A 72,089-nucleotide genomic window follows, 5' to 3' on the forward strand; every position below is an offset into this window, starting at 1 on the left:
GGATTAAATGGGCTGCTGTCAGATTTAGGATTTCAGAGCACAGTCCAAGTCATGAAAAGTGTAGTCAGAGCCTGGCCTGGCTCATGGAATTGCCTTTACATGAAGGCTCTGGCAAACCTTGTCCTCTTGTTGTATCATGCAGCATCTCATCCCTGACCCGCAGTATGTCAGTTTTGTTTACCAGGCCATCATTTTCAGCACATACACGCTGACCATCTCTTGGCCTTGCACTAAAATTTTACTGCTGAATAAATTACATTTTTAGAAGTAAATCAGTTCTTCTGATGGGACTGTATTAATTTACAAGGCTAAATTAATTACTACTACTATTAATATATTGTTACATGAGGGTTATAGGACAACTCAGACCATATTCTTATGACAGGAAGAACAGCCCAGTGGTTAGTGTGCATAGCACTTGAGGCCCCAGTTCAAATCATTGTTCTGGCATGGGCTTCCAGTGTAAACCTGGACAGGTCAGTTAGTTTTTGTGTCTTAGATCCCCATCTGTAAAGTGGGGCTAGCACCTCCTTACCTCACTAGGGTATTGTGAGGACAAAAGATTGTGAGATGCTCAAATACTATGGCAATTGGATACTACAGACTTATTCCAAATCTAGAGGCAAATCACTTTCTGATGTTATGTAGCAAGACTTTCAACTCTTAATTGTCTAGGTTGGAAGCATTGCAATGTTCATTTCTTTAAATTGTCTGAATTATAGTACAGGTTGAACCTCTCTAATCCAGAACTCTCTCATCCGGCAAACTCTGTAATCTGTCATGATTTTAGTTAGCCAGATGACCACTTATCATGGGTGTGGCCAAGTTTCTCTGGTCCCATCAAGTTTGTTTACAGCTACCAGTCCTGGTTCTCAGTGTTCTGTGCTGTTATTTAGCTGTGATTTATCCCTAAATGTCTTATAAGAGCCCAGTAAGCAGAAGAAATGTTGGTAATGTGCTAGAAAATATTGACCTCCCATTGTCCAGCAAGTTCTCTTGTCTGGCACTGGTCAGATCCCGAGAGTGCTGGACAAGAGAGGTTCAATCTATATGCCATACAGGATTAGTAATGACCTAATTGATTCAGCTAAAGATGTGTCCTCAGTTATTATTTTCCAGGGGGGACCAACAGCCTTACTAGGCCTCTGGGCAATGCAGAGTGCTGCTCCATGCTGAGGAAGGGGTGGAGCCCTGGGAGAAATTGGTGGAGCTGAGATTAGCATACCCCAGGCAGCACTGCCTGGAGCTCACCATGTGTGGCACCAGCAGTAATGTAAAAGGCCTAGGGGCTCTGTAGCAGCGGCCTCTTTTTCCCACCCCATTCGCAGGCCTGCCAGCACAGAGCACAACAGTAATGGCAAGATAGTTCCCTGAACTGTTATCCTCTTGCACTTGACTACAACATACCTCTAAAACAGGTGACACATTAAAAGGAGAACAGTTTCTTGAGAAATGTTGATGACTTGACAGAACGAAGTCTGTTTCAGAGCAACATCACAGAAGTACATTAATGTTATGCTGAGGGGAGGGCTTAATTGTCTAAGCCTAAAGTATGAAATACTCAGACACTCTGGAGCCAGTTCCGGAGTCAATTCATTTGTGACACGACCATAAAACCTAGGTCCTGGCTTTTTGACATGGACATCTAAGGTTCCATGGAACATTCTGTAAGAAAAAAAAAAAAAGAGTAGGGCAAGGGGCGACTGGCCCAGTGTCCATGGACAAACTTTCCCTTCATTCATATGTGGGGGGTGGGGCAGGGTAGTTACTCCCCACCTCAGAGCTGCCTACCTTTCAGCACTGTACATGATCCTGCAGCTTTTTGGGATCCTTATGGATGATCAGTACTATCATCTTTACAGCACTTGAAATGATATTTTGAGGATGCCTGGTAGCACCTACCTTAATATCATAAGCATGCTTATCTTGAGCACTGGATACTTAAATTGCGCTTTGAATACATGTTTTTTTCTTTTAGAACAATGATTTTCAAAGTATGGTTAGCGGCCCCTGGGATCTGTAGACTATCTAAGATTCCCAAAGGGGTCGGCACCGTCATTTGAAATTTGATAGGGGTCCACAAATGAAAGCATGTTGAACATCACTGTTTTTAAAAAAGTCCTCTTTCATAACATCAGGTGCTCAATGAAGAGCCTGTTGTCTTCCATGGTTGTTCTTGTAGGGATTTGGTCCCTCTCACACACTGAGCCATTTTCTCTGTTGTTAGGGTACAAACTGGAATGACTAGACCTAGTAATAGCAACACCTTCCACACGGTTTCCATGAACTCCTCAAGCCACTTGGAAATCTTTCATAGGTTGGAATGTGTGTGTCAGAGGGCGGGGAGGTGCGCATCTCTCCTGTTGATGAGATTATTACTGCTGCCCCAAGTAGATAAATTCCTCAATCATTAACACTGTTTTGAGACAAGTTGCCCCGGATGGGGCTGAACAATTTTTCTTCTGCTGGTTTGTTTCAGCATTCTGTATTGCTATTATTCGTATTGCAGTAGTACTTTAGATCCCAGCCACAGATCAGGATCTCACTGTGCCAGGAAGTCCCAGCCCAAAGAGATTACAGTTCATAGTTGTTGTTCACTCTTCTCCACTGTCCCTTCTTGGGTCTGATTTAATGTTGGAGCTAAACCTCACCCTTGAGATCCTTCCAAAACCCTATTTCCCCATCCATGATGTGTTGAGGCTGTGTCAAATGGAACTCCCCTTTCTCTCATGACCCTTAGGATTCTCAAGTAGTGTATCACAACACCACAGCTTTTGTGTGCTTGTATGATGCTGTTACTACTGGGGCCTTAGTGAATCACTTCTCAGGACCTGGGCCAAAGCCCATTGGAATAGACAGGCTTTTGGTCACAACCCCAGTGATTGATTGTTCACGTCTACAACCACCAGTTCCCTGAATGAAATACTACATTTGGCAGGTGTGCAGCCTCACTGTAGGAACAAAGGGCTGGCCCAAACAGACAGACTGTCCATGTCAGGTTTTAGGCATAGTGATGGGCAAAATTAATGACGGAAAGTAGCAAGCGAGATGCTGTAAAAAATTTCCACTTAATGAAATGGTTGTCATTTCTCATGTTTTAAAACACTTTTCAGGGCTCTTTTAAAAAGCAATATTCTCAAAAAATGTTTTTATCAAAAACAGTATTGAAGTCTTTCGTCTGCCAAAATTTAAGTTTGTTCTAAACACAACTTTCTGATAACCATTGCAACATCGATAGAAAATGTTGCAGAAAGCTAAACACTGCTTTAAGAACCAACAGCTGTTACCAATATTTGTGTTTTTAAAGGCAATTTTTCAACCCCAAAAATTTTCTTCATGCAAACAAAAAAAAAAATACTGCATCTTCAATGGTGCAACATGGAAAGGTGAAGTAGCTGGTACCTTTACTTTAACTGTCCCATATCTAGTGAGGGCTTCCTATTCCTCACAGTTGTTGATACAGCTAATTTCACTGACGGAAAATACCCTCCATGTTTGAAAATGAGCATCACAGGTGGTAACTCACAGTGCATTCAAGTTATGTATGGAGAGAGTAATGGGGGATTTTAATTCAGTCTTCTCTGTACTTCGATGTAGTGGTATCTGTGATACTACATTTCACTTTTATTTAAACTGTTGGGATATTGGATTAGGTAAGGCATTCCGCAATTATTAGCTTTTCAAATACCATGTCTATGGTATCACCCCAATGCCCCCACCCTCACCCCCACCTGCCTTGGGAATCCATTTTACCCTTTTACTAGCAATGCAACCTATCAGAGAGCTTAGAGAGGACTTTATAAAAGCACAAGTGGGCGTGGCCTGGAATGTTTTAGCCACACATGTGCTTTGTTTGCCATGGCACTTAAAAATGTCTCACCATTGGCATGGGGGTGGGAAACAACACTTTAAAGGCAGACACAGAAATCTCCCTGTCACTAACATTTAGACTTAGTAAAACAAAAAGCAGTCAAGTAACACTTTAAAGACTAGCAAAGTAGTTTATTAGGTGAGCTTTCGTGGGACAGACCCACTTCTTCAGACCGTGGGTCTGTCCCACAAAAGCTCACCTAATAAACTACTTTGCTAGTCTTTAAAGTGCTACTTGACTGCTTTTTGTTTTGATAGTGTATAGACTAGCACGGCTTACTCTCTGTTACTATTTAGACTTAGTGGTTATAAATCAAGGGGCAGGAACTGGTTCTGTGGAAATGGACCATCTGTTTGTAATCCTGGGTCAATGCACAGTTATGTTATACAACATAAAAATATACAATGGACAGAATTCTCAGACTTCAGGGCATAAGCTTCTCACTAATTGTTGGTTTAGGAAGAAACTTATATGGACAGGCTATTCCATAACACACTTTTGCTGCAGATGGAAGAGCGTATGATGGGCATTTGGCAGATCTCCATGTTGCTTGGAACCAGCGCCTTCCATGGTAAATTTATGGGACACATCACCAAGGAAGCAGGAGATTTTCCCAAGGAGTTATGGATGCTTGATCCCTCCTCTCAAAATTCTTCTGCGAACACACAAAATATTTCACAGAGCCTTTCAGTATCTCCAGTAATACACAGTTGCTTGGAGCCCTAGATATTTATCCAGAAGGTGTTGCAGCTGAACTGCCTGAGTGGAGCCCTAGTATGGAGGGTGAGCAGAACTGCAAGTGGATTAAATGCGGTTAGTCACGTTTGGCATGTTCACACCAATCTGTTCATGTAGTGAGCAGGGCAGAGCAGTGTATAGAATTATGAAGAAGGTGGCTCTCTAGCCCAGTTCAGGCCTCTGTGGTCACTGGCATGATACAGCTTGGCAGTTCCTAAATGCAAAGGGTCAGGTACATACCTGATATGTAACAATGACTTTAATGAAGCCAGGATGGTATACATGAGTGGCTTCTAATCTGTTAAACTCTTGGGGCAGAAATTAATGAAAATAAAGCCATGGCAGTAGAGTTATATGGGGTAACAAGGGGACAGAAGACAAGAAATGGGAGGTTGAGCTAAATGAAATCGAGGGATTAACCACATTAACAGCCTATTAAAGGGTGTTGTCACTATAGGGGAGTGAACTGGATCTTTAATAGGCTTGCTAACGATATCACTATACATTTTCAAAGGGCTGTTAAATAATATCATCAAAAAGCTCAGGTTGGGTGGGGGGAACTGTTCTTCAAAAATCTGTCAATGGGATGTCTTCTGTCAACTAAAATAGAGGCAACAGCTTTCTTCACAAGTCTTTCAAACAAGTCTCACTAGCTCCACACCAACCACCAGCCATTGACCAGTCCCAGCACGACCTGTCATTGGCTATTTTTTGACCATGTTCCTTAGGGTCAAAGTGTAATACTGCTCTAACAACCCCTTCCCTCCCACCTTCTGTTAGAATTTACATGTTCCTCACTAGCCCTATATGGAGCACAGCTTGTATTCTGGGCCATGAGGGCTGATTGTAGGCACAGGTCACTCCCATGGGGTACATGATGTAAACTGGCATAATGGCATGTAATCAGTGCACCAAGCTCAAACATCATATTAACACAATGTAAAGTATGTATCCACCCTCACCCCAACCCAAAAATCTGTCCCCGGATGTCCTAGCCACTCCATTAGTGTTAAATTTGTGCTTTAAACTTGTTTACAAACATTTGTTCCATAAATTTGTCACTTTGTTACTAAACTGGACAAGTATCGGAGGGGTGGCCGTGTCAGTCTGGATCTGTAACAGCAACGAAGGGTCCTGTGGCACCTTATAGACTAACAGAAAAGTTTTGAGCATGAGCTTTCGTGAGCACAAACTGGACAGGTTCTACCCTGCTTGTCAGGAGAAAGGAATAGGTACCATACCTCACCTACTGTTTGTAGCATTGAGATTGCTGGTCTGTTGTACCTCGTATGATGGTATTAGTACTCACCTCTTCTGCATTATCCACATTGAACATCTCTAGTCTGGCACCCTCAGGACTTGACTGATGCTGAATGAGAGAATTTGTTGGCCCACGGGAGGTCAATACTGTCTAGCAGCACCACCAACAATTCTACTGCTTACGGAGCTCTTAGAAGACATTTATGGGTAAATTACACCTAAAGAACAGCACAGAACACTGAGAGCCAGGACTGGTATCAGTGAACAAACTTTATGGGACTGTGGGAAACTTGGCCACACCCATGGTAAGTGATCAACAGGCTAACTAAAATCATGCCAGATTACAGATACTGCTGGATGACAGACTGCTGAACTAGAGTGGTTCAAACTGTGTTACCTTTCCTCTTCAGATCACCAAAGCATTAGCATTATAACGTAACACAACCAGCCAATGTAGTTTTGCTGATGAAGAAATTGAGGAGACAGAGAAATTACCTGATTTGACTAACGTTTCACAGCCAATTGATGGTGACATGCAAAATAAATATAAATATAAATCTGTCTGATTAATATATATCTATCTGAAAATTGTGGGTACTGGGGGCACTTATAAAGGTTTTTTTTTAAAAGGGGTACTTAGTATGTTCAGCCCTGGTACAGTACCGCCCCAAATCTCACCAGGGACCCCTAAGAATGATCATAATGCAAATAATCATTTATCTTTGATTTTGAAACTGACATCTGTAATTTTGAAGTCCCTGTACTACCACTGCATGGAGGAATGAGATAAGGAAGATGAGATAAGGTTCCTTGGCATCTCTGCAGCTGAAGGCCAACCTGGCAGAGATGCCAGAAGACCATGAGAGATCCTCTGAACTGCTAACATACTAGAAAACAAGCCAAAATTACATTTCTGGATCCTCAACAAATGCAAGTAGCCCTTTCGAACAATGCATGCATGTCCAGAATATTGTCACGTGAGTGTGTGTTTTTGTGTCTGAGTGGGGAAGCGTATTGCCTCATGATTAGACAAAGGGGACAGGTGATCTGGTGCTATGTCCAATTTCACCATCAATTAGCTGTGAAACGTTGGTCAAATCAGGTAATTTCTCTGCTGTGGTGCTGGCTTGCATAAGTGACTCTGGAGTGCACGCTTTCTGAACTGGGAATGTACTGGGGTGCAGCGAGTGGCAGCTATTTTTGAAATTATGCTCCCATGCAGGAGACTGTCCTCAGGGCCCCCTGCTAGGTCCTCACCTCACCCCTTTACGAATTACACAAGCTGAGCACCATGCCGTCCCATCAATGTGCTCAGCGTATTTTTCAGGAGCAGAGTATAAACATTTCCAGCAAAGTGCACTTAGTGTACATTCGTTTGCCAAGTGCCGTTGCCTCCCTGCCTTGGTTATGATTACAAGAAAGTGTTTTGTTTAAATGATGAAACAAATCATTCACCTCTCCCTCTCGCTTCCCCCCCCCCACCCGCATTCTGTGAGCACACGCATTGCTGGTACAGGGAGCCTATTCCAGGCAGAAGGGGAACATACTTGTAAGGACCTCCTCTCAAACATTGGCAATTCACCACCAATTGCACAGCAGGGCTGACCCCCCCCCCCCCAGTGTGTATCAGGAATAGGAACGAAGGCAATTCCATTGACTCCAAGGGCTTGTCTGCACTAGCCCCCTTCTTCAAAGGGGGCTTGTAAACAAGCCAGATTGGGCAGCACCTCATTAGCACAATTCCGGCCGTGTATTTTGGGAGCAAGGGAACTTTGAAGTAGTGCGGGAATTTCAAAGTGCCCACGGCTACACTGCTTGCCACAGCTTCGAAGTTAGCAACTTTGAAGTTTGCGTGGTGGGAATTATACTAATGAGGTGCTACATATGCAGCACAGCACCTCATTGCTATTCCCCAGTCTGGCTCATTTACATGCCCCCTTTGAAGGAGTGGACTAGTGTAGATGAGCCCCAAGAGTAACATCATCACTGATGTTAAAGCAGGGTCTAAATACCTTAGCTGTACTGTGCTGTACTTACTTACCACATGGGGCAGTCTTTTAGCTGAAGCACTTACTATGGGCTTGTTCAAACTAAGTGGAAGATCGATGCTCAATCAATTTTCTGGGGTTTGATTAAGTGCACTTCTTAGGACTGCACTAAATCAAGTCCTGAATATGCCCCAGTTGACTGTGATGCTCCTCTCTGTCATGAGGAATAAGGGAAGTTCACGGAAGAAACTCTCCCATTAACCTCCCACTGTGGGGCTGTGCCAGAAATTCAAGTTAAGGTAAGTTGACTCCAGCTGCACAGTTCTCATAATCTGGAGTTATGTATCTAAGGTTGAATTTCTTTTGCAGTCTAGACCTGCCATATTTAAATGGACATGAGAAAGAGAGAGAGAAGGTAGGAGAGGTAGCATCTTTAACTGGTGGAATGAACAAGGATCCCACCAACAGAAGTTGGTCCACTAGAAGGTATGACTTCATCTACCTTGTCTCTCTCAGATCCTGGGACCAACCTGTCTATTGTAATACTGCGATGAAAGATGGAGAGTGGAAATATTATCACCATCATTTTATGGAGTGGGTGCTAAGGCACAGAGAGATTAGATAACTTGACCCAGGTTGCACCAAAACATTGTAGCAGAGCCAGAAGCTGAACACAGCTCTTCTGAGTTCTAAACCAGTACCTTAACTCAAAACAACTGGCTTTCTCTGAAAACAATTTACCCAAGAACTACTCCATTCTGGAAAGCCAAAGGACTAGGAGGTCAAAAAGGGAGTAAGAAGAGAAGGTAGAAATGAACAATAAAATGTCCTGTTTCTTCTCACCTTAGGTTTTCACTGTGCGTAGGGACCCCAGTTCAGATCAGAGCCCTATAATAGTTGGCATTGCACAGATGCATAGACAGACTCAGTCCTTGCTCCAACAGGATTACAATATATAAAGTGTCCTCCTGCACCATGTTTTCCAGGTGCTGCTGGCACATTTTTTAAAGTAAAGACAATTCTGTGGCCATACACAAAAAGAAACTCATCGGTCTATGTATTTACACAATGCTATAAAGTTCATCTTTGTTCCTTGTTATTTGGAAGGGCTGATTGTGCCCATTAGAGTTCCACATTTGTGCCTAAAGGAGTCTGGACTTTCCTCGCCATGACATTCCAATGAGTATTTCAAAGAAAGAAAGAAAGAAAGAAAGAAAAGAAAAAGTTGATAAGGTTCACTGTCAATACAGCCTCAGAGCTATTTTTCCTCCTGCTGCTGCTACATCATACCTTTGGATCAATTCACCTTTGAGGGAATAAACTCAAACAAGGTTAATCCTGGGTTTTGCCCTCTCCCTCTATTTCTTCCTACTGACTTAAGGAAGATGTTTGCCTGAGGCTTAATGTGTTTTTCTTTATTTTGCTTTGATTTCCACCCCCCACCCTTGCAGCCCCCAAATACAGACACACTCACTCTTTTAAAGACAGGGAAAATAACCTTTCTGTCTTTCTTTTTTTCTTTCTTTCTTATCCTCACCGCTTCTATTTCTTGACACAATGCACTATTTATTTGCACTGAAGGATAACTAAGAAGCAATTAAAAGATCAAAGGCACAAACACAAGTGGATCCAATGGCAACTTGTGGGGTTTATTTTGTTGTCCTGGGTGATGTTGATGATGATGAAGGCTCACCCAAAATGCTGGCTGTTTTCACTGAGCTGGTGAGACACCTCATGTGACAAGGTCCTCTCTTCCTTAGAATGTATTTTTTTCAATTATCATTATTTTTCATCCTTTTTGTTTGCTCTTGCAGCTGTTTACTGGAAAGGCACTTGTTTTTCTCAGCAAGATTAGCCCTCTCACCCTCTCTGGGTTTCTTTTGTCTACTCAAAGGAGGTGCTGGTAGCAAATTGGGGGGAAGGGAAGTCAGTTCTTGTCTCTTGGCTGCTAACAGCCCCATTTGACCCCTGTGGATATAATTTTGTTTTTCAACAAATGGAAAAGGATCCTTGGGCAAAGGAATACAACTTTCTTTCCCAACTACTGAAAGTTTTACAGTGGATGAGGTATAAACATATATGGCCAAGACTTCCAAACTGGAGTGCCCACATTTAGTGTCATACATCCATATTTAGACACCTAAATAAATGACCAGGTTTTCAAAAGCACTGAGCACTTAGCTAATTTTCACTGAGGTGTGGAAAACCAAGTGTCTAGTTATGGATTTAGGTGCCTAACTTTAGGTTGAAAATGTTGTTTGGATGTGTGTTTTATCAGCACTATGCTCTCCTCCCTACTCTGCTGACATCTTTGGTTGAAGGCCATTGCACTGGCCTTGGATTGGTTGGTGGATCTGAAATGCACAATGACACAATCCAGACACGGAAAGAAAATTTGAGATGAACATTGTGATCAAAAGAACACCCTGACAAATTAACAGATTCTTGAAAGAGTGACATGTCCTTATGCAAGTCAAAAACCCTGAGAGAAAGTACCAGCCCTTCTCCCTCTTCAGCTTCCTTTTGTAGGGAAATCTTCAAAATTCCACTGGTTTGGAGAAACCCTTCAATCAATTCCCAGCTGCACAGAGAGAGAGAGAGAGAGAAACCCCCCAGCAATTACAAAACTAAAGCATTATTTCATATTGTTTAATTGTGTTCTACGCATTGTAGCAATGCCTTTGACACCATAGCTTCTGGCACAAACAGACCAATCAGTTCACTTTTCTTTTCCCCCTCTTACTTTTTGTCTTGTCCACTTAGACTGGAAACTCGTCCGGGTAGCGGACTGTATCTTATTTATATGTATTTGCAGCACCTACTACAGTGAGGCCCCAATCTTAGTAGGGGTCTCTAGGCACTAAAGTGATCAATAGCAATAATAATACATTTACCCCCCAAGTCTGCATAGCTTTACACACAATTAATTATGTATGGAAGATGCCCCACAGTCTTAAATGGGACTATTCATATGTATAAATCTTTGCAGAATGGGGCCTTAATTACTTTGGCTGACAACAGCAAGTGAGCATGATAGCCAACCCACGGCACTAAGTGCAGAACATACTGTATCTGTCTGCCCTAGATAGGGAAAGCCTTCCTATTTACCTTAGGATAGCAAGGACGTTAATGAAGTTACCAATGATTAACAGTTTACCAATCCCAGTGAACGATCACAGTGAACAAACCCCTCCAGTGTCCCATGAAATCCTGCCTGTGCTGAGTCACTTCATTTGGTAGGTGACTGTAAGTTAAGGCATGTCTCCCATACTAACTTCTTCAGTGACTGAAAATCATCTTCATTAATGATGGAAAAAGGTCTTTACCCCGAGAGTCGCTTGGAAGGGAAACAGGGCTGTTGAAAATAAATAAAAAAAAAAATATTAGAATAACCATCTAGATTTTATTTCTCGCCAAGAGAGGAATGAAGGAGCTCAGAGGATGTTGTGTAAGAGGAGGAAAGTTCAAACAGGCACCTTTACAGAAAAGCACTCTCTGATTTGGATAAAGAGATTTCAGTGTGGAAAACTGGTGATTGTTCCCATGGATTAGAACTACAGTATGTGGACTCATGACCTAGTGCCCATTGGCCAATGAATCACAGTTTTGGATTTTTCCCCCCTGCATATTACTTTAAATACAACACTGATAAGCTCAAAGGCAGCCACTCCTAAACATTGGGTAGCTTTAGTATGGAATTTGGTAGCCCTGCTAGGGCATTTGGCAACCCCAGACTGATCTGCTTAAAAAAAATTCAGCTGCTCACATTCTTGTTGCTCGTTTTACCTGTGTCCGAAAAGCAGCATGCAATGAAAGCAGACACCCACCTCCTGTCCTTACCCAAAAGACAGATATTTTTTTCGGCATGGAGCAGTAGCTACAGTCAACCTCCTGAGAGGAACCTTCTATGAAACCATGTTGAAACTTTTTTCCTAATGTGAGACTCCGGAGGCTACAGGAGAGAGAGAGGGAGGGAGGGAAGGGAGGGGGAAAGAGGGGTTAGATAACTTCTGCAAGGTTATTGGCTGAGTTGCCTTGATCCTTGTTACAGTAGAAGTTGGAGCATGCCCATTGGAGGGTGTATAAAAGAAGGGGCAGTGAGTGTTCTCAGCCTGTCTCCTCAGTTGTGGAGCAGCTCATTGAGACTAGAGCTGCAGCTAGGAGAACTAAGCCCCACCAGTTCAGACTCTTGGAACAGCAAGATCAAGCCAAGAGACAGCAAAGACACCTCCCCCCCCCACACATCCTCGCACAGCAGGGACTTGTCACACCCAAAACCTCCCCTCCAATTAACCGAACAAACAGGACAGAAGCATGTCCAGAGCAGAGCGAGACACGGATGAATGCTGCCGCCACCCAGCCTTCCTCCAGCTCTGCACGCAAGAAGTTGATAGCAGCAGTGGAACGTTAAAGGTAAGGACAAAAAAGCAGCAGCCCACGTTGGACTTGTCTGTGGTCCCACGGGGGGCAGTGCCGGGGCAGCCGGCGGACGAGCCGAGCTGCAAGCCGGACAGCGCTGTGACGGCCCGGCCAGCGGTTCTAGCCTCCTCTCGGCGCGCGTCCCCAAGTTCACAGAAGGAGGCGGGCTGGACCCAAGTTCGCCAAGCGGCTCGGCTGGCTGCGCGAGGCGCCCGCCGGAGCTGGGGAGGGAGGCGGGCTTGGTTTGGGGAAGAAGCGGCGCTGGGCCGGGCTTTCCTCGCTCTGGGGTCCTGCAACCCAGCCGGGAGCAGCGCTGGGCTGAAACGCTGCGTGCCGGCATCCTGGGGGGCGAGGGGGAACGGTGGGTGGCCGCCGGCGGCGGAGGGCGAGAGTGGCTCTGAGCTGCTTCCCTTCGCCCCCCTTCTGCCCGGGCTGCGTGTGGCGCTGGGTAGTGAGAAGCAGTAAAGCAGCAGTTCCCCTGGCGGGCGCTAGAGGGACCTCCGAGGCCGGCCCAGAGCACTGCCCTTCTCCCACGGAGAGCCCAACAAGTTAACAAAGGGACACCCCCACCGTAAGGACATGGCACTGGGAGGGGGGAGCACTGGCTCTCTGTGCCCAGCTGGAGGGGAGAGCTGCGTCTCTGCGAGGGGGCGGTGCACGCTTGGAACCCTGGTGTCTGTTTGTCTGTCTGGCCTGCCAGTTGGGGACACTGCCACTAAGGGGCAGGGAGTTGACACCTGTCAACCGGGCCAGGCAGGACACTCCTATGCTAGTTCAGGGCTCCCCAGTCCTTGGGTGAATGAAGGGACTGGCATCCATGCTGGGAGTCCCAGAATGTATCAGACTTTAAAAAAAAATGGATTTTCTGCTGCTTGTGCAGGGGTGCATATGTTTGTCTAAAGCTTGCAAATAAATGGGAGGCACTACCCTTGCAGACTAACACCACAGCTGGCCTGACAGTGTGGGAAGCTGAATAGCAGGTGATCACAGAAGGCTGTGCATGGAGAAGAATACATGGAGCTAAATAGGAATGTCTATTTTGTAGGTGAATCCTGAGATTACTTTAGCATGTGTTTGTTTTAGTTAGAGGATGCAAACCACAGCATTCAGATCTGCACGCAAATTATATGAGGGTTTGGATCTCACTTCTATTATATGAGGTCATGCAAGGTCAGATGTGGGCTGTTAGACAGAACTTTAAACAGACCTCTTATAACAAAGTGTGACATGCTTTTCTCAAGTTGTTTGGCGGGAGAGATATCAAGATTGTGCATTGTGTGGAAGGGACACAGAGCTCTTTAGCTTCAGAGCCTTAAGAGCTCATTAAATGCTGTTATGAGGAGCACTGCAGCATGTTTGGTCTCAGAGGAATGAAAGTTCGGAGAGGAAAAACAAGAAAATAAAGCCAAAAAGAAGTGAGAGTTAATGGTTGGCATGGAGCCTTCTGCTTTGGGTGGTGGAGTCTTTTTTTCCCCCCCTCCTTTCCTTCCCAGTTGCTTTTCCCTACAGTAATTGTTTTAAGAATGCAACTTGGAAAGGTTTTAGCATGCTGTTCAGCAGTAGGGAATTGGGGCACATGATGAAACAGATTTAACATAACTGTACCAGCAGCTGTGTCTGCCTTGCCTTCAACCAGTGGTACGTTAACAGGGTATCTGATACACTAGGTCTTGCTCAGGCAACGTTGAGCAATGAAATGTAAAAAAATAAGGGTGGTTTTAGTAGACACTTCGGGAGAATCTCTGTTTTAAGCCCTTAGGTTGGGGTTTTCCTATATAAAGTATACAGTTTTCTTCGGTGTCTTTTCTGTAAAAAAAAGAGGAGCTGGCACTCAGCTGGCTCTCCATCACTGCCCCTTCCCTCCCAGTCAATCCCGCAGCCCTGCTGAGGTGCCAGTACTCAGTACTGGCAAGTACCAGCATAAAAAAAGCACTGGTTTTCTTCCTCCCACCAAGGCAGGCTGCAGAGCCCAAGGTTTGCAGAAAAAGGTTTTCGCTTTTTTGACATAACAGGTTGTTTGGCTTTTATTTTTCCCCTTGGTTTGTTTGGCTCAAGGTAGGAGAGTTTAGGAGTCTGTACCTGAGCTTTTGTGAGGGTGAGTCCAGTTGCATATTAACGAAACAATGAAGCCCCATAATCTGGGTCAGTAAAGCCAGATGATGACATTTCTGGGTTGGGCTTCTCTGGATCAAAATTGACAAGTTTGGTGAGGAGAATGGGTCACAGTTGTGAAACCCATTCAGATTTGTTGACAAGTGCACGTGCATTTAACCTTTCAAAGGGGCTTTCTGTGAAAAGTCATGAAGGGATGGATAAACAAGTCAACTTTTCCTGAAAAAAAAAGAAAAATCTTATTAGGCTTTTCGCTCTTCCCAGCAAAGCCAAAATGCATATATGTGTGTGTGTGCGCGCGCGCGTGCTTTCTACAGATGATTCTTTACTATAACCTGTGTGGGAGGAGGATCACTAGCTTGACCAAATACTACACAGTCTTCCAAATCTCAGTGAAGTCAGTGGGAGTCTTTCCATCAATGACAATGGGTTTTGGATCAGGCCCCAGCTGCATAGTGGAGCATTATAAAAAGGGATTTTTAAAATAAAGCAAACAAAGCAGCAAGGTCTTATTTTTAGAGAGACAGGGAATCTGGTGCTTTTCCAGGATAACATAGAGCACTGCAGGCAGCCCACCCTCTCCTGTCCGCTACCAGTGCATATCCTGGGACTGAACTCTCAAATCCTGCATTTGTTTGGTATAAAAAGCTTCTATAGCTACAGTAGGGTTGTGATGGGGTGGGGGGATAAAAGGGGAGGGGAGGGAGCAGTTTACTGGCTTCAGTAGGAGAGCACTGGTATGAAATGGGACTGAAAGGGTTAACTATACTCTGCCAAGACCTAAAGCCAGTCCAATGTGTTGTGGGAATATCACTTGCCAGTAACTCCAATCACCACAATTTCTGATTAAACAGCTTAACTTGCCATTAACTCTTCTCTCTTTGTGGGTCCAGTTTTTTGCTGCATTTGCTTCCACAACTTGGAGTAAATCAGAAAAAGTTAAGCGAGGCTACTAACGCTGCCTTTGAAATCCCTTTTCCAGATCCTGCCAGCTGTCTTTAGAAGAGTTAAGCAAGATTGTATTTCCCTTTTTAATGCAATAAATCAAATATTTCTGGGCTGTATACCAAAGTTTGTGCAATACATTGCCGAGTAAATAATACTGAGTACCCCTTTCACCTCCTTCTAGTTTCATTCTCTCCCCAGCCCTCTGAGCTACAATAGTCTTTGTTGGGTAAGCTAACATCTACTGTGCAGAGAGACAACCTCCCTGACCCCCTTCCCTTACAGAGAGGGGCTCTCTGGGTGTGGGACTGAAAGCTGAGCGTTTCATACAATCCCATGATTCCAGGACCTAGAGCTTTAAGGAAACCCTGGTCCCATTGGCACACCCTGGCAGGTTGTACAAAGATTAGTCCTCACAAACCTACTGCTGTTACCCTTACTACACACCCTAGCAACTCACCTCCAGGGTAATGCATAGCATAACCTCCTTTATAATATCATGGAACCATAGGGCCTAGCACTGGGCTCCCAGTTCTTCCCTCTCCCTAGACAGAGAAGGCTTCTCTCTCCTGACTGTTGGAATGGCAAAGCACTCACAGTAAAATGGGGTACAGGGATTGCACATACTTGGAACATTCTAAATATTAAGGTGAGACACCTTCCCCTGCCCTCTTATAACTGTCCCTGGTGTCTGGAATGGTGATGTCACTTCTGTCCTGGGTGTAGATTAAGTTAAGGCCTGATTTTCAGAGTGCAGAGCATCTGCATTCTCACACTGACTTCACCTGGTGTTCTGGTCACTCAGCACTTCTGAAAATCAGGGGCCAGATTCTTGTTGATGATGCCAAGTGGTGGCTGAGAGCCTTTAGAGAGGAAGAGCTTCCCAGTGATTTGGGTATCAGCCCGGGGCTTGGGGGCCTGGTTCTGCCACAGACTTTCTGTGTGACTTTTGGCAGGTCACTCCCTCACTGAGCTTTGGTTCCCCATGCGTAACAGGGGGATACTAGTGCTGCCCTGTCTCTGAGTGGTGCATTGAGGGTATAGTCCTCATAGGATGGGAGACACCACAACATTATGATAATGAGGGGAGGCACATAAGAACCTGAGATAAAGTATTCAAAAATCAGCCTATCACTATGTAAGAAGGATGCAACCTCTGGCCTATCATGGATGAACACATGAGTTTAAGCACATGCCTTAGTCATTCATTATTTCTTATTAATTTAGGATTATTGATCCCTTGCCTTGCTACATGTGTAATTACTTACACCAGTGCAAAGTACGTGTGAAATGCTAACCCTAATGCTAATCCTAACACTTTACAAATCCATTCTCTGGTATAAGTGATTTCCCCACGGGAAGAACTGGACCCTTTGTCTCACTATCCAAATCTTGCAATCTTCTCTCCAGTTTACTCCTTTGGGTAGAAGTAAACTCTAAAGTGGGCCAGACCAAAGGAAGGGTCAGTGGGAAAGCTGGGTTGTTTTGCTTGATTGGGACCTCACCTAAGAGAGAGGAATCACAGTGGTGTGTTAGCCTAAGCACAGACTGCTGCATAGGGAACTTCTGCATTCTCAACTCAGCTTTGGCAGTGTCCAGGACTCAGCAACCAAAATAGCAAGAAGAGCCTTTTTTTTCCAATTTGGTAAAAATCAGTAATTCAAGAGCTGCAATACATGTGAATACGAGACAGTCCTTAATAAACAACATCAAACCATACTTTTTGTAACCCGTATTTTAAGAACAACACACACACAATGCTTTGTAATGTGATACATGTTTACTGCAGGATGTTCACAAACTTTTTACATGTTCTATTTCCTCACACTCTACATGGCTACGTCTACACGTGCCCCAAACTTCGAAATGGCCATGCAAATGGCCATTTCGAAGTTTACTAATGAAGCGCTGAAATGCATATTCAGCGCTTCATTAGCATGCGGGCGGCAGCGGCGCTTCGAAATTGACGAGCCTTGCCGCCGCGCGGCGCGTCCAGACGGGGCTCCTTTTCGAAAGGACGCCACCTTCTTCGAAGTCCCCTTATTCCCATGAGCTCATGGGAATAAGGGGACTTCGAAGTAGGTGGCGTGCTTTCGAAAAGGAGCCCCGTCTGGACGCGCCACGCGGCGGCAAGGCTCGTCAATTTCGAAGCGCCACTGCCGCCCGCATGCTAATGAAGCGCTGAATATGCATTTTAGCGCTACATTAGTAAACTTCGAAATGGCCATTTGCATGGCCATTTCGAAGTTTGGGGCACGTGTAGACACAGCCCATGTGTGTTTGTACCACTATTGTCCTGACTTTCACTCCTGAACCTTCTCTCTCTCTCTGGAGGACACTAGGGGAAGTTGTCCAGCATTTCTAGATCGCATGTTGTTTGCTATTTAGATATGAGTTGTTCTTTCTTGGGCTTTTAGATGTACATGGTTTATTGAAAATACTCAGGAGGATTTTTTCTTTTAACCTTGCAATTATGGTGTCAGGAGCCACAAAGAAGTCCTTAAAGAGCTGCAAGTGACTCTGGAGCCGCAGGTTGCAGACCTGTGGTACTGTGTCTTGGGTTGGACACACCCCCTTTGCCTTTTATTCTCCAGCTGGTGAATGGGGCTAGCATGTTCAGCTGACTGTAGTTTAAAAAAAAAAAAAAAAAAGAGTGCCACAGGCTTCAACTCACAGCACAAAAGAGTGCAGGTATCCTACATAATCTCACCTGGCCACTCACATATTGTTGGCATATCACTACCTAGGTGAGATGGCTATTGCAGCACTTCTGAGTACAACTCAGAGTTTGTCTAATAATTATTAGGGCTGGCAAATAGTTAAAAAATTAATCACAATTAATCCCACTTTCAATCACGCTGCTGTACAAAAAGAAATAGTATTTTCCCATTTACCTCATACAAGTACTGTAGTGCAGTCTCTTTTTATCATAAAATGCATGAATGGGTGGGGAATTATAGGTAAGAACCTGTAAATATAAGCAAACTTGTCTTGTTGACGGGCTGAACCAAAAGTACTGATGAGTGGACTTGTAGGTGCTGAAGTTTTACATTGTTTTATTTTTGGGTCCAGTTATGTAAAAAACAAAAAAAACCCCAAAAACCTACATTTGTAATTTGCACTTTCATGATGATTACACTACCCTACTTTTATGAGCGGATTTGAAAAAATACTAATTCTTTTGTTTATCTTTATTGCACTACAAATATTTGTAATAAAAATAATAATATAATGTGAGGGATGACTGTGAGTCATGTTGTGCATTGTAATTGAAATAATGTATTTTAAAGTGTAGAAAATCATTCAAAATATTTATAAATTTAAATTGGTATTATATTGTTGAACAGCATGATTAGAACTGATTAATCACAATTAATCAAATTAATTTCTTTTGAGTTAAATGCTTGAGTTAACTGTGACTAATTGATAACCCTAATTTTATGCTTATTGTTGTCGTTACACTGGTGTAGATCTACCAATGTAGCCATAACACCGAAGAAACCCCTATACAGATGAGCTTCACTGGGATGACTTTAGAAACACCTGGAACCCCCAACTTAAGGATCAGGGCCCCAGTGTGCAAGCCATTGTGCAAACAGCCTCTCCTCTGAAGAGATTACAGCATAAATTGCCCCAATTTTACCTCCACTTTACCACAGTGCAAATGCATCTGCTGTGAAGCTCTATATGAGCACATCTTATATCAGTGCAAAAATCCCTGAAACAGACAAACCTTTTTAGATGGCCACTCTGAATTGGGGTGGAGGGTAAAAAGACACTCTTGAGTCAGTGCCAGGCAAATGGCATGCTTCAGGTGAATAGGATTCATGCTCTTGTCTTGTTTCAGCTCCTCACTCATTCGCTAACTATGTTGGGGAAGTTGATGGTGGAAGCCAGTTATCCATGGGAGCCCTAAGTTTGATTTAAATGAGCTATGAGGGGGTAGTCAGCCTGGGGGACTGAGAGGGATAACTTGCATCTTTCTTTCTTATGCTGCAGTGGGCCTGGAAGAATCACGTTTTGTGTTGGTTCGGTACAGGGCTTTTTCCCAGGCAGCTTCTCTGATACACCCTGACCCACAGGGATGGCTTTCTGTGAAGAGGGAGGGAAATTCAGTCGGCCCCCCCCCGCCCGCCCCGCCCGCCCGCCATGACAATTTCATTTGGAAGCCTGCACACAAATACGCTGAGGCACACAAGTAGAGGAACAGCTCCGCTGCTGAACAGTGTGGAGACATTGTATAGGAGCAGGTGTGGCTGAATGAGCAGACAAATTACAATGAACTGAGGAGAGGCGCCAAAGATGAATGTTACAGCAAAACCAGTTGCTCTTAGGCCACAAGGCTACAAAAAAGAGCCATGTTTTCCATTCCTATAAAATAGGCTCGTGGCCCAAGGAGGCTGTTTTCCTGTCTCTGTGAAGAGAGAGTCATATTAGAGGCTAATTTTTTTTAATCCTGGTAAGGACTGCTTGACTTCATGTCTGTGCAGGCAAGAAGAAACAGCATTACATTCAACTGAGCTAAGCAGACTTCAGAAGAGTGTAAAAGGTTGATTTTTTTTTTCCCCTAGTGAACACTCCCCCCACCCCAACCCAACACAGTTCTGTGTTCCTTACATCTTACTCGGAAACACTTGCTGAGTAGGTTGAATATTGCCAGCCATTGTCAGCCCTTATTTATTTGCATTACACTATAGAAACCCCATTGTGTTAAATCCTATACACAGTTAGAAACTTTCCCAGCCCAGAAAAGCATACAATTGAGTTCATCTCTCTTTTGCCAGTGGAAAAATAAGGTCAGGATAGATTAAGAGACTTGTCCATGTTTACACAGCTAGGCTGTAGCAGAGCCAGGAACTGACTCTAGATCATTTCTACAACATCAGAGAGCATATCTTGACTGGAATTTAGGAAGCTTCTTTTTTCAAAGAGATTTAATAACCAGAATCAATAGGCTTTGTACATTTTGTGGAAGTGACTCAGGAAATATTTCTCCCCTTCAAGTTTGGGGTGGGATGAAACTGGAGAGGGAAGAGAGCAGATAGAAGGATCTCCAGGTACATACTACAAGTGACAATCTCACAGAGGTCAGAAGACCCTTACAGAATTGTTGTGCAGTCGCACCTGCAGGGTATTCCAGAGAATAAACAGGGGAGATGGATAAATAAAGATCTGTGGGACTGTGTAGGGTTGCAGCTGTGAGAAAGTGCAGCATCAGGTAGTAAACATGCTTTTTGCTTTCTTGCTTACCCATCTGGTTTCTCATTACAATGCTCTGTGCAAGGGAGGGGGGAAAAAACACCAAGGTGAAAATCACCCTGAGCTCTGTCTGGAAAGAACCAGCGTTCAGCGTGAGAGGAGGGGCTAACAGACAAGGCAGTTCATTGGATCATACACGCCCATATCGGTATTGGGTTAGATTACAGCATCAGTACCATCTCTGTGCTCACAGCCTTTATTACAGGCCATTTAAAGGGGGCTCTGTACCTGAGTCACTGGGTCATTCTTTTGAGTGGAGAGTAAACTGATGGTATGAGTTCATTTGGATTGTCTCCTCACCTGTATGGGAAGAAGGGGCGGGGTCCAGTTAGTGCTAAATAACAAAAGAGAGGCCATTTAAGTCTGGAGGTGCTGACAATTTCCAAAGGAACTGAAGTTTTTTTTCCTCACAGAACTGGAGTGTCTCAGGTCGTCTTGCTGACAAAAACCTCTCTCCCTCATGGTACGTGTTTATACTCTCATGGTAGGGATGGGGACATTAGGGGAGAATACATTTGTGGTAAACTCTGATGGGGACTGTCCACAGCTGCTTCTTTGGCTAAGGTGGAGGCTCTGATAGGGAGGGGAAAAGCCACATACAGGTCGCCTGAGGTCTAATGCACCACTGGAATAACACCATGGAGGCGTTTGGCCTAGGGTATTTAGTGTATAGGGCTCTATGGCTGCTTCATGCTCTGTTTTCTCTGCTGGTGCACAAAGGTGGCTAGGAAAGATGCTCTCTCTCCTGTTTTCTGTCAAGCCCCCTGTTTGGGGTGGAGGGTGTCACTGCCAGGGCAGAGGACTTGTAATGAGTTTAGATTAGTAGTACCAGTGAGGAAGTTACTGGGATTTTCTGAAGTAGACCATCTGTTTCTTTGGGTGGTTAGGGTGAGAAAGTTGCTGCATACTGACTTGCTTGGAGAGGGGTGAACTGGAGGATGTGGCCTTTGTTTCAGGTCAGCTACCCCTTATGGTTTGGACATGACTTACCTCTGGTCAGGCTCTCTGTGTATGCTCATCTTTCAGAGCAGCCCCGTACTGCTGACTGGCACTGGGAGTGGCAGGGTGTCACTGCTTTGCCTGATCGATGTTCTCAAAGGGTGACACTAGCTAATGTTGCAGACAAACATTTAAAGGCTTGTGGTTTGGGAGACAATTTTATCAGGGTTCTGCCAATTTTCAGAAAGAGACAAAATCCAGATTTTAGCCCTTCTGAGAAAGATTCCACCCCACCCGGCTTGTCAAACATACTATTAAGCAATCCACTTATAAGGAACTGGTGGCTGGGGTGGGGAAAAAGTGATAAGTTTCTTGGTTAACTATTGGGCTCACGTGAGCAGGAGCTTAATTGGGAGGGGGCATGATTTGGGCATCCTTAAGTCTCCTATCAGCTGCTTGTGCAGAGAAGCAGCCTGTATACCACCTGCTGCCTTAGTGATGAGCTGCAAGCTTAGCTTAAGCCCCGGGGATGTTAGCAATCAGAAGATGCATAAAAATGGGATAGCTGTGATAATTAGAGACCACAGCAGTGATGCTGCTACATCTAGGATAGGCCTCAAGTGCACAGGAAGTACTGAGGTTGTGCTGGGGGGCATTGGTTACAACTCCCAACCCAGGGTAAAACCTAGGAAACACTCTAGGTCAGAAGGGTGTAGAAAAATGAAATCATAGCCCACTGATATTTCTGGTGCATCTCAGGGGAGGTGTATTGCAAGCCACACATCAGAACGTGGCTAAGAGCTTGATCCTGTGCCCATTGAAGTTCCCACTGAGTTCAGTGGTCCAGGGCAGACTCTAAATGTCATAGGAACAGCCATACTGGGTCCTGTCTCTGGTAGGGGCCAGTTTCAGAGGCTTCAGAGGAAATAAACAGAATAGGCAATTAGTGATCCATCCCGTCATCCAGTGTCAGGCTCTCACAGTCAGAGGTTTAGGTACACCCAGAGCTTGGGATTGCATCCCTTACCCTCACTAACAGCCATTGATGGCCCTATCCTCCATGAATTTACCTAATTCTTTATGGAAACTAGTCATACTTTTGGCATTCAGAACACCCCTTTGGAACAAGTTCCACATATGTGTTGTATGGAAAAGGACGTCCTCATGTTTTTAAAAAAACCTGGTACCTATTAGTTACATTGGATGGTGCCTGGTACATATGTGAAGGACTAAATAATACTTTATTAATTTGCTCTACACCATCATGATTTTACAGAGGTCTCTCATATCCTCCTTTAGTTTTCTTTCTCTAGAAGGAGCAACAGTCCCAGTGTTTTTAATCTCTCTGCATGTGGAAACTGATTCAGACCCCCGTGCATTTTTGTTTTCTCTTTATATTGTGATGGGGTGACCAGAACTGCACCCAGTTGGTGTGGGCATGCCATGGATTTGTAGAATCGAATTATGGTATTTTCTGTCTTGCTATCTATCCATTTCCTAACAGTTCCTTTTCTTCACTCATCAGAGCAGTGCCTTCAGCTGCCTATCTCAGAGATTAGCTCCCTCTGCCTGTGCACACTCTCCTGGTGGTGCCTCCTCACCTTGCCTTCTCCTCAGTCCAGGAGCTGCAGCATCCTTTCATGACTCAGTCCTCCTGCTGTGTCACCATCCCTGTTGTCTCCCTAGTGGGGGAGATGAGGAGTATATCCCATTTCCTCAGTGATGAATGGCAGCAGGAAGGGAGGGGACTCAAGCACACCCACTATTTCAGATCCCAGGCCAACAACTCTACAGACAGCAGCCTCCTTTAAAAAAATAAATAGAATAAGCTTTTACTTATTTTCTTCACCAATGCTGCTTAAGTTTTCTGAGCACTTCCTTGTGTCCCCAGCCTCTTCTTCGCTTTCTTTTCAGGTCCTCCAGCCTGCAAGTCCCAATGGACAGCCAGCAGCTGCCCCTTATTTCATCTCTGCCAGGAATTGTTCTGTCCAAGGTGCTACCTTCCTACAGCCTGCTAGGGACACAATCCTATCTCCTTGGGCTTCCTGCAACAACTGATGCACTCTGGCCTGCAGTTCCTTTTATGGGAATTCTCTGGGCCCTGATTGGCTGTTCTGTGCAGCCTCCCACCAACTGATTACTTCCTGTACAGCCTCCTTAGGCTGCTTTTAAACTCTTCCTTGCTAGTGTGGGATGAGCCCCCCTCCTCAGTCTGCCACTGCACATTGAGCAGTGGTTTACAGAGAAGTATGCGTAATGACTCTAAGACGGCTTTCTTGAGTGGTACTAGCTATTTAAAACCCCATCATTTTGTACATATAGTAGGGATTATGTTTTCAGTTCTGCATTACTTTGCATTTATCAACACCGAATTTAACCTGCCATTTTGTTGTCCAGTTGCCCTGTTTTGTGAGATCAGTTTGTAACTATTTGCAGTTAGCTTTGGACTTAGCTACCCTGGGTAATCTTACATCATCTGCAAGCTTTGTCGTCTCCCTTATTTCCCAAATCATTTATGAACATGTTGAGCAGCACTGGTTCCAGTACAAATCCTTGGGGGCGGGGGAGGGCTTCTGTTTACTCTCTACACTGAGAAAAATGACCATTTAATTCCTATCCTTTGCTTCTTATTTTTAAGCCAGTTACTGATACATGAGAGGTGCTTCCCTCACAAACGGTCCCATGCTCTTCTGTGCAGCCACACACGCAGGTTGTGCTTGGGAACTAGAAAACACTTGAGTGGGTTTGTGCACCTAGTTAACATTTTGCATTTGTGTCTCTCAGGTACAGAGGATGTGTGCCTCTCGGCGGATACTGCTGCTCGCACTCACGTTCCTGGCATATACAGTGGACTCCACGTTGGCATATGGCACTGCTGAAACTCTCTGTGGCGGGGAACTAGTAGACACACTGCAGTTTGTCTGTGGGGACAGGGGCTTCTACTTCAGTAAGTAGCTCTGGCTGGCTTTTTTTTTTTAAAAAAAAACAAACCCTAACTGGCTACCTGTGTATAGGGGAAGCAGGAAGTGCGTGCAGCAGGAAATCTCCTCCTCCAAAGAAACATTAGCTGGGACACAAACACACATACCTCATGCCTGTGGATAAACAGGTGACTTCTAAGAGCTCTGGTCTTATATCTGTGGTGGGCAGCTCACATTTCCAGGGAGACCGGGCTCATTCTAAAGATCTCTCTGGCTAGAAGTGCCCTATTATGTGCTCTTGTATGAATATCCCATGTATCACTCCGATATCAGAGGTGGGGTAGGGATAATGCAGGGAACCGATGCAGGAGTCCAGTTGCCATAATGATTTTAGCAGGCCATTGTCTTACTACTGCATGCCCTGCGTACTGAAAAGTTTGTACAGAAACTCAGACACAAACATCCAATCCAGTTCAGCATTCTTCTTACAGTTTCAACTGAGGCTTATGGACAAAAGCTGCCAATAACAATATAAATTGATTTATGAAGAAATGCTCTTTTTTTCCCCCCTTTTCTGTGTGCCACTCTGGTCATCTGTGTCTGCCTAAAATATACTAGGGCGACATCTACACTACAGAGATCTTTCGAAAGAAGGTCTTCTAGAAGATCTCTTCCGAAAGAACTCTTCTCGAAAGAGAGCGTCCATACGCAAAAGAGTGGATTGAAAGAGTAATCTGTTCTTTCCAAAGAGTGCATCCATACAGCCCCTGCTCTTTCAAAAGAACAGGCCAGGGATCAAAAAATCAGGCCCTGTGCAGACTGCTCTTTTGAAAAAAAGGGCCTGTAGAACATCTACACATTTTTCTTTCTAAAGAAACTTTTGAAAGGGGGCGCTCTTCCTGCAACAGGAAGAGAAGGGCCATTTCACAAGAAGTGCTGTATTCTTTCCATTTTTCTTTCAAAAGAGCCCTTTTTGTGTGTAGACGTATCACAGCATCTTTTGAAAGAGCCCCCTTCTTTCAAAAAATCTTTCAGAAGAATTGGCTAGTGTAGATGCAGCCTAGGAGTGGCCTGAAACACAGGGCTTGTGCATGGATAAGGGCCTACAGCTGACAATAGTGATTAGCATTTTTTCCCACTTTGTTGCTTTGTAACTGGTGTCAAAAAATTGTCCAACTGTGGGCATACAGAGCAAAAGTGCCTTCAGTGGAGTTTCTGGAAGTATGATAGAGATCCATCACATCGCATTGTAACAATACTGCATTGTTTTGCTCCATTTACATGGATAGCTAAAGGAGTCAACAGTTGTTAGCTTTAGGAGGGAAAAGAGAGAAAGGATGGGCATATCTGTTATAAACTTCCCATCCCTTACCACTCATGTGACTTTGAAAATTGTCCCAAATTTGCCTATCTAAATAGGTAACCTGGATTTATTTTGAGAGATGGGGGAAGTTTGCTTTCTGAAATATTGATAACTAGATCTCAGTTTTCAGGGGGCAGAGGAATTGATACATTTAGAAAAGAACTCAAATCTTGCTTTTGTATCTCTACCTGCAGAATGTTTTGATCTGAACTTTGAGGTTTGGTTCAGCACAGCAGTTCTTTCATTAAATCCATTGTTTTGCCCTGTCTTATAGGAGCAGAGGGAAGTTCTAAACTGTCACAGTGCCACTCCCATTAAGATTCTCTCCTGGAAATTCTGATTCCCCAATTTGCAGTGATATGTGCACTGTTCCCCAATTGGCTGTCCCAGTGACACAGTATTGTAGTGTTAAGTATGTATTTTTAGCTGCATTTGATGTGATTTAGCAGCTGATGTCACCAGCTGCTTCTCTCCTGACCTCAAGCAAGTGCTCCATGGGCTACAGTTCTGGAAGCTGGTTAGAAGCTCTTCCTTTTGGTTGGTTAGCTTAGCTGAAAGGGTTTGCAGTTCTAGCTGGTCTTTCTGTTCTCCTCTTCGGCCTTCCCCAGTTCCTTCTGTCAACAACCCACATACCAAGGTTCTGCTGAGACTATAGGATGGGACTTGTTTTACCAGCCAATTGTGAGAGGTTCATGCTGTCTGGGTCTAGCATCTCCTTCTCTCTGTCTATATATAGTCGAGTGTCTGCCTTTTTCCTTTTGTGCGTCCTTCTCTCCTCCGCCTCTCTGGAGAGGAAGGGGACTGGGGCTTTTGTTCTGCTGATATATGGACTCCTTTCACCTCAAGTAATCCCTTCTTCAGTCCCAAATAAAAACACTTTTGAAGGCAGATAAGCAGTTTCTTGCCAAATGGCAAATACTCTTTTCTTCTCTCCATTTTTCTGAAGGGCCCATGAGCTCAGGGAGAGGAAATAAAACCATCCAAAGCCCATGTCAACACTTTACTACCTAACAAGGGGTGTTCATAGAGCCTGGAATGTAAATCAAATTATACCTGGCAAGTCATGGGAACGTGTCTCAGTAGACACTGGGCACAAAGGAGCATAGTATAGAAATGGTATTAGCTCTGAAAAAGCCCTCAGTGGGATCTGAGTTAGAGTGCATGCTAATGATGTAAGGAACTTGAGTTTATCTTCTACTCCTTGTGCTGAACTGAGCATTTGGAAAATTCTGGCTTCCCTTTTCAAAACTGGGGCCAGATTTTTCATAACTACTTAGCACTGAGCCGCTCTCATTGAGCACACTGGCTGCCCTGCATGCCATTTAAACGGTGCTTAATTTGTCCTGGATTAGGTGCCAGGGCACAAGCAATATTTTTACTTTCATAACTGAGGTTCTAGGGTTATAAACTGGAAAGTCCAGAGGTTCTGGGGCAGAGCTCTGGTGAGCCCCGGTACAAATTAAGCTCCGCATTTCCGTGCGTGGAAGAGAGGTGAACCTGTTAGGTAATCTGGCACCACACACACTGATAAGCTTCACCTGCATCTGTCCGAGAAGGGTCTAAAAATTAAAATGCTTTGATTTATTTCATACATTGCTTCTCTTCCAGCCTTGCGATTTACATATAAACCCACTGCTGTACATCATTGTGATGTATGTTTACATATCTGCTCTTAGGTGTCTCCATTAGCCCTGGCTGCTGGAGGGTCTGAGTACCTCTCACATATTCTGGGCCTTGATTCTCCATCGCCCCATACTTCGGTGTTTCCATTTGCACCAATGCACTGAGCAGATGAGAATGGCAATGCTTTACTCCGCTTGACGCAAGTGTCATTAACAAGACTAGATGCAAGGCAAAGGAATGCTGGGCCAGTGTATCTGGGGAAGCAGGGAAGTATCCCAGGGAGGGCGGGAATGGGTACTGTCAGGAATGGGAGTCAAAATTAAATTAACTTGGAAGAATCAGAGTTGCCAACCTCAGGTGTTCATGAATAGTGAGATTATCTTAAGTAAGCATTGGATTCTTTTGGATAAGAAACTTACAAATGACATGAAAGGAGACTACTTAGACTGCACAGTTCTGCTCTCTCTTTGCTCTCTCTTTGTACAGTGCTCTTGGTCCATGCCTGGGGGCTCCTAGACACCATCACATTAAAAATAATAAGTATTAATAATGACTCCCAAGAGCTAAGGCTCTAAAAGAAATGCAATGAAATAAATTTAAATGATGGTGCCTTGTTAGTTATCAGAGGAGCATTTCTGTTGGGTTATTAGTACAGAAGGTTGACACTCTGAGTCAGTGCCAATGCCGGTGTTGCTCAACTGAGGCGTGGGATAGAGGTCAGAAACCTTCTCTTCTTATATGTCAGAAAGTTTTGCACTTTTAAAAGTATTTTTGGCTTTGTCTGGTGTGGGTTCTCTTGTCTGCTGAGATTGTAAACTGTGTGGGACAGGGACTGGCAGTGTCTTAGCACCTGACACTGTGGGGGCCGGACGCTACTGTTGCTCAACAGTGATAAACAGAAATGGAGGGAATGCACTGGCTGTTCCCCAGCCCAGTAACCCTTACTCCTGAAGAAAACTCTGTGAGAAATCCTCCTGATTATTCAATGGAATTCGCACATGAATGAGCTCTTCAGTAAGAGTCCAAAGGCAACAGTTTATCTGAATGTAGTAGTAAACCCACACATTATCTAAAGGGTGGTTCGGTTTGGTTGGCTTTAAGACAGTGGTTTTCAATCCATGGTCTGCAGACCCTTGGGATCCACAGACTACACCTAAGATTTCCAAAGGGCCTACACCTCCATTTGCAATTTTTTTTTGGGGTCTGCAAATGAAAAAAGGGTTGAAAATCACTGTTTTAAGGTAGGGTGACTATGTTTCTCCACACTGAATATGGGACATCTGGTAAAATTACTCAAAGAATTCAACAGCAACAATTGTACAAATCAAAAAAGCAGTAAAGTTGCACTTTAAAGACTAAAAAAGTAATTTCATTAGTTAGTTATTTTGTTAGTCTTTAAAGTGCTACTTTACTGCTTTTTTGTTTTGATACTATATAGACTAGTATGGCTTTCTCTCTGTTACTTATTGTACAAATGTTCAAATTAATATTACATTGATTGAGCCCCTGGCATTTACCTTCTCATCTTTAAGGCTTTAGTGTTCACATAGGAAAGGGTCTCTCTCTCTTTCTCATTCATACACACTCTCGCATACACCCCTCTCATACACGCAGGTGAAAGGGGTGTGTGTGTGTGTGTGTGTGTGTGTGTGTGTGTGTGAGAGAGAGAGAGAGAGAGAGAGAGAGAGAGAGAGAGAGAGAGAGAGACCAACAATCCTAGATCTCCCTGTGTGGTGCCCTCCATGCCTGGCTGGGCCCCTAAGAGGGACCTGCCTTTCCTCATACCTGGCACTGCATCTTTCCAAGGCAACCTGGTTTGGGAGCAAAGTGTGTGTTTAGGGGGGGAATCCAGAGTCACGTGCCCTCCCACCTCTCCCTGATTTCTGTCAATGTTCACACCAGAATGTGGCCTTTTGGTACTGTGGGAAGGAAGGGACAAGCGCTGCTTCCAGCCTCGGGAAAGGAGGAGACGGGAAAGGGATGACCTGGCCTTTGTCTTTGCAGGGCTCATCTCGTCCCCTGCCTCTCTGCTCCCTTGTGGCTGGAAGCAGCTTATCCTGCCCGCACAGTGTCAAAAGGTAGCTAACACCTCCAGGCTGCAGCTTGTTGCCGACATATTCCAGCCGCCTCCTGTCCTGCTAAACCAGGAGTAGGAAGGGGTTAAGCTATAATGATGCATTATGTACAAGGGCCCAAGAAGCCTGACTCTAGGGGCTTCAGTGAACCCTGACAGAGAGATGGCTCAGCAGGGTAAGGTGCTTAGGTGGCAGAGCAGCCATGTACTTCCTGGGGAGCAGGATCCAGGGGTGTGTGTGTAGAGTGCTAAGCGCCTACACAGAGCTTACAGCCTAGAGCTTGAACAGGGTGACAATTGGTTTCCCTACCCCACTCCAGAATTTAGCTGAGGGGCAGAGAGGCTTCCCTTGCCAGTGACATGTGGGACTTTGGCACATGCAGGCAGCGGGACCCACCAGTACTGATTGGAGGAGACTGAAAATACATGACAGTTTGCTCATTTTGTAGAAAAGTTGGGACACCTGCAGGAGAGCTTAAATATGGGATTGTCCCTTTAAAAATGGGACATCTGGCCACGTACATTTACAATGATGGAGCCACGCAGATGTTGCTCCACTCTGTTCTCTGTGGAAATGAACTAAATCTAGATCTTGTGCACTCCTAGGGGAGAAGGGTTGGGAGAATATTTTAATCTGGGATTCTAATGCAAACCTGTTATGGGGCACTGGAGAAAAGTGTGGAAACAGCAGTTCTGAGCAATGTTCCCGCTAATATTTTCCATCCATGTGCAGAATAATTTTTATGTGCACTGAGGCATGTGTGAGTGTCCACCATCAGTAAAAACTGAGCTGTGGGTGCTCTGCTGATCAGTGGGACAGCATTTGAATGTCTCTTGAGTGGCCACACAAGCGCCCAGTTTACAGGGAATACTGCTTCAGAGATTTGTGAAAAATGCATCTCTTTCTTCAGCTGATACCAAAAATGTGATTATTTTTTCCCTCCACTGAATCATTTCAGGAGGAAATTTGGGGAGAAATGCTCTGAAAACATTTTGCAGTGGAAAATCCTATGAGCCTCTAACAATGCAGCATAAACCTCTCCCCTTTACAGCCAGGTCATTAGCTGGTGTAGCTAAGTGGAGTTTATACCAGCTGAGGTTCTGGCCCTCAAGGCAAACTTTTGGACTGCTTTTGTTTTGAGCAAGGTGCTTGAGAATGTTTGCTTCTGAGGCTGCTGAGAGGAGAGAGTGGCAGCAAACCAGCTCTCTAAAAAGAGTTGAAAAACCAGCTTGCTGCTCTCCTGACCCTTGCACAGTCCAACAAAGTGATGCAAAGGCAGCATTAAAGGCTATCCTCCTGACCAGGAAGCTTTTTCTGCTGACTGTGCACCAGTGAGAGTGACTGCACAGTGGACAGGGTGGTGGTGATTCAGACCCAGAGACATTAGTATGAGAGGTGCGGGGCCAAGAGTCTTACACTAGGGCTAGGGGTTCAGCAGGAGCAAGAGACTCCTGCCAGGAGCAAAACACCAGAACTAGGGAGAGGGATGAGTAGAGAGGAAGACCTGGATCTGGATCTGTTGGAATAGGGGAACTGGGGAGGGTGGGGAGGAAGGGGGAGGGTGTCTGTCTTCTTTGTAAACAACAGCTCCTCTTTCCTCCTTTCCAACAGCTGATAAGAATTTAGCTCTTTCCAACAGCCGCTTATGCTGACAGGGCACATTCTTTCTCTCGGCTGTTCCTCACAATAACACTAGGAAAGAAGTTGGTGGGGGGGGAGTGGGGACAAAGCTGCTGCGGGCAGGGGGACTGAGACAATGTCTGTGGCTGCCCAGGCAGCTGACAAAGACTCCCTTGTTGGCCTCTACATTCCGGTGACAGGGCGAGGGGCTTGTTTATACCCAAAGTCTCATTCCATTTGGCTTGGTGCTTGACTGACTGGAGAAATGGGGCCTGGAGAATCCTAAAATTTCTCCCTTATGTGTCATACAAACACCCAGCCAACATCCCCACAGGGCTATGAATGTGCATTTCACCCATCCTGGGCGAAGACATGCATGTGCACATTTGCACGCTCCCCTTCAAAGCTATGCACATGTACATAGGGGTGTAGGACTGCCAAGGAGCTCAAGGCGTCCTCTAGTTCAGTCCCCTGCACTCGTAGCAGGAACAAGTAGTACCTAGACTGCCCCTGACAGGTGTTGGTCTAACATGCATTCTTCGTTATGCATACATTCCCATACATGCATTCAAATGTAGTTGCCAGTAGCAGTTTTGATTGAGAAGCTGATAGAGAGGTGGGGGAGCGAGAGAAATTCAGGGCTGACCATAATCTAGCAAACCTGTCCGCACTTTTTGGTGGGTACCCTGGGGCTGTTCAGGTTAAAGGTATAGGCCAGCCAGCACCTCTCCTGGTCTCTGAGTTTTTCAAACAAGCTCTGAATATTAGGTACTACTCTGGCTAGTTTGTTGTCTCCAGACATTGGTTCTGCAGTGGTGGGCACCCAGGCCAGCAGCATGACCCAGTGCCACTTGTCACACTATGACACTCTGAAAGGCGGTAACTCAACATCTGGTCAGCCGCACCTGTCACACTCACTTTGATTTGGCATATCGGAATGTAGGTGACATGAGCAGGATTAGATTTTCTTTCTCCAGCTTCTTGCTCTGCCACCTAGGATATGCATGTGCCTACACACATCCATCCTGCAGTAGTACTTGTTTCATGTCTTACAGAGAGGGAAGAAGCACTATCAAAAATCATGTTTGCTGCTTTTATGCATGACAAAGCTGAGCCCTGCAGTCCACTGAGCTTATTTTTCTGTGCTCTAAGTATTAGTGACAGCAGAATGTTCATTACTATAATAATATTACCTAGTGCTTATGCACCACGTTTCATTAGTAACAGAGAGTAAGCCGTGCTAGTCTATACACTATCAAAACAAAAAGCAGTCAAGTAGCACTTTAAAGACTAGCAAAATAGTTCATTAGGTGAGCTTTCGTGGGACAGACCCACTTCTTCAGACCATAGCCAGACCAGACAGTTTGTTCTGGTCTGGCTATGGTCTGAAGAAGTGGGTCTGTCTCACGAAAGCTCGCTTTTCATTAGTAGATATCAAAGTGCTATTCAAAGGAGGGCAATATTAGCTGCGTTTTACAGGTGGGGAAACTGAGGCATGGCAAAGTGAAATGATTTGCCCATCGTCACCTAGCAGCACACTACCTAGGTGACTGATCATGATTGCTTTTTCTGGCTGCAATCAAATTATAAGGGCCGGAAGCATTCAAAACACAGGTGCAGAAAATTAGGTACCTAAGTAGCACGGGCTTGATTTTCCCACAGGAAGATACAGGTGCTCATCACCTCCGAAAATGGTTGACGATGCATAATATTTTGCTGTGTAATGTAATTGCACTGCTCCAGCAGCTTTCATGTGTGCTAATGCTGCTAACACTGCTCATTTATTAACATACTTCAAACCAACCCCATTCCAAGAGGGTCTTCCCAGCTCTGGAAAGGTCATGATAGCAAGAGTAAAAGTGCTAGGAGTTCTAGATAACATGATACTGGGGGAGTCCATTACAGAGGAGCATGCCCAGTTAAACAAGCGATAGGTGAGGGTGGGATTGTGCACAGCAGACCATAGGGCTTCAAGAAAATAACGAGAGCAGGAAAGGAAGCAGGTCTCCTTGTGAGAATACAATCAGTTGTTATATAGCACACAAGGAGAAAGGCAAACATTTAACTCCTGCACTAAGGTAGGAGTGAATGGCTTTTGATCCCTCTTCCACCACTTCTGCCAAAGAAGAGATGCTGCACAGCATTGCATTTCAGTGTGGTAACAGCAGCCCATCCCCCTCCTATATTTCAGTGACATTAAGGCAGAGGCCACAGATGGGCCAAAAGCCAGGAAGTCCACCCTTCAGTCCATGAATAAATCATGTTAGGGAACGAACACTCACCCCAACCTAGTCCTGCAGTTTTATCACCCTTAACTAGACATTTCCTGGCTTCTGTTGCCTTTGGGTCAGTATCTAGAAGTATCGGAGGGGTAGCTGTGTTAGTCTGGATCTGTAACAGCAACAAAGGGTCCTGTGGCACCTTATAGAATGACAGAAAAGTTTTGAGCATGAGCTTTCGTGAGCACAGACTCACTTCATCAGATGCTGGTCTTCATTCACTTCATTCACATCACTTCATTCACTTCATCAGATGCTTCAGGTTGGCAGGCTGTCTGTGGCAAGGGCTGGTCTACCCCCAAGGCCTGTGAAAGTGGGAGATCCATTGTCCAGGATGGGTTGTAAATCCCTGATGATGCACAGTAGAGGTTTTAGCTGAGGACTGTAGGTGATGGCTAGTGGTGTTCTGTTGGTTTCTCTCTTGGGCTTGTCCTGCAGTAAGAGGCTTCGTGGCACACGTCTGGCTCTGTGTGCCAGAGCTGAAGAAAATCCTAACCAGCAACTATACACCGCACCACAGTCACTCTAACTCAGGGACCCATCCATGCAACAAACCTCGTTGCCAGCTCTGCCCACATATCTACACCAGCAACACCATTACAGGACCTAACCAGATCAGCCACACCATCGTGGGTTCATTCAGCTGCACATCTACCAATATAATTTACGCCATCATGTGCCAGCAATGCCCCTCTGCTATATACATCGGACAAACTGGACAGTCTCTACGTAAAAGAATAAACGCACACAAATCAGATATCAGAAATGGCAATATACAAAAACCCGTAGGAGAGCACTTCAATCTCCCAGGCCACACAGTAGCAGACTTAACAGTAGCTATCCTACAGCAAAGAAATTTCAGGACCAGACTCCAAAGAGAAATTTCTGAGCTACAATTCATCTGCCAATTCGACGCCCTCAGCTCAGGCTTAAACAAAGACTGTGAATGGCTGGCTAAATACAAAAGCAGCTTCCCCTCCCTTGGTGTTCACACTTCCAGATCAACTGCTGGTAGTAAGCCTCACCCTTGCTGACTGAGCTAACCTTGTTATCCCCACCCTTGCTCTGGCTTATTTATACCTGGCCCTACAGATTTCCAAGACCAGCATCTGATGAAGTGAGTCTGTGCTCACGAAAGCTCATGCTCAAAACGTTTCTGTTAGTCTATAAGGTGCCACAGGACCCTTTGTTGCTGTATCTAGAAGTAGTAACAGAGCAGGAGCTGTGCTAGTCTAGAAGTAGTTTCTGGTACTGAATATCCTTGTTTGTTGTTTTTAAAAGCACTAAATCTTTCATGAAAAATTGTATTGGCTTCTGGTGAGATTGAAATCCCCAGCCATCATGCAATTATGTAATTGGAAATGTGTCCTATCATAGAAAAATAGTTGGCAGCAAAGTGAGCAAGTAAAACAGCAGGCAGACACTTACACAGCAGATAACTTTGCAAATGGTCAGGGTTTTCAAGGTGTTTTTTTCTTTTTGGGGGAAAGAAATGCTGAGGGTGCAGGAAAGTCTGGAAGGTGGAAATAGCAGAAGCAAAAGCACAAGGCCTTGTTGGACTACTCATCTGCCAAACTAAGGGTGGGAATTTCTAGAGTATTTGGTGCTGCATTAAGTGCAGGGGGAGCAGAGGTAAGCTAATGATGCGTGTTTCTGAGAATCCCACGATGACTTTGTGCAGTGTATATGATCAAAGGTGCCTAAGTCCCATTTTCGAAAGCAACTTTGGTACTTGGGTTAAAATTTATGCAAAAGATTTAGGCACCAAATGCTCATTGAAATCAATAGGCATTCGGTGCCTAAAATATTGTTGTGAATTCCACGCTTAGACTTCTAAGCGATAATGAAAGTTGCTGGCATTTATGCTGCTAAGTCACTTAGGTGTTTTGGGAAAATTTCTCCACAAATATACACAACTGGCATCCAGCTTCTCTCTTTGAAAGAAATGTTAAATCTTTAAAATGTAATTCCGTCCCCAAGCCTATGCCCTTCAGCACCTTAGGACAAAAAACAAAACAAAACAAAACAAACAACCTTGATACTGATGGAGAACGATCCAGAAGGTCACTGCTTTTTCTTAATTTTCACTTTACACTCCCTGTCCCCTTCTTGGAATCATAAATATGCTGAATATTTGAACAGTTCCTAGCTTTTCAGACAGCAGAGACAGTGCCATACTCAGGCCATGTCTAACCTACCTCCTTCCTGCGCTGCAACTTTCTCTCTCAGGGGTGTGGAAAAACACCCCCTTTGGGCACAGCAAGTAATTGCTTTGTAAAGTGCTGTGTAAATGGGCTCCTGGCACTGTTAACTACTTCCCCCATTTAGGTGATTTACATAGAGAGCCAGGAGAGCTCTCTCCCAGCGCTGGTGCTGGCTACACTCACCTTTCATTGTTAGCCTTACATTCTTCTCAGTTTCAATTCCTTGTAGAATCTGGTCCAGTCTCCGTAATAGAAAAGAAGGCGTTTGTGATGTTAACTTTCCTGCAGCTGGGTATGATCAGTTATCCCAGTAGATGCTTGGACAGCTGTGGATCCCTTCTTAGTAATGAACTCAGGCAGGGAGCTAGATTTCCCTCCCTTTCTGTTGGCCTACATTTACTGTAGGCTAGGGGGGTTTCCACTTGTGCATCTGAAAAAGTGGTCTTTGCCCACAAAAGCTTATGCACCAAAATATCTGCTAGTCTATAAGGTGCCAAAGGACTTGTTGTTTTTGAAGATACAGACTAGCTCGGCTACTTCTCTGATACCATAGACTAGGGGTGGCCCAACCAACTGACCCTTTAAGCCACATCTGCTAATCTTCAGAAATTCATGAGCTGGGTGCGTCTGCTGGGTCTTGGGGCTTTCAGCTTCAGCTCTGCAGTGGGTTGGCAGGGTAGGGATCTTCTGCCCTGTGGGGAAGGGTCTTTCGGGGCTTCAGCTCAGCAGGAAGCACCTGTCAATGCTTGGGGCTTCAGCTCTGTTCCTGCTGCTCTGCCCCCAGCCTCAGCAGACACCTCCCACAGGGCTGAAGCCCCTTGACTCCCTCCCCATTATCCCTATCACAGAGCAGAAGCCCTGAGCTCCCTCCTCCACCCCAACCCCATGCAATTTGGTAGGTAGAGGATGGGGAGGTGCCTGAGGGTCTCCACAAGCTGCACTTTAACTGTATAAGAGCCACATGTGGGATTCAGCCACTCTGCCATGGTGGTTCAGCACACACAGGCCTTGTCTACACTAGCTCCCTACTTCGAAGGGCACATGGTAAGTAAGGGTGTCGGGAGATTATTAATGAAGTGCTGTGCTGCATATGCAGCACTTCATTAAGCTAATTCTCTTCTGTGGCAACTTGGAAGTTGCCCAGGTACTTCAAAGTACCAGCGAGTTAGCTGCGGCTACCCGTGAGCCGGCACTTCAAAGTTGCTGAAGGTGTCTCCTGACACCTTACTTACCATGCTCCCTTCAAAGTAGGAAGCTAGTGTAGACAAGCCCACAGAGAAGAATACATCCACTGCTTCTTTAAATGAGGTATCTGCCTCACTCCTTCCTGGCTGCCTTTACTATTTACTTGCTGGTTAGCAGTGTTATAAACTGGAATACACACACAGACTCACCAGTGGGATAGTGGCTCATCAGAACACACCCGGAACAGTCATGGGCTCTCTCTAAAGATAACAAGGCACTGAAATGCACCCTTTATTTCCAGGGAACTGGCCACACCTGCTACCTTCTGATGCCTGGGGACTGGGGTTGGAAATTAGAATTAAATGAGGAGTCCTAAGCATGGGATGGGGCAGAAGGCTGTGCCTTTAAATACAACAATTCAAATACAGGGAGTTCACATGCCACAAACATTTTAATGAGAGAAATAAACTCCCAACAATGCTTTCCTTTTTCCTTTCACTGAACTTTCCTGGGGAGAAAACCATCCTTCTAACCTTCACGCCTCACCAATCAAAGGTCATGACTGAAATGTTTTCAGAAAAGGAAAAAAAAAATAGTTCTTTTTAACTGATTCCAGAAGCTGGGCTAGACGTTATGAGTCAGCAAAGTCCCCCATAGCAGCTCAGATTCACTCTGGTAACTTACTTGTTCTAGTCACCTTAAAATGTGGCAGCGCTGGGTGGAGAAGGTAGAAAATGGGGACCTCAGATGAAAAAGGACAGAGGGTTCTCTTTTTTGTTACTGTTGTTGTTTGAAAAGCAATTAAACTAGTGGTATGTCTCCAGCGACTTCCTTTCATACTACATATTTACTGTACTTCATCAGCGTAGGAGTGCATGTGTCTGTGCAGAGATTGTGGGTTAATCTTTAATGAGGCTGCAGAAAGCGCTATGTAACTGACAAAAATGTATTCCCAGGACCCAGACCTCCTAGGTACTGAGTATCACAGTGAAGTAGCTGGGAAGAAATTAAGCACCTTGCAGGGCAGGACCCTAAGACCACAATCCAGCAAAGTGATTAATTTTGAGCCTGTGACAAGTGCCACTGAAATCCTGCTTGTGCCTTACGTGCCTTACGTGTTATCTTTCTTGCATACAGCTTTTTGCCCATGAAAATGAGAACTGCAGGTAGCCTGCAGTCTTTATGTTCTGACTGGGGTAGAGGGGTGGAATGGGAATACTGTTTCTAAATCACCGGCTCTTAACATCATTTATACCAGGATACCTCCCTTCCCACCATCTAGCTAGAACTCTTCTACAACATAGGCATGCGCACACACAGAGCAATATGGGATTGACCCATTCTTAACCCTAAGAATGGAAATCCTCAGGTTGAGAATAGCTAGTCTGAGAGGCTCAGAGACACCCCACCCATCCAGCTAATTCCACAACAGCTGCGTGTGAAATACAACAAACTCTTTAGGGGGAAAAATGTCCAAAGTAAAAGTCACAATTTGGTTCCAGCACATTTAGCGGTACAGAAGTTTGATATTTCTCAAGGCGATTTGTTTTACTGAAATGTGGACAAATTTGAATTTCTAGGTTGATTTTGTGTTTGTATTAAAAGACTTGGTTAAGAAATTAGAAGGCTATCCTTGGATGGCTGCTAGACTTGCTAAGGATTGATTCTTGCACTGAAGTTTAGCTGCCTTGCATCTGTCTCCCGACTGATCCATTTGGTACAATTTCCCTCCATTGACCCACTTCACTGCAGGAATGTCAGCATTCCATTTGAAGTCTAGCACCTCATAAGCAGGGGGTCTGCAAAATTAGTTATTTATGCTATACCAACCCACAAAAAATGTGTCATTTCTCCACAGCAGATCCCAAACTAGGGGTCCCAGCCCAAAAGTGGCTGTAAGCCTAAGAGAGGTTGTGCTATCGTCATACTTCCTTCTCTGTTGATGCTGGCAGTGGGGCTGCTTGAAGCTGGGTGGTGAGAGAGCTGCACCTGATGCCCAGGAGCCCAGCTGTGAAGGCAGCACTGCCACCTCCAGCAAGAGAGAAGTAAGGATGAGAAGGTACTGCCACCCTTACTTCTGTATTACTGCTGGCCTTGGCACTGCCTTCAGAGCTGGGCATTCAGCCAGCAGCTGCTGCTCTCCACTCTGCCATCAGAACTGGGCAGCCAGATGTTTCTTGGTGAAGACCAGATTTCATGTTCTATGATGTGATTTTCAAAGCCACAAATTTGATAGACTTGTGCTCACAAAGAATGCTACAAATGCCAGAACCAACACCAGAGGCATTAATACTCATCTGTGTATTATTTAGGCCTTGTCTGCATTAAAAATGGCACCCTTTTAACTATAACTCACAGATGCAGTTCTATTGGTCTAAAGAGGCTTTATACCTATCTTGCTGTTCCAGTACAGGAAGGAGAATGAGCTGTATCACTCTAAGGCACTTTTATATCATATAACTGGGTCGATGCTAGGGGTTGTGCATATGACTAAATCAGTAAAAATAGGACACCACTAATTTAAATAGTTACATTAGTGCTTAAACTGTGTGTGTTTACATTACAGTGTCCCTAAAATATGCTAGGTTCAGTGCAGATGTGGGAAGAGGAAAGGACAGTCTAATTCAATACCACTGATCCCTAATTGCTAGGACTGCCATTTCAGGTAGACCCGTGGGACGAAATAACAGAAGATTCAACCGTGGCATAGTGGAGGAATGCTGTTTTCGGAGCTGCGACCTCGCTCTTTTGGAAACATATTGCGCGAAGTCTGTGAAGTCTGAGCGGGACCTCTCATCCTCTTCTCTTGTGGTCCTTCCAGCACTAAGCAAGGTAAGGGAAGACTGTATCTAGAAATCAGCTGCTCTTTAAAAAAAAATTCCCATGGTAGAGGAAAGTTTTTATCTCTAAGATCTGCTGCTTCTGCAGTAATAACAAGACATAGAGACCTTCATAGAACGTGGAGTGAATATCTTGAATAGGGAAATCATGTAAAATAACCTGTCCAAAACAAACGTATGATAAAATGAGAAATTAGGTGACTGGATGAAGTTAATAAAGAGAGTATGGTAAATACAGATTAAAACTAAAGGCAAGGGAGGAATCAAAGAAGTTTAATAAAACCAGAAAGGACCACCAGATTATCTAGAACAGTGTTTCTTAAAGCTTTTGAGACCACAATACACCAAACACTAATATTTTTAATTTAAATTTTCTTCAAAAATAATTGGTGTCAGACTAAAAAAAAACAAAAACAAACAGTAACATATACAGCAAAACCAAAACGAAGTAATTCGATCAGGAATAATTGCAATGAAGAAGTAACATTGTATCTGGTTTTAATAACAAAAAAAAATATACCATCAGTGTAGGATATCTAAAGAGGTTAGAGTCAGACGCTTGAAGCTCACCTGGGATTTGTTCATGGAACATTAGTGTTTCGTGGAACGTACTTTAAGAAATGCTGCTCTAGAAAATGTGTGTTGGTGATTAGAAAGTGAAAGTAGGTCAGTCAGAAAAAGTAGTAATGGCAACCTGAGCAACAGGATGTCATTGTCATTGGTGGGAAAGACGTGGACTGGGCATATGACTCCAGAGTTCTTGGTGGCTCATGTGCATCATTGAACTAACTCACCTCTAGCACTGATATTTTGAAGATTTCCCTCATTTGCATGTCTATTTTGAAAGAGGAAAGCAAGTGTAGACACAGCCTATCTTAACAGCATTTATTTTTAAATAGCTATTTTGAAATAGGCACTGTTCCTCGTAGAATGAGGTTTACCTATTTCAAAATAAACCAACGCTATTTCAAAATTATTTCAAAATATGATGGTTGTTATTTTGAAATAACTGTGCTGTGTAGACCTACCCAGTAAATTTAAAGCTTGCATAGGTCTCAAAGCTCTTTAATAAAGTGGGCCAAGTAACATAGTCAGGGTTGTGGGGGGTGGACTGAGGGCGAGAGCAGTGAAGTTATTAGTTCATGGTTACAGAAGAGCTATCAACAGAACCAAACCAGTTCCCCATCCATTGTCTCCTATGCTGTCTTTCAACAGTAGCTATAACTGACAGCGTCTGAGGGGAATTAAGCCAAGGGCTAAATCCTTCACTTAGAGAAAACCATTTGCAGAATGACAGTCTGGAATGTGGGAGCAAAGTTGGCAGTATCTCCTAGTGGGCAAAAATGTCAGTCCCATGTGCATATGTTTGGGCTCAGTTGGATCGAAGGAGACATCTAACTAAAACCTAGGGCTTGTGTGTGAGAAGAGCCCTCCAGTGAAAGCAAATATAGAAGAAAATAAGTTGTTCCATTAGTATTCTTCTATCAAAACAAAAAGCAGTCAAGTAGCACTTTAAAGACTAGCAAAATAATTTATTAGGTGAGCTTTCGTGGGACAGACCCACTTCTTCACACCATAGCCACACCAGAACAGACTCAATATTTAAGGCACAGAGAACCAAAAGCAGTAATCAAGGAGGACAAATCAGAAAAAAAAGGTCAAGGTGAGCAAATCAGAGAGTGGAGGGGTGGGGGAGGAAGGTCAAGAATTAGATTAAGCCAAGTATGCAGACGAACCCCTGTAGTGACTCAGAAAGTTCACATCCCGGTTCAAACCACATGTTAATGTGCCGAATTTGAATATAAAAGCCAGCTCGGCTACTTCTCTTTCAATAGCGGTGCGAAAGTTTTTTTTCAGTAACACACATACCTTGAGGTCATTGACAGAATGCCCCATTCCTTTAAAATGTTGACTAACTGGTTTGTGGATCTGGAGTGTTTTCATGTCTGTTTTGTGCCCATTGACCCTTTGTCTAAGGGAGTTAGAAGTCTGTCCAATATACAAAGCATCTGGGCATTGTTGGCACATGATGGCATATATGATGTTAGTAGAGGAGCATGAGAAAGTGCCCGTGATTCTGTGAGTAACCTGGTTAGGTCCAGTGATGGTATTACCAGAGAAGATGTGTGGACAAAGCTGGCAGTGGGCTTTGTTGCAAGGAAAGGTTCCAGGACTGGTATTCCTGGGGTATAGGCTGTGGCTGTTTGTGAGGATCCTCATAAGGTTGGGAGGTTGTCTGTAGGAGAGAACAGGCATGTCACCCAGGGCCTTCTGGAGTGTGGCATCCTGATTAAGGCATCCTGATTAGTGTTCTTCTGTTAGCGTTTCAAAACGAATTCCCCTTTCTCCAAAAGAAGTAACATACTTTTAAGGAACAGAAGAGAAGCAAGGAGACAGAATGCCTCTTGGAGATAACTTTATACCCACCAATGCACAAGAGGTGCTAAAATAGTTCATAGCTGGAGTGAGAAGTCACTTTTCGCCTCCCAAAGCAGAATCTTTGTTTTCAGAGCCACAGGTTGGGCTGGGCAAGTCTGTCCAGTTAGGTTTAATTGTGGCAACAACTGCCCACAGGGTCATGGGGCTTTCAGCCAATGGCCTGTTCTGTGTGGCCTTCATTTTGCTTTTCCTTCACCAACCTTCTTGCTTTTCTTTTTCAGGATAGCTTTCAAAAGCCTTCACATACTAAGTTCTCAAAATATGACGTGTGGCAAAAAAAGAGCTTGCAGCGCCCACAACGAGGAGTTCCCAACATTGTCCGTGCTCACAGGTACCGGTGGCAAGCCGAAGGGCTGCAAGCATCTGAAGAGACCAAGGTGCATCGCCCTCTCATCTCCCTGCCCAGCCAGAAGCCCTTGGTAGTGCAAATTTCTTCAGAAACATCAGACAATCAGAAATGAACTGTGAAATGGATTCTGTTTTTCTAAAAATCTCCTTGGGGGGGACTTTTGAAAACCAATTTCCCTTGCCCTTAATCCTCTTGGCTGTGAAGCAAGAGGGATATTGCCTTTCCACCCAGAAGCAATATAAATGGGGCACTGTAACGCCAATTTAAAGAGAACCAAACAACTGACGTAGTAAGAATGGGAAGACAGCATTGTCAGCAGCAACTTAATTTCTGTGGCATTGTCCTTTAAGCATTAAAGTGTTTTTTTTTTAAACTTCTGTTTTGTTTGTTCCCCTATCCACTCAGTATTTTCAAGCCCATCCTTACAAGGGACAGTTTGGCACTTGAACTTTTTTTTCGTATTGGGCAGGGCATGACATCCCATGTGCCAACAGCAGAAGGCAAAAGAAAGCGCAAGAGCAAGAAAAAAAAAGAACGTGAAATTGAAAACCAGAAGAGTCCATTCCAAGTCTTTCTTGACAGTAAAGTGAAAAAAAATGGCAAAATTCATTTTGAGGTGTTAAATGTTTTCTCGTTCCCACCCCACTTTTTTGTTTGGTATTTTTTCTTATTTTTGTGAAGAGCAATTTTTTTTTGCAACCTTTACTTAAAAAAAAAACAAAAACCTAAGAAGAAATTCCATGAAGACCCACCTGAATTTTTGTGTGTGTGTTTAATTACAAGATTCCAAATCAACTTGCACCTTTTTAAAATCACGGATGAAGTGTGAGAAAGAGGTAAAGAAAAGGGGAAAAATAAAAAAAAGAGGAAGTGAACTGATGTTCACTTTAAATAGAGGAGGCGTCTGCATTGCACATTTGCCACGGATGTAGTTGATTTATATATATATATATATAATATATATAACTTTTTGGCAAAAAGCACTATTTTTATGGGACAATTTTTTGTGTAGTATCTGAAGAGGGATTGTAATGTTTAAAATGTGTTATGGTGCTAAAGTAAGTTGGAAGGGAGGAAAAACCCAGAAATAGCAGGGGTGGGCGGTGGGGTGGGCAAGGAAGGAAAAGATATTGAATACTGAACTTGAAATTGTAGCTTTTCGTTTTAGGAAAAGTGTGATAAATGTGTTTCTTTTCTCTTCTGAAATATAGCTTGGTCATGACCATATGAGCTAGTTGGCTATCACTCACATACACAGACACACGCACATACAGAAATATATCTATATGCATTTCTTTAGTTCAAAAGGGAATTTTCTGAAAAAAAAGAGACAAACTGTTCTGAAGTTGTTAAGGTATCTGAATTACAACTTAGCCCTGTCCTCCCCTTCTGCAGGAACTAAGGCATGTGCTTAACTTCTGCACCCCGAAAGTGGTTCCATTGTCTTCAATGGGTCAACTAACAATGTGGATAGTTAGGCCTACGTTTTTGCATGTTTGGGTCCCTAGCGTTCACATCTTGGTTTGTATGTCATTCGTGGACTCCTTTTTGGTCTCCCTCTACCACCTTCTCTCTGACCTTAAGTCTCACTGGGGCCTCAGAGGCATTAAATAGGGCTACTCCAGTGTTTGAAGTTGGGGCACAGTATCTTGCTGAATTAAGGCCTGCATAAGTTACCTCAGAAGCAATAGCTCCGTGACTGATCATCTCCTTAGTCCATTCCTTTTCTGGCCTCCTTCCTTTTCAAAGAGGTAGGCACAGGCTCTGGTCTGCTCTGATCCCCTTATACCATTCCAGGGACGGGTGGGCAGAACAGGTTTTCAGGTAGTATCCCCATCCTCAAGAGTAGAGCTGATGGAATGTTTCCATGCCAGCCTTCCTCAAAAGCCTGCTCGAGAGAGGACGGCACAGAAGGGCTGCAGTCAGGGCTGGCCACACTCTGGCTGTTTTCATTTTAGGGGACCATGGAAAGTCTGAGTGTAACTTAGAGCACTAGGCTGCTCTGACTAACATTGGAAATGGGGCAGGTGTCTGGGACAGCTTAATCATTCCAGAGGTGCAAAGGTGGCATTCACGTTTTGTGTGCCTAGTGAAGAATGAAAGCTGACCCTATAGGTGGCAGAGGCAAACCAGTTAGCTTACCTGAGGCTCAGCACTGGGTGAGCAAACTGGTCTGGGAAGCGAGTAGAGGGCTGTACAAAAGGTTGGCTTAATATATATAAAATCTGTCTAGGAATCATAAAAAGGGGAAAAGCAACTACATTTCCTTCTGATATACTCTCACATGCTAATGAAATGGAGACACTCTGTTAACCAATCATGTACTTGCTTTACCTTATAGAGCCATACATTTAAAACATTTTAAAAAAGAGAATACTTGAATTGTATTCTATTTTGTGGTTTGGGGAAATGTGCGGGAGGGGCTGAGAAGGGGGATATTAATGTGTAATCCTTTTGTTTACTAATATTACCTTGCAACGTTGAGCCATGCAGCCTTTGTTTTAAAAAGTGGCACTGCAATACACCACAAAAAGTAAATCCTTTATTTATTTTATTAAATATATATGAAAAAAAACCAAAATGGTCCAAATTTAAAAGTTAGTCTGGGAGTGGGTAGGAAAGGCACTATATATAGAAATATAAACAGAGCCACTGCAGAGAACTGATTTTTCTTTTTGTTTGTCTTTTTTAGAAACCTAGTTTTTATTTTTAAAATGAGAAGGAAATGAGGAGGAAACAAAAGCTTTCCTGGATGCTTTGTACCAAAAATAAATGTTTTTGAGTGGAAAATACCTATTAAGCAAATAAGTATCCATCTGGAATATGAAGCATGCCTTTTTTTCCTTTTTCCTTTTATTTATTTTTGCTATTGGAGGAAGGGTAGGGAGGCAGTTGGGCCAAGGGACAATATTCATAAAGGCACAGAGGAAAATATTTTTAAATCTCTGTCTTTTGGCTCAATCCTGCTTACCTCCTTTAAATGTCATTATTTTATAGAGATCTAAATGCTCTCTAACTTTGAATGAGTGAACATGTTGGCCTCCGTGCTGGGCGAAGTGGTGGGTGTAAAACGCTACCACTCTCATTTGGTTGCCACCAAGGAGTAAAGTGGGTGTTGATGATGATAAGAGCCAATGGTGCATCAAGTCCTTGGGCCCCAGTGCAGCAAGATACTCACACACTCTCCTACCGGTATGCACAGTCCCTTGAGTTCAGTAGCATAACTTGGAGGTTTAGCATTAAACCATGTGTTTAAGAGCCTTGTTGAATCTGGCCCTCCATTTCCACCTGGAAAGGCTCAAGAACATCAAACCTGGAGCCAGCAGTTGAGACATCAGCAAAGGCTTTGATTTGATTTTTCAAATATGCCTTAAGGGTGGAAGTGTTCTTCCTTTTGTCGTTTATGAATATTCAGCAGGTTTTTATTAACTGTCTCCCAAGAGTATTTGGAGTAGCTGTCTCCCTCTGAACCCTTATTTTGTAGCACGTAGAAGGGAAGGGTGTATTTTTCAGCCATTTGGTTTAACTGTACCAAAAGAGTAAGGCAACAGTGATTCCTTGCTTTGTTGCTGTTCCTGGTGTGAGCCACCATAGGCTTAGTTCCTCACATTAGTGGGGTTATAATTTTTATTATTATTCTTTAGTGCTTAAACTCAACAGCACTATGGAAATAACCCAACGCACAGACCTCCTCATCTGCACCACATGGGTGGTTTACACTTTCCTTGCTGCAAAAAGAGGGCTAAGGCACCTAGAGCTGATTCCATGATAACTTGTAACTTCAACCAAACCCTTTCCGATCTGCTGTCTCTGGTTCCCACTGGGAGCATAAGTAGAAGCACTGGCGATACTACAAGAAAACCCTGTTTTGGTGTTTCTAGCTCCACGCTGAAGCTGTGAGGGTTTGCTTCAGGTTTTGAGTAATGGAGTTTGGCCCATCGCTAACTGCAGATGGAGCTGTCACATAACACAGGAACTAAAAGGGGATCCTGCAGCCCTAAGTTGCTCAAAATCATTTAATTAAAGTACCAGTAGTTGTTTCTCCCTTTGGCAGGTTCTATTCACTTAGCCAGATTAAATGGGTTAAGCTCCTTATGGAATTGGGCAATGCCTGGCATCTTTAAGGCGTGAATGGGTTACCATGGTCTGATCTCTTATGTCATCTGGAGCTTATGTTTAGGGCATTGGACCAGTTGGGCTAAGTTACAGAATTATTTTCTCATCAATCGTGTGGATGGAATTGGAGTCAAGATCCTGCAAGTGAGAAAGAGGAGGAATTTAAAACCCTATTTCGGATCTTACTAGGTAGATGTTCTTTTCTTAGTTCCACTGTCTGATTCACTGTATCTCTGTGCCTTGCAGAACATTGAGGTCTGCCCCAGGTTACACTTATGTGAACAAAGTCAATGGATTTATACCAGTAGAACACATCAGAATTCACCCTGTGTGTTTCTGGCCCACTAAACACAAGAGCTATAGAGCTGGTAGGAGGCCACGTTTGTTTTTAGGGAGAGAGCACAAATCGTTAGGTGACAGAGACTTGAACATCCAATTTCAGCTCATCTTTTGAAAATCTCAGACTAGCCGCTTAACCCAGTTGGTCCAAGTTTGTCCCACTGATGACATATCTCACACAGACTTTCCATGTGGAACTGTGCTAGTTCAGATAGAGCTGAGAGAAGGGGAAGGACAATTTCACAGCTTTTGGTTTCAGCAGGGCATCTGAAACTGCCAGCACAGTATGGGTACAGTGCAATTCTTCTGGTGCCCCAGAAGGAACCATGACAATCCTTTCTCTCCTCCTATCCTGTACCCATTCTGGAGGGAAGATTTTAGGTTTGCTTCTCTGTAGGTTTGCAGGTGAGAGCAGTGGAGGTGGGGAAGGGCTGACTGTCCTTAAAGACCTTTGCAGGGGTACATTTTCCACATGAGACAGTGGGATTTTGGGGGTGTAACTCATTTGCGGAAGTGGCATAGCTAATTCTTTGGCTGCAGTGTTTAAGTTAGTGTCTCTGCATTTGGGGAAAAATCACTTGTTCTTTGTATGCATTATGTTATGGCTTCTTTGCTGGAAAACACCAGAGCTCTTCTTCCAACCTTCTGTGCTTAGCAATAGCACTTTAGGGACAAAGCAGGGCCCCCAACTGAACCCATTCTCTTAGCATCACACAACAGCACCATCCACTTCAGCCTGCCTGATCTCAAAGGCTCAGTCTTTTGGTGATGGACCTAGCTGCCTCTGCACTAAATGAAGGGAAGAATTGTATTTGTTGTTTTAAAAACTGGTTTTTGTCATTGTATGTATTACTGTCTGCTCATGTTTTATATGGCGGGGGGGCGGGGGGGCGGGGGGGCGGGAAGAGTATTAATGTATCTTGAATCATTTCACTTGTGTGCACTCAGCCTAATATGCAAGACTCAAACTGCCCGGATTCTGCACCTATTGTACTTTTCATTTGTATCAATAAAGCAATCAGTTATAATGTCCTTATGGCCTCCTGTTTCTGTGTAGTTTTTAATGAAGAGGTACAAAATATTGCTTCCAGTTCTGCAATGGCATTCATGGAAAGGGACTTCTGCACACCTGTGGAGACCCCGTTGACTCCAAGAGAGCTCAGGCAGACAACAGAGGTCAGCCTGCAGTTGCACGAGCATGTTCTTACATTTCACTATACATATGGCAATACTGCCCTTACCATTAGGTAGGGTACAAGCAGCCCATGCCTATTATGCATATATGAAGATGCTAATGTATCAGGTTAGCCCAGAACCTCTTCCTACTAAGTCCCTCATTTTGTCTTCTTCCCCAGTGAAAGAAAGGGTTAAACCTGGCTCAGTTTCTCCGTGTCTTCTTCAGAGGACTGGGGGAAAGGTTGTAAATGTATTTTATGGTGGTCATAGAACCAAGGCAGAACCTTTGGCAAGGCTCTTCCCCCAACATAAAACTGGGGCATTCCCTCTCCCACTTCATGTTCTCGCACATCACTTATTTTTCTTTGTTTGAGACATCCCTCAATCTTGTGGACTGCAGCTGTAATTTTTTACTGAGTCCTTTCCACTAGTTTACATATCCCTGTAGTCCTACCAGATTGAGTCTCTCAGCTGGACAGATGCAAAGCACAAGATGTAGCAACTCATGCTGTTACCTCTAGCACAAGCTAAATATGAGCCAACAGAGTGACACCATTGGGGAAAAAAAAAAGCACACATCATTCTGGGATTTATTGGCAGGCGTGTTGTAAGCAAGACACATGAAGTAATTCTTCTGCTCTACTCTGTGCTGATTATGCCTCAGCTGGAGTATTGTGTCCTGTTCTGGGTGCCACAATTCAGGAAAGATGTGGAGAAATTGGAGAAAGTGCAGAGAAGAGCAATAAAAACAAATAAAGGTCTAGAAAACATGCTATGAGGGAAAATGGAAAGATCTGGGATTGTTTAGTTTGGAAAATGGAAGACTGAGAGGGGACATGATAGTAGTTATCAAGTACCTAAAAAGCTGTTGCGAGGAGGAGGGAGAAAAAATATTCTCCATGACTTCTGATGATAGGAAAATAAGCAGTGGGCTTAAATTGTAGCAAGTGAGATTTGGGTTGGGCATTAGGAAAAGCTTCCTACCTGTCAGGCTACGTCTAGATTGCCGAGAACTGTCGGCATAAGATACACAAATTGTGCAGCTTATTTGTGTAGCTTTTGCCGACAGTTCTGTTGAGTTCTGACATTTGACCTGCACACATGGGGCCATATGTTGGAAAAACCCCTCTATCGAGACAGCCCTTCTTCCTTATGGAATGAGCTGTACAGGGAGTGGCTCTCTTCCAAGAGATCTGCAGTCTGGACATGTGCTCCGTTGACAAAACTTCTGTTGACAGAAGCCTGCAGTCTGGACATAGCCTCAGGGTGGTTAAGCACTGGAATAAACTGCCCAGAGAGCTTGTGGAATCTCCATCACTGGAGATATTTAAAATCAGGTGAGATAAACACCTGTGAGGGATGATCTAGGTGGCCGTTGGTCTTCCCATGAGTTCAGGTGACTGAACTTGATGACCTCTCAAGGTTCTTTCCTGTTCCATGCGTCTGTGATTCATTTCCTGGTGTGTTGGGCTAAATGATGGTAGTAACACATTCTAAAGGCAGAGATCCTGCAGGGAAGGTGAAAAAGTGGGTGCCCTCACAGCCAGTGGAGGTGTTGAAGAAATGACCTGGGGTGTAGGATTGTATTATAGATGTGCAGTATTGGGAGATCCTCAGGACAGGGAACATTCCTGTCAGTGTTATGGTGAAGTGGAGGCTGGTTTGATGGACGGAGGGAGATTAGAATAGGGGCATTATTCAGGGTGATTCTGTGTCCTGGCAGTCCTGTTCCCTCTCCATGGCCCATAGGGACAATAGCAACCTGAGATTGAGTAAAGGAGGTAGGACCTCTCTTCTCTTTGCCCCTGTGCCATCAACAGGAATGCAACTGTCCCTCCGTGCCTGCATTTGTTTCTGGTGTGAAATCAGAATTGTTAGATAATTCCTACTTTACATGAGTTTAATTCAGTGATGCTCACTCAGTGCTTTAAAGGGTTGTGATGGAAAGCATTGGAGAACTGCAAATATTAGTTGTGCAGTAACTATAGGAAAACCTCAGCGTTACAGACACCTTGGGAATGGAGGTTGTAATGCTGAAATGTTCTATAGCTCTGAAGATGTCAGCTGCACCGGGGTTGTGGCAGAAGCTTCAGTGGGAGGTCAAGACTTCAAATAAGGCAGAGGCGAGTCAGGATGTCTGACCCTCGGGGTGCCAGAGCTCTGGGCAGAGGGCTCAGGACTCTTGTCCCTTGGGAACAATGATGCTCAGCACTTTTAGACTTCAGGGGGGAGTGCTGAGGGTCAGAGCTTCAGTCCCACAGCTCTGTTCCCAGCTTCAGCCCTGAGAGGCACTGGGGCTCCACAGCTCCAGCAGCAGAACCTCAGCCTTCTGCAAGGGAAGGAGCAAGCCAGGGCTCTGGGCTTTAGCTACGGGGGAGTGCCGAGGCTCAAATCAAAGTTGCCTTTGTAGCTAGAGTCCCATGGGCTTGAAGGCCTAACCCTGACTGCTCCCCGTATCTGTCTAAAGCCCTGACCCTTGGTGCTCCGGAAGGTAAGAAGCCCCAAGCTGCTTTTCCCCATGAGTAAAACCCTGAGAAATATGCACCCACAACTGCAGCCCCGACCCTCCATGGCTGAGGTTCTCCGGCAGTACATGTACTTTTTCTGTCATTGAGGTGCTACTATCTACACTACTGTTCACAAGCCCTCCAGTGTTTAACAAAGGAGACTCCAAACACATTTGTTGCATGTGGTGTGCAATTCAAAAAGTCACTCCCACGTAGTTCCAAGACAGAAACAACAGTTGCAACAGATCCTGTGTCCTAGGCTAACAGCTTCCTTGTTTTGAGGATTCAGGCTGGCGGCTGCTCTTTTTTCCCCTCTCAAGGATTCTCTGGCTCTGGGTGTCAGTGGGGAGTACTCTGCAGCAGACATGACTTCAACCTGCCGGAAACTCATTGGCCATTTAGGAATCTTGGCCTGCTTCTCTATTGTGCTACCCGCTGTGCATATACTTAGCAATGTACTTGCTCATTAAATTCATGTCAGCATTTGCAGGGAGTCCAGCAAAGAGCTTCCTCTGCCCCTCCCATTTGTTTCTTCTTGTTTTGGCCAACAGCAGATGGCAAGCTGAAATTTCCAACTTGCTATGCTCGTACTCAACCACGAGATGTAGGCTTGATGCAGGAATTCAGGAGGTCTGACCAGATGGCCATGGTGGTCCTGTCTGCCCTTAAATCTATGAAACTTCCCCAGCTGCAGCTCACTGCACCTTCCCAGGGCACACATTCCAGAGCGTAGTGCCCTGGGATGATTAGCATGATAGAAGAGATATGAGTCAGAAGTGTATAAAGAAGAATGTTGCATGGCAAGTAGAGCTGGGTGGAAAAATGTTTCATGTATCTCAGTTTTGATGAATTCCAGGAGGAAAGAATCATGAAAATGTCTTGGGTTTTCACCAACTCTGATGGCTGGGCAATTGACATATACCAGTACAGAGTTTGTTCCCTTGCACTCATGACAGAGCAATAGCACCTGTCTGAGGTTTTCAATGATAGCAAAAAGATGTGGTCAGCATTACCAAAGAGTCAGTGACAATTTTATGCAAAATTGTTGCTACATTTCAACTCATGTTCATAAAATGCCTAGTCATTTAAAGACAATGACACAAAATTTTGCCTAAGAATAAACTGAGGACATGCAACACATTCCTAAAGTAGAAGTACCTGACTAGTAAATCTCAATATGTCCCTAGCATCATGTTCTTGGGTTACACCGGCAGACCCCAGTGATCTTTGGGTGGAATCCACTCGGGGATTTCCAGAGCTTACCATATGAGCCTCTGCTGCAGGAGCTCAAAGCCAGCTGGTTATTAGTTAAGGTTGTAAGAGCAGACTCAGTATTGTCCCTGTAAGTGGTCTGAGTGCCACTAGATGGGACGATGCACCACACCCTGGAGGCATATGGGTTACCATTGCACATCATTATTTTCTTTACATATGATATGACATCCTTGCTCTGCAGTTCTTCACGTATTACACAGAATCCTTTTGTTTTCTTGTCTGCCACAGCTCTTCCTAGGAGCAGAGTTCTTGCATGTCACATACCAGACCTTCTGAGATTGGGCCAGGAAATTTTTATCTGGTGTGGATCCATCTCTTTGCACAAGCAAGTTTTGCTGCAGGCCATTTGTGTATGTATGGATGAAAAAAGAGTCCTATATCCAAAAGGTCCTGATTTGGCAATGACTGTCTCAGACTAGAAGTTCTGATACGATCATTTTTTTGGGGAAGAGATTTCATGCTAATGCAATAAATCTCTGTAGTGACTCAGGAATATCCCTATGTATGATGTTGTTTAACACTCTCCTCCCAACAGAGTAAGGTTAGAATTTTATAAACAGATTCGGGGAGCTGTCTAGGCATTTGACAACTCTCAGCCCGAACTCTGTAAGTCTGGTCTCCGTAAAATCTCCACATTGGGAACTGGTTTTATTGTTCATTATTCCTCACCAATATAGTTTTCTTACAAATGGGAAGACAGCTGCTGCAAGATGGGAATGCCCTCCAAAGCTGAAACATATCCAAAATCATCTGTGAATTGTGATTAATGTAGAACTGGTCCAAATTCATCAAACACAAGTAATTAATCAAAAATAACCTTTTATAAAAAAGAAAATTCATGAAGAATTAGGAGGGTTTTGTTTAAAGTTACACTGAAAAAAACACATTTAGAAAACTAGAAACTGAAATATTTACAGGTATTTCCTTCCTTCTCCTTTTACAGGGACGAAAAGAAAGAAAAAGTGGGTCAAAATATTTTTCCGCAGACTTTTCAACTAAATGGAAAATTCATTCATTATGGAATTTTTTCCACACAAAAAACATCCACCCCTTTCAGACTAGCTTCAGAATAACAATAGTCTCCTACCTTTTAAAAAGACATGAGGTATATTAAGAGTGCTATGGCGGGGAGGGGGTGTCAGTTTTTATAACTGTGACTTTAATTGCTGCAAGTAGACAACATAAGGCAGTATCTGCCTGTGATGCTCCCCAGGAGTACCCCAGGTTATGAGGCACTTCCCTATCACCTCCCTGTAGCATAAAGTATCAGAGGGGTAGCCGTGTTAGTCTGGATCTGTAACAGAAACAAAGGGTCCTGTGGCACCTTATAGACTAACAGTCTATTAGTCTATAAGGTGCCACAGGACCCTTTGTTCCTGTAGCATAAGGCAGTCTTATTTTGGAGAGGTGTGGATTAGCCTCTGAAACCACCAGCCTCTGGTACCACAAGAGCTGCCTTCCAGGCCTCAGCAGACATCACTCTCTCTGTGTGTCCTAGAGATAAACACACATCAGTCTCTAAGTCCTTGAACCACTCTCTGAAGTGTGTAGCCCCTCTGCCCATTGAACACTTGTGATTACCAGGCCTGCATCTGCCAGAGGAACAACACTAACCAGCTTGTAAAGTGGCTCACAGGATCACCACTTTGCTTAAACCATGGGAGTTAGACATGTTTTTCATGAGATAAAGAATAAGTTTATTACCACAAAACAGATATTCAAGTGACACAGAGAAAGGATATTTGAAACATATGGGTTCATACAAAACAATCTTAACAAGATTGCTAGAAACTCAGCTTTACTAACAAGTCACCCTCCTGTCTACAGGAGTTTGCCTACAGCATTTGCACACAGGCCTGGCTGAGACCCTATTTTCATGTTTGTTTACTTCCTCACTGAAGAATGGAGGATGTCTTATTTTTCTCACAGGAATACTCAAGCAACCTTGTGCATCTGAAAATGCACCCTTCACTCCCTACTGATTGCTTTTTCCTGTTAGTTTTAGTTCTTTGGCATTAGTTTCACTAATCTTTCATTAGCAATAATTTCGGACTGGTGAGAGGAGACTCACTGTGAACAACAGAATACATAACTACACATGAACAGTCTGATAGATAACCTGTCTTGTCTTACAGAAAACCTGTTTTTCAGCTTTGCTGCTGACTAGACCCTAAACACAGGCCTTAAGAACACAATTTCCAGTGTATCTGCATACCTCCTTAGATAACACCCATATATGTGTTAAACCATGATACTGGTGACTAGTGAGACACCGGCTTTTATTTAAGACAATGCATGACATTCTTTGGTGAGCTAGAATGTATTTACCAGATCCAGAAGATCCCTATGACCTCTCCATATCCCCTTGCCAGTGGGTGTTAAGAGTTTCCCAGGTCAGAGTGTCCAAATTCCCTTGTGCTTGTCAACCTGCGTAAGCATGCGTTATTGTGATCAAGGTACATGGCAAAGCCAATGCCAGGAGCTAGATGAAAAGTCTAGGCTTGTATAGGCATTTGCCAAAATTACACCCATTTCTGTCCAGTGATGAAGCAGCGTTATGTGGATATAAATATAAGGACCCTTGTGTATGACAAAGGAGCTACTCACTGGAATTGGGAGATCCCTATTGCCATAAATAGAGTTGTCCAAATCTCTGTCTTTACCTAGGAAGGGGAAAAGGTACCATTTTCTCTAGTAGGTAAGAAGGTCCATTTTGGAATGGAGTAGTGGGAATCCAAAACTGAAAGCAAGATGGGGAATCACCTACACAACAACAAAGTACAGGTTGAACCTCTTTAATCCAGCACTCAAATGAGAGAATTTTCTGGACTATGGGAGGTCAGTATTGTCTAGCAACATTAACAAGACTTCCACTGCTTACTGGTTTCTTAGAAGATATTTAGGGGTAAATTACAGCTAAATAACAGCATAAAACACTAAGAGTCAGGACTGGTGGCTGTAAACAAACTTTATGGGAGTGTGAGAAACGTGGCCACACCCATGATAAGTGGTCATCCAGCTAACCAAAATCATGCCAATTATGGGTGTTGCCAGACAAGAGAATTACAGATTACGGAGGTTCAACCTGCAGCTGTATTTCCAAGTTCAGTGTTAATGGTTAAAATGAGCCAGACCATGTCAGGATGGAACCCAACCAAACACCATTGTTTACTTGGATCCTCCAAGATAGGATTGTGTTACATTAGAAAGAAACCCATAGAAGGGTGTAGATGGATGGAGGGTAGGGCAAACTGTTTCAATGTCTGGAAAGCAGAAAGCACCCCCACAGACAATTAACAATATTTTGCTCATGAAAAACAACAAAACACAAGTGGCGAAACAAGTGTGGGGGAACTGGAACTGGGGAGTAGCTATGGGCAGAATGGCTTACGTGTTTGATTCATCACAGCTGGGCATATGCACCAGCCAACCAGCCTCTCTTAGTGACTGAGGAGAGCAGCCTTTGTAACAAGGGACAATTAGAAGTCAGGGCACTGAACATATGACCCCATTCTTTAAATGGGCATGGAAGCATGAACCTGAAATGGTCTTTGTATTTACCAATCAATAATTGGAATTCAGTTAGATGTACTACCAATGATGCTGCACAACTTCCATGGGGAAGGGTGGGTGTGGTGTGCATACATGGGTGTGTGCAACAAGCACAGAGTCCTAGGAATAGCAAGAGATAGAAGTACATATTGCTAGGGCAGAGTTCCTCCCTGCATCTCCTGTAATAAATGTGTCCATGAGCAGGAATTTTACATACTTGATTAGCCAGATCAGAAGGGATACTCTGCCAAAGGTAATCTTTGTTTTCTTCATAGCTAGTATATAGCTGCTAAGGGGATAAAGTGATTAATACAATGGTATACGAATAGTCTGTCTTTCAATACGCTGTTGTTTCTTTTCTGCCTCCCCCTCCCCTAGCCTGTCTGTGCTTAGTGAAGAGGCTGGGAAGTAATTTCTCAAGGCCTACCATGACGTAAATAGGCAGGGTATTCTGGTATGAAATTGAATCTAATAGTGGGAGGAAGCTAGACTGAAAGAAAAGGGAGGCACAGAACTGGCCACTGGCAAATTATAATACTGCAGAAGCTCCCAACATTTTTCTACTCCATTTGTATGCTTGGGAGGCCCTGTCCGAGCTTTTGGGGTGTGGAGAGATGGAGAAGAGGTGCTTGTCCTTGGTAGACTATGGTTATGAGCTCCAAAGAAAGAGTGTGATAGAATTATTTTGTAGCTGATGACCTACACTGGTTAGCCATAAGCTTCTGTTGCTGACACTGGAAAAGTCAGATTCATCGTCACCTTACTAAGGGCTTGAGGAAAAGCCAAGAGGCGTCAGTGGCCATTGACTTCAGTAGGCTTTGGATCTGACTTTGTGTGGTTTTCTCTTAGTCAAGTCAGTCTTCAACCAGAAGAACCACAGGCAAGAGGAAATTCTGCATTAATCGCTATTTTTCCCCTTCTGATGTTCCTTATTCTCTATCTAGTTTTAGGGTTCAGGAACAACAGTACAAGAAGCTCAAAAGTTAGTTAACCTGGAGAGGGATGTCTCCCATTATTTCACTAGCATGATTCCTCCACGCCAGAGATTTAGACCATCAATGTCACAGTGTGTGGAAGATCAAAAGATTAAATCCTACATATAAACTAATTTCCTCTGATATCTGTAGGAGATGTGCCCTTGGTTTAGGAGGACTGAATGTGGGGAAGCCTGGGGTTAAATTAATGGATCATCATTTTAACTCCTGCCACAAGGCTAAGTATGGTCATCATTTTCCTCTTCCTGGAATTCCTCCTGATCAGATGAGGTATTAAATAATCATGATTTTCATTGCCTTTGTCCCAAAGTGAAACAAGAGGCCTATCTTTCAGAACTCATTTTTGAAGACTGAGGTTGAATGAACATGAATATTAAAATCTTCTCACCAAGAAACAGTCAGTCCCTTTAGCTCACGGAGTAATGCTGGAAAACCCGCAAATAAAAAAAACAAAAGTCAACTACCTGCTCCCCCATACCCTGGCAAGAAACTGATTCCTTCAGGTTAGCCAATTATTCCTTTCCCTGCAGCACCCTCAGCCTTTCCAGTCAAGGTAGGGCTCTGGGGTTGAAAAAGTGGATGATTCACTGTTAAATGAGCACAGAAATGGAGTTCCTCTTCCGTCCCAGAGGAAACCCTTCTGAATATGTCTGGGGTATAACTAAGGAATCCAGCCCTGCATACCTTAAAGTTATTTATAACAACTCATTTCCAGGAATTTCAGTCCTGATTTCTGCCTGTCACGGAGGAAAGGTGATGCCAGAAATTCTTCTTTGTTGCCAAGACTTTGTTTGTGCCCCTGAATGTGTTTCTCCCTCTTATAAACAGCATCTAGGTGTCAGCCAGACCCATCTTGCTGTTTTCCCAAAAGAACGGAAGACAGACACATTCCAGAGATTTGTTTATGAGTCAGGCCAACTACGGCTATGTAATTATACAAGCCTCCCTGCCAACAAATTGTTGTTTGGTAGAAGACAATTAGATCACTTCTCAGGGCTGCAAAATACAAGCTTTGTGCCACTGTGCCATAAGCCCAGAATGTGGCATTCCTGGCATGTCTGAGTGAACCTATTTTATCAACCATCTTGGGAGGAAGAGGCAGCATCAGAGGAAAAGGAGAGCACAATAGCAGAATACCAGCTCCTCATACTTCAGGTTGAGTAATAACTAGACCAAAGTTAGTTAACCCAGGAAAGCACATACTAAGAATGGAATTACCATTAAAGGGTAGGGAGTGGGTTTGGTTCATGATCTTCTAGTGGAATGTTTCCTGTGCTAGAAGCAAACAATGGTGATGGTAAATTGGTGCTCAGACCCCAGGGCAAGGACAGTTCTGACCCCACCATGGAAGTATGATGGGAAGTTTAGACATTTCACTTCCTGCATTTCCTGGCAGACAAATTTAGGATTTGCTGGAATTTATGGGGAAAAAAATCCAAAGTCAAGAAATATCAAGGCTCCTTGGCAATGCATTCATTTGGAGGGGAAAGGTGATTTCCTGAAAGCAAATTAAAGAGCCAGATGAAAGTTAAAGATAGGAGCAGATTCCTGAAAATGAGGACTACACCCTTTGTCTGAGTGTCACAGCTGATGTATGGAATGAACGTTAGCACGGTCAATGTCACAAATGTTCCCTGGTCATTATATAACAGAATACCTGTGGTGGTCTCCTACCTCAATCAGCAGAATTTCAGGCCAACACAAAGTGGAACAGAGCCATCAACCTTAGAATTTCTCCTTCATTAAACTGGTGCAAGGTGGGGTGTGCTGGGAAGATGGAGCTGTACCTGAAAAGCATTCTACAGGAGGCACGGCTGCAGGAAGCTGAACTGGGCCACTGGTTCCAATGGAGAAGGAAGCACAGAATGTAAAGGCAATCATATGCAAAGTTCCTGATGCCCTCAACTAAGATGTGAACGCAGTGGTGAGGAAATGGCTTGCTACCAGAAGAGATCAGCAATGCAAGGAGATTCAAAAAGGGATTAGACATGTATGGGAATGCTGTTGCTTTTTTTTTTTTTTTTTTGTTTAACTTATACTGTGGGACCATGGAGCCCACCAGCCAGGGCTTCTTCTCACATGGTGATTCTGTTGGCAAGATACAAATCTCTGGTAGGCACTGTAATGAGACACGTGGAATTGCCAGGCCCCTGGGAAATGGGAACAGTTGTGTTTCCAGAAGGGACGGTGCTTCAGGTAGAAGGGGTAGGGCCACCCCACCAGCCAGCCCTTAGTGTTGCCACCTGGGGCTCCTGTTGAATTTTAAAGGGCCTAGGACTCTGGCCACTGGGCATCGCAGACCCTTTTAATCACCAGACCCTGAGTAGTTGTGTTGGAAAGTCTACACCGGCGTAAGTTCCTCAACTGGCCTGCTCCTCCTTCAGTGTGGAGAGGACACACATTAGCCTTTTTAAACAGAGCTGTGATTTCCCAAGCACTTCAACCCAAACACACTGTTTTAAATATAAAAAAAAGACTTATTAACTGCATAAAGATAGCTTTTAAATTATTGTAAGTATCAAGAATAGAAATCAAAGAAGATTACCTAAAAAAAAAGTAAATTTGTAATCTGAGTTCTATAAACTAAGCAGGATTTGAATCAAGCAGTGACCCACCCTGCTAGATGGCACAAACGATGCATACATATAAAATGCATATACTGGAACTCTTCCTGATCTTGGGACTACCTTTTGCAGTTCAAAATCTCCCTCCTCCAGACATGGTCCCAGGTGTTGAGCTGTAGGGGCGGTGAGCCCAAGTCATGAGGTCATTTCCACTCTTTTATAGTTTCTTCAACTGCTTATGACATGCGGTTCAGCCCCATTGGTCAAACATTCCCTGTAGTCTATGTTCTGTCTCTGAGAGGGCCATCAGCACATCTGGCTTCTCTCCTGTTGCATCTGGAAGGCTAGCTGTGAGTGTTCCCAAACTCACAATGCATCCCAATAACACACACATAGCAAAACTTCTTAACTTCACGGTCCACTGTTAGTACAGGTTGAACTTTTCTAATCCAGAACTCTCTTGTCCAGCAAACTCCATAATCTGGCATCATTTTAGTTAGCCAGATAACTACTTATCATAAGTGGGGACAAGTTTCCCGAGGCCCCATTAAGTTTGTTTCCAGCCACCAGTCCTGGCCCTCAGTGTTCTGTGCTGTTACTTAGCTCTTATTTACCCTTAAATGTCTTCTAAGAGCCCAGTAATCAGTGGAAACATTGGTAACGTGCTAGAAAATATTGACCTCCTGTTGTCTGGCAAATTCTCTTGTCTGGCACTGGTTGGCTACCAAGGGTGCTGGATGAGGGAGTTTCAACCTGTACATACACTCCAACTGGACATTAATGTTCAACATATCAGGACTTACAAAATACCTCATGGATCATGCTTTGGGCAAACTACATCATAATGATATGACAATAGTGAATAGGTTGGTTCCAGGGTGCTGCTTTGTGGTACAGAGTGTCATAATGTTTAACAAGAATATCCATCCTTACGTTATGTAGGAGAAACATGCCTAAAGGATGGAAACCTTCATGCTTCAGGAGCAAAGCCAACAACTAACTGCCCACTCTCCAGAAGAAACTTCCTCCATAGGTGTGTTAGTACAGAGTTGCCCATGTTGGGAATTTTACAGCCTTCCTTGAAGCATCAGGTGTTGGCCTTTGTTGGCAACCCACTATTTGACTAATAAACCATTGATCTGAGTTATTAAGTCAACGCTTGTCTTCTTCGCCTTTTTCTGTTTGAAAAAAGTTCTGTCATAGTGACTTATTTCTGCTAACAGGAAGAAAGGAGTCTCTAATACTATAAGAGCAATTGGATACAGTTCCACATGAACAATTATTAGTTAAATTGGAGACCACAAGGCTTAATAAGGGAATTGAAAGGTTGGTAAGAAACTAGTTAAAGGGGAACCTACTACAGGTCATATTGAAAGGTGCACTGTCAGACTGGAGGGAGTTTATTAGTGGAGTTCGTCCTGGATAAGGCTTCAAACCAATCTTATTTAACATTTTAGTTACAGGTTGAACCTCTCTAGTCTGGCACCCTTGGGACATGATTTGTGCCAAACTAGAGAATCTGCTGGACCACTGGAGGTCAATATTGTCTAGCAGCATTACCAACACTTCTATTGCTTACTGGGCTCGTAGAAGACATTTAGGGGTAAATTACAGCTAAATAACAGCCAGGACCAGTGGCTTTAAATAAATGTTATGGGACCATGGGGAACCTGTCCACACCCATGATAAATGAATATCTGCTAACTAAAATCATGCCAGACCACATATGTTGCTGGATCAGAGTCTGCCAGACTAGAGAGGTTCAACCTGTACTGACCTTGGCAAAAAAAGTGGGAGCGTTTTAATAAAATGTGTAGGTGACACAAAGCTGGGAGATATTGTCAAACTGGGGGAGGACTGGAGTATCATACAAGATGATCTGGATGACCTTGAAAATTGGTGTGATAGAAATGCGATGAAATTTACTAGTGCAAAGTCATATGCTTAGAACCAAAATCAAGAATTTTTGCTATAAGCTGAGGACTGATCATTTGGAAGTGACAGAGGGAGATGAAAGACCTAGGTATATTGGTCAATCATAGGCTAACTATGAGCTGTCAATGTGATGTGGCCATGAAAAGGTTCATCCAGTCCAGGTGGCTCATTATGTGTTGCCTGTGCTGCCTCCTCATCAGCCCTTTACGTGCTCCTTCTCTCACTGTCCTCTCCATACTGTACCTTCCCACCTCAGTCCTCCTGCTCCTCCATATACCCCCAGTGGGGCACATCCTGCTCCCTGCACTGTGCAGAAAACCTGCCCCTCATTGGATTATCCAGCTCAGCAACAGCCTGCCTGGGAGACTCCTTCCTCCCCACAATGCCTCTGGCTGAGCTGGCAGCTGTGAAAAGCTGGAGACCCTCTGGCCCAGGATGCTCGCCAGGAGGAGCCCAGCCCTGCCTATGCAAAAAGCTCCACATGACACTGGCATAGCTAAGCTCTGGCATGGTGGGGAGGAAACCATTTCCTACCTGTTCCTGTTTACACCCTAATCCTGCAGGATCTGGCACTTTCCATGCTGCCTGATCCCTAGTCCTTTCCCATTGAGTGCTGGGCTGCTCTGTCCTCTAGGCAACCTTCCCTGATGAGACACCTCTTTGGCTGGTTCCACCAAAGCCCCTGCACTCAGGTTCCCTGGGCCCTGGTGTATAATGCATCCTTAGAGCTTAATCCCTTCTTGTCCTCACTGTAGCCAGGGGAGAAGAAGTGGATGGGTAATGTTGGCAGTGACCAGTAGCTTGGAGGTGTTAGCTGCTGCCAAGGCTGTTTCCCACTCTGGCACCTTAAAAATTCTTTGCCTCTGCTTAAAAGCTTCCCAAGGCCAGAGATTCCCTGATTTTGGGAAGTAGCTGCCATCACCCAAGTGAGGAAAACCCCTGCTAGAACCCAGTAAGACATCCCTGAGGAGAGAGCTTGATAGCAAAAAGAAAACAATCTTCAATCGCTGACCTCTCAGTCTTAGACATGCATACACAGCCCTCCAGTTCCCTTCCAGATACAAGAATCAAACCATCTCCTTAAAAAAGGATGATATGACTAACGAAACAAAGAAGGCATACTTGGTAAGCATACATGGTTGCTAGGTGTTACAGAGCAACTGGAAAAAAAAAGCTTAAAATACAGAGAATTACTTCCTTAGGATTCAGTTTAAAAGTAACAGGGTACAGGAGGGTATATCAGCCAGCCTGAAAAGTCCTGCACCAAACCAAAAATAAAAAAAAATCTGATTCTGTCTGACTACCTATTTCCTTTCTACTCACATATTCATTATTTCAAGAGCGCTTGTGGTTTGGATATTATTGAGAACTGCCAACCCTGGTTCCAGACTTAATCCATCTCTGTATCTCTCCTCTGGCCACAAAAAGGACTCACCCAGGGTGCAACTACTTCAGTTCAAAAATCCCCCTCTCTCTTCCCATTAGCTCACCTGGCTTCTTGCCAGCTCAGGACCCAGTATCTCTGATTTAACCTTTTACAGAAAATTTCATTACCTGAATACTGGAATGTCTAGAAAAGGAGTAATAGCCCTCCCAACCACCACAGCTGCCTTTTTATAAGCAGAAAGGAACAAGCTACTTCAAGCCACAGGGAGCAGGAGGGAAAGAAGGGGGAAGAAATGACCTCTGCAAATACTTGGGCCAAGTCCCTATCCTAAACCTCCATCCGCCTGCATCTGGATGCCCTTCACTCCTGCTCAGTGTTGAAAGGCTGCTGCTGGCCATGTTCTCATGTGAACCCTCCCAGAAATGTGAAGAAGGTGGGCCTGTGATCCTGCATGCCCCTACATGTTGCCTCAAGAAGATGTGTTGCCAGATACCAGGAGAGGCGAATCTGTCCCAGGGCCCAGTCAGGCATGGAAAGTGACGAGCACAGGGCAGGGAGCATTGGGTCAGGTAGGTCAGCCACCCCATCTTTGTGTGGGAGAGATGTGCAAGAGTATGTGTGTGTGTGTCACCACTCCCCATGCAAACCTTAGAGATAAGAGGATAAATTAAGAGAATCTAGCTACACACTATTTTTTAACAGAAACTCAGTCAAATTGATATTAATTTAAAAGTTTGTACTACATACAGTAAACTTTTTCCTATCTGGCACTCTATCATCCAGAACTCTCAGATTACTACCATTCTATCATCTGGAACCCTCAAATAACTGGCATTCTATCATCTGGAATGCTAAACAACTGGCATTTTAACCATATGTAAATTTTAGTTACGTTTCCCACAAGTACAGGTCAGTGAAAGTAAATACAAAGAAATACAGCAAATACAGTATAAGTTAACGGAGTACAATACTTCTGTTGTTGGCAACTAAAGTACTCTGCATACATTTTGTTTCTTTCTTAATATCTAGTCTTGTTTTCCCTTAGTGTTATGCATTGCTAGGTGTACCTTTCTATTACCCAGAATAGTTAAATATCTGCAACCTCCTGGTCCCAGGGCTGCTGGATATGCAAGAGTTTATTTACACTGTAGCTCTGATTGCTGTTGATATTACTTGATGACGAGAACACTCATCCCTCACCATACGAGCACAATTGGCTCCCAAATTTCTGCTTGTAGGCGAAAACTCATGAGTGATGCTAAATTTCCATTAAAATACATGTAAAAGTCTCTGATTTGTTCCAAGTGCTTGTAACCTGACATAAACCAGTTGAGTTTAGGTACTTTTCTGATGTATTTGAATAGTTTGGTACCAGAAATAGGATGTAGTGTATGTGTGTAGAGCAAGGATTCCCAGCCTATGGGTCGGAACCCAAATTTGGGTCACCATTAGATTTGTTAAGCGTTGCCAGCTGGGCAGTTCCGAACTGCACGTGGCTGTTAAAGAAGCCATTTGCAGTTTCTTAACACTGCTGCCTCAGGTAGATAGCTATCATTAGAGATAGCAATTACATTATGCCTAGGTGCTGAAAGCTTAACACTTGAGTTAATTTGTTTTAATGACTGTTACCTGCTGGGAGCAGGAGGGCTGGGAGAGCCGCCCAGCCTAGCAGCTCCAGTGAAGAGGCTGCAGGAGCAGGAGGAGTGTCTAAGGTTGGGGCCGTTTAGGGCTGCAGTGGGGTGGGGGTGGGAACTCTAAGGTGGGGGGCTGTTTAGGGATGCAGGGGGATGTAAGACTGGGGAAAGTTTGGAGCTGCTGGGGGGTGGCAGGTCACCCCCCTCTCCAGCCAGGGACCCCATGGCTTGCTCATATTAGCGGGGAAAGTTGACTCATTTAGTGAACGTAGGTGGGTATATGTGTCCCACATTTTAGCGAGTATTTGTAAGTAAAATACTCATTAAATGAGGGATGGGTGTAATTTTTACCGGCTGTCCCCTATTCAGCATAGGGCAATAAGGTCACCCTATTTAAAATTTATATGAATAATTCCTGGCCTATATAGTGTTCCCAACTAGTTCACTGCAAGCATTTGTTAGTTCATAGGTGGAACAGCTGTACTTAGTTTAGATTGGACAAACAGGCCACATGATGTTTTGTTCTCTGATTGGATGAGTTTTAACTGAGAACTATATTTACAGTGGAGTAGCTGATAGTAATACATTTAAAGTATCACTGTTAGCATCTAAATTAGCTCCCGTTGGAACTAATGGAGCAGTTCACACCTTGGAAGGATTATTTCAGACTCTGCAACCTCAAACCAACATTACTTCATCAGTTATGCTTGAGACATGGTTTGAAGGTTTTCTTTGCAATCATCAGATTTAGAGTGTATCAGAGGGGTAGCCCTGTTAGTCTGTATCCACAAAACCAATGAGAAGTCCTGTGGCACTTTACAGACTAACAGATTTTTTTTGGAGCATCAGCTTTCATGGGTATCTGACAAAGTGGGTCTTTTCAAAAAAATAAATGCTTTGCCTTTGCACAACAATTGCTCCGGTCACACACACTTCCTACCAGCCCCCTGAGCCTTCCACTCCTGGTACCTCATCCCCAGGTGAGCACTTGTGCAGCCACATAGGAGAGATGCCAATGTTACCCAGCTGATTAGCAGGGGTCTCCCAGCTAGGTTTTTGTTTCTCCTGGTGGCGCACATTCACACGTGCCTCAGGCAACATCAAAAATTTATTCTGCATGGACAAAATCAGCATGGGGTGGAAAAGATGGGTGGGAACATTGCTCATACCCTGCACCTAGGAAAACATTGCCTTGAACCATTGGGTTCCAGAAGTGAAGGGATATCTGAAGATTATTTTGACAACATTGACCTATGGAGTTTATTTACATTGTTTCCTGTTCAAAACAGGGCGCTGGGCATCTGTGAAGATAACTCTTTCCAATAAATTCTGAATTTCAAGCAGCTCCCTCTATATTTCTGAAAGCACAAATAGTGCATTTTTTGTGCTGGAACTTGCCGCTACTGAGTACTGACACCTCGGCAGCCCCAGCTGTGTGATTGGCTGGGAAGGGCAGGGTGAGGAGCTGGCTGAGTAGCAGCTCCTCTTTCCCCCCCGCCCCCCCCAAAAAAAGCACTGCTTACAAACTACTCTGTATTGAAACAAGCCCCATCAATTACCGTGAAGTCATGTATTCTGTTTTCAGTTGTGCATATTTCTTAGAAGATTCCCAGCAGCCCAGAAATTGCTGGATCAGAACTGATCATCTCATTTCTGACACTGATCATGGATTCTTCCACAGGTGGCTAAAAAAAGACAATCCATGCTGCACCCAAACAGTTTTGGAAATGTATTGCTGGGATGATGGGCGGAGGTGGATTCTTGCCTTATGTGACAATCAGCTTGTTGACAGTCTTTGTAATTTTTGTTACTGTTAGCGTAATTGCAGATGCTATTCTTAGCAGTAAGGAGTCAATCTTTCTGAAAAAAAATCATACTGAGCTATTACTACAACAATAACTTGTAGCAGGGAGGAAAAAATGCAGGCCAAAAACATGCATTCCTGTTCGCCAAAAAAGGGCCCTTCCAAAAGCAGCTCTAAATGTTGGCGGGCTTAGGAAGTGCTTGGGGGGTGGAAGAGTGAATCAGCACTCACATGTCACACCCACATGAATAATACCCTCTCACTTTCCTACAATTGTACATTGTAAGAAAGACCAAGCTGCCCTTTTTGGCATTTCAGTGCCTGCCCAAGAAAAATCAGAGATGTGAACTTTTATTTCCTGAACTGTAATACATTGATTTAACTCAAATTAAAAATGAGAATGAGGATTGGCAGGAATCAAGAGGTGTGCTTTGTTCAAATACTCATAATACAGCCTGACATTGTTTGCCTTATGTTTATTATTGTTTCATCTGAGTGCTGTGGCAAATGGATTGCAGAATTGTTTAGTATGACTGCCCTTCTGGAAGCAATGTTGGCTAAATAATTGTCTCTGATCCAGTAAAATCTTTGTCTCCAGTACCAGGAGTGATCTCACTGATTTCACTCTGAGGTAAAGTTGGCCGTGTCTACACGTGCCCCAAACTTCGAAATGGCCATGCAAATGGCCATTTCGAAGTTTACTAATGAAGCGCTGAAATGCATATTCAGCGCTTCATTAGCATGCGGGCGGCAGCCGTGCTTCGAAATTGACGCTGCTTGCCACCGCGCGGCGCGTCCAGACGGGGCTCCTTTTCGAAGGTATGCCGCCTACTTCGAAGTCCCCTTATTCCCGTGAGCTCATGGGAATAAGGGGACTTCGAAGAAGGTGGCGTCCTTTCGAAAAGGAGCCCCGTCTGGACGTGCCGTGCGGCGGCAAGGCTCGTCAATTTCGAAGCACCGCTGCCGCCCGCATGCTAATGAAGCGCTGAATATGCATTTCAGCGCTTCATTAGTAAACTTCGAAATGGCCATTTGCGTGGCCATTTCGAAGTTTGGGGCACGTGTAGACGTAGCCGTTAAGTATAAGCCTATAGGAGTGTGCAAAACCAGGGTCTAAATTTGTAAATTGTGGGTTTCAAATTATGCTTTTCTTGGTGGTCCAAGAAAGCATTTCTGTAACTCTAGAGAAGTCTCTGCCCATATTCATACAGTGACACCCTCATACTTACACCTTGTCCAGAATTTGCAAGATTTCTGGAGGCCTTTTTGATCTTCTGAAATATAACCACTCATGTTCAGGCACTACTTTGCACAGCTGTCTCACAGAAGGAGAAAACTGAACTGAATTAGTGATAAATGGATATTGGAGCAATAAGGCCTGTTAGTACAGGTTGAACCTTCGTCATCCAGCACCCTGGGGACCTGACCAGTGCCAGACAAGAGAATTTGTCAGCTCGTGGGAGGTCAATATTTTCTAACAGCATTACAAACACTTCCACCGCTTACTGGACTTTTAGAAGACATTAGCTACGTCTACACTGGGATGCTACATCGAAATAGCTTATTTCGATGTAGCGAAATCAAAATAAGCTATTTTGACGAATAGCGTCCACACATCCTCCAGGGCTGGTGCCATCGACGTTCAACGTCGACGGTGGACAGCACTACATCGAAATAGGCGCTGCAGGGGAGCGTCTACACACCAAAGCGGCCCAAATCGAAATAAGGGTGCCAGGAACAGCTGCAGACAGGGTCACAGGGCGGACTAGCACTTCCAGGGCAACAGCAAGCCGCTCCCTTAAAGGGCCCCTCCCAGACACACTCAGCCTGCACAGCACGCGGTCTGCACAGCCACAGGCACGCACACCCCGTGAAGCACCATGGACCCCCAGCAGCAGCAGCGGCAGCAGCAGCAGCAGCCAGAGGCCCACACACCCGCCCCGGAGGAGCAGTGGCCGCCCTGCTCAGTGTCATGCGGGAGGCAGCTGACCATCTTTTATTTGAGGAAGATGAGCTGTCCTCAGGGGATGAGAAAGCAGCCCCAGACCTTGCTGCCCTCCCAGCACCCCCCCCCGCTGCACACGCCACCGGCTGTGGAGATACCCCACGAGCACGGACTGGTGGGAGCAGCTGGTGCTCGGCGAGTGGGACAATGACTGCTGGCTCCGGAACTTCTGAATGAGCCGGCAGACATTCCTGGAGCTCTGCCAGTGGCTCACACCTGCCTTATGGCACTGGGACACCCCCATGCAACGTGCCCTCACTGTAGAGAAATGGGTTGGCATCGCTGTCTGGAAGCTGGCCACTCCAGACAGCTACTGATCCGTAGGGCAGCAGTTCGGCGTGGGCAAGGCCACCGTCGGGGCTGTCCTCATGGAGGTAAGAGGACCCAGGGGGAGGGGGGGGGGAGCCCAGGGGGGAGGGCCAGACACACCCTGCACACTCCTCACCGGTGCTCTCTCATGTCCTTCCCCTGCAGGTTGTCCACGCAATCAATGCCCTGCTTCTCCACAGGCTCATGCAGCTTGGGGACCCGGATGCTGCCATTGCAGGGTTTGCCAGCCTGGGCTTCCCAAATTGCTTTGGGGCTCTGGATGGGACCCATATCCCCATCCGTGCCCTGGAGCACAGCGGAGGACACTTCCTCAATAGGAAGGGACACCATTCTGTGGTCCTCCAGGCCTTGGTGGACAGTCGGGGCCGCCTCTTGGACATTTATGTTGGCTGGCCTGGCAGCACCCACAGCGCCCGTGTGTTCAGAAATTCAGGCCTGTGCCGCCGGCTGGAGGTGGGGACCTACATCCCCCAGTGGGAGATCCCTGTGGGGGACAACACCATGCCCCTCTGCCTCATAGCAGACGCGGCGTACCCCCTCCAGCCCTGGCTCATGCACCCTTACATGGGCCATGTCACATCCAGCCAGGAGCGGTTCAACATGCGCTTGAACCATGCGCGCCAGGTGGTTGAGCGGACTTTCGGCCGCCTCAAGGGGCGCTGGAGGTGTCTCCTAACCCGCCTGGAGGCAGGCCTCACCAACATCCCCCAGGTTGTAAGCGCATGCAGCGCACTCCACAACCTGGTGGAGAGCAAGGGGGAGGCATTCTGTCAGGGCTGGGCTGCGGAGGCTGGCAGGGCCGATGTCCAGCCACCCGCTGTCACCAGGTCAACCCTGCGGGGATCCGGGTCCGGGAGGCCCTGCGGGCCCATTTTGACCAAGCTGCGGGGTGAATGCTGGCAGGGCCAGCTGCAGTTGAGCCACCCACTGCACCCCCCGCATCCTCCACAACACTCCCTGCCCCCACGCCCACACCACAGAGAATCCAAGAGCACACCCCCCACAACACACTTCTGTGCAATAAATGGAATTTTTTTTAAACAAAACCGTGCAACCTTGTATTAATTATTAACAGAAGAAGAAGGGGGGAACTATGTACATGGGGGGGCAGGTACAAAACAGGTAGAACAAAAACTATTTACAAGGATGGGGGGAATATGTCCAAAGAAGGGGGCCTTGGGGGAGCAATGTCCTCGGCCACGCACCCCTATTGTCCTGTGCCTGGTGTTGGGGGGCACGACCCATGTCTCGGCCGGAGGCCTGGTCGAGGCTGCGTGGGGGCCGGGAGAACCAGCAGATAGGGCTGGTCAGAGTCTGGAGGCCCATGGTCCCCCTCGGTGGCAGGCCCCAGGATGGCTGATGGTGGAGGGACGGCAGGCAGAGCGGCGGGTGGAGCGGTGGGCAGAGCGGCTGCGGGGGGTGGGGCAAGTGCCGTGCGATGGCCTCGAAGGTGTGCATGAAGGCCCCCCAAGCCTCCTGGCACCAGGCCAGCGCTCGCTTCTGGAGATGGAGCCACCGCTCCTCCACCTGCAGGTGCCGCTCGGACACCTCCAGCTGACGCCAGAGGGTGGCGAGCAGCTGGGGGTCCGTGGACACCTGCAGATGGCTCCGCCGCTGTCGGGCTTGTCCTGGGGCTGGTCCATGCTCCACCGAGGGGCGGGCCTGGTGGGATGGCCCCGGTGGGCCCTCCGGGACCACAGACGCCGTGCCAGTGCTCTCCGGGCCCTCCAATGGTGCAGCTGCAGAACAGAGGAGGGGAGAAGAGTGGAGACAGCCGTTAGTCTGGGCCCTGACTCGTGGCTCTTGTCCCCCCACCCCTCTGCTGCTGGTTCCCCATCCCCATCCCCCAGAGATGCTGCTGCTGCTGCTGCTGATGGGTGTCCAACCCCTCCCCCCCGGGGGGACCCTAGGTTCCGCTCCCCCCATCCCGAGGAATGGGGCATGGCGCTCTCCTGCTGGGGGGGCAGGGGCTGATGGACTCTTCTGACGGACATGCCACTGCTGTCCTCGGGGCCCTGGTCATCTGGGTGTGTGGAGGGCCCTGGTCATGTCTCTTTTCCCCGCCCCTTAACCCCGGGGAGTGTGCACCAGGGGGGTACATACCTGATGGTCCGCTCCCCCGGTTGGGGGACACCCATTGGGCGGATGCCCTGCTGGAGCTGCGGGAGGGGAGGTCAATTTGGAGCCCCCCCAACACTGGAGGCCCCCTCCTCCTCCTCCAGTGTCCCGGGGTGGGCTCCTGGGGGGGACCCCTGGGGTGCAGGGCTGGCCTCTGGGGCAGACTCTGTGTCCGGGGCCTGCTGGGGCTCGTTGCCCAATGTGTCAAGGGTGGCCGGGGGGAAGGAGGTGTACCGGGGGTCCAGGATGGCCCTGAGCTCCCTCTAAAAGGGGCAAGTGGCGGGGGTGGCCCCAGACCGGCTGGCTGTGTCCCGGGCCCGGGCGTAACCCTGCCGCAGCTCCTTTACCTTACTCCTGACATGGTCAGGAGTGCGGGCAGGGTGACCCTGGGCAGCCAGGCCCTCGGCCAGCCGAGCAAACGCATCCGCGTTCAGCCTCTTGCTCCCCATTACCTGGAGCACCTCCTCCTCACCCCAGAGCCCCAGCAGTTCCTGGATCTCAGCCTCCGTCCAGGAGGGGCCGCGCTGCCGCTTCCCCTGCTGGCTGGCAGGCTGGGAGCCCTAGATCCCCTTGGGGGGAGGTGTCCTGTGGGCACTTGGGGGGCTGGCTGGATGCCATGGGGCGCAGGGTACTGGCTTGGGGCTGCCGAGGGACGTGCAGGCTGGGCATGTGGCAGTGCTGCTGCCTGCACAAGCTCTCAGCTTCCTGCACAGGAAATAAGGGGGCGGGGAGCTTTAAGGGGCTGCTGCATGCGGCGACCATAGAGCTCATGGGCTGGAGAGAGCTTCTCTCAACCCCTCAGCTGATGGCCGCCATGGAGGACCCCGCTATTTCGATGTTGCGGGACGCGGATCATCTACAAGTGCCCTACTTCGACGTTCAACGTCGAAGTAGGGCGCTATTCCCATCTCCTCATGAGGATAGCGACTTCGACATCTCGCCGCCTTATGTTGATGTCAACTTCGAAATAGCGCTTGGCACATGTAGATGCGGCGGGCGCTATTTCAAAGTTGGCACAGCTACTTTGAAATAGCCGGCTAGTGTAGACGCGGCTATAAGGGGTAAATTACATCAAAATAACAACACAGAACACTGAGAGCCAGGACTGTAAACAAACTTTATTGGACCATGGGAAACTTGGCCACACCCATGTTAAGTGGTTACCCGGCTAACTAAAATCAAGACAGACCATGGATGTTGCTGGATGGCAGAGTGCTCGATAAGGGAGGTTCAACCTGTAATAAGAGAAGGTTGGATACACACAGAGTGAGATAATTATACACCTAGGCTGCGTCTACACTAGGACACTATGTCAAAGTAGGCTATTTTGAAGTAACAACATTGAAATAGGCTACTTCGATGCATATCATCCACACGTCCTCTGGGGCTGGTGCCATCGATGTTCAACATCGAAGTAGTGACAGAGAACATTGAAAGGGGCTGCTCCAGAACGAAAAGCAGAGCGTCTACACACACAAGGACCCCCTTCGAAATAAGGGGCCAAAAAAGCCTGCGGACGGGGTCACGAGGCAGACGAGCCCTTCTGGGACAACAGCATGCCGATCCCTTAAAGGACCCCTCGCAGACACATCTGGCCTGCACTGCACGAGCCCTGCCTTGGAGACACAAGCCTCGCAGACCTCGAGCCCGCAGACAGGGACGTCCAGCAGCAGCTGGAAGCCCTCCAGGACACCTCCTGCAGGGCAGGCACCCTGCTAGATGCTGCACGGGTGGCTGCCCAGCAGCTCCTGGCAGAGGAGCCCTCCCCAGGGGCACAAGAGGATGCCCCAGATAATCGGGCCCTCCTGCTCCCCCCACCACCGGGTGCCCCGCCAGCTCTGAAGCTACTCCTCCAGCACCAAGTGGTGGGAGAACCTGGTCATGGGGGAATGTGATGATGACCAGTGGGTGGGGAACTTCCGC

At 45.3% G+C, this 72,089-nt stretch overlaps 1 protein-coding gene across 2 annotated transcripts; it reads left to right on the forward strand.

Annotated features, from left to right (window-relative positions):
• Positions 1-11,896: 11,896 nt before the first annotated feature.
• On the forward strand, positions 11,897-47,758 carry IGF2 (insulin like growth factor 2). 2 transcript variants are annotated; one of them, XM_074997814.1, is made up of 5 exons: positions 12,211-12,270; positions 21,006-21,055; positions 24,316-24,478; positions 39,467-39,633; positions 42,302-47,758. In XM_074997814.1, exons 2-5 carry the CDS (start codon positions 21,053-21,055, stop codon positions 42,539-42,541), a joined length of 573 nt encoding a protein of 190 aa, XP_074853915.1. In that variant the 5' UTR covers positions 12,211-12,270; positions 21,006-21,052; the 3' UTR covers positions 42,542-47,758. The 2 variants fall into 2 exon arrangements, with proteins under 2 accessions (XP_074853914.1, XP_074853915.1); XM_074997813.1 differs by lacking the exon at positions 21,006-21,055 and having other exon boundaries at positions 11,897-12,270.
• Positions 47,759-72,089: the final 24,331 nt, after the last annotated feature.

Source organism: Carettochelys insculpta, chromosome 6, assembly GCF_033958435.1.
Source record: "Carettochelys insculpta isolate YL-2023 chromosome 6, ASM3395843v1, whole genome shotgun sequence".
Lineage (NCBI taxonomy): Eukaryota > Metazoa > Chordata > Testudines > Carettochelyidae > Carettochelys > Carettochelys insculpta.

What these genes read in the sequence shown, in the direction of transcription:
- IGF2 (XM_074997813.1), top strand. Translation starts at nt 12,172, where the DNA reads ATGTCCAGAGCAGAGCGAGACACGGATGAATGCTGCCGCCACCCAGCC. An exon ending in GGACAGGGGCTTCTACTTCA is followed by an intron (nt 24,479 to 39,466) that starts GTAAGTAGCTCT and finishes CTGCCATTTCAG; the next exon opens with GTAGACCCGTGGGACGAAAT. An exon ending in TCCTTCCAGCACTAAGCAAG is followed by an intron (nt 39,634 to 42,301) that starts GTAAGGGAAGAC and finishes TTTCTTTTTCAG; the next exon opens with GATAGCTTTCAAAAGCCTTC.